Source organism: Triticum aestivum, chromosome 2B (genome assembly GCF_018294505.1).
Source record: "Triticum aestivum cultivar Chinese Spring chromosome 2B, IWGSC CS RefSeq v2.1, whole genome shotgun sequence".
Classification (NCBI taxonomy): domain Eukaryota; kingdom Viridiplantae; phylum Streptophyta; class Magnoliopsida; order Poales; family Poaceae; genus Triticum; species Triticum aestivum.
The window spans coordinates 714,207,041-714,278,860 of NC_057798.1; the positions used below are offsets into that span (position 1 = coordinate 714,207,041).

The following is a 71,820-nucleotide window of genomic DNA, read 5'->3' on the forward strand; positions in this document are numbered from 1 at the left end:
AGGGGCCTAAGCCGGACAGTTACTTTGGTTTGGTGCAATAATTCCTTGGGGTTGTGCCTCGGATCGACACCATGAGAAGGTCGGCGTGCATAGAGGGTGCACGAATGGCTCTTGCACGCGTTAAAGCCTATTGGCCAGATATGGAGGCCACCATTATAGCAACCCAGAATCCGGCGGGAGGCAGTATTCGGCCGAGCACTACTTGGAGTAGGTAACAGAAGGTGCCCTCTTAATAGAGGCGCAGTGCTCGAAGAGTATATTGTTCGAGTGAGACATCGAATCATTGTAAAAACAATATTATTTTGATTATGAGGCTATATTTATACTTTTTGCCAGAAAGTATTATTGTGTCCCCTGTGCGGCCGTTTTTATATATGTATATAAGTAGTCCGAAAGTTAGCAGCGTTGGCTTCAGCCCCCACGCATACAATGCGGGGGTGTTCGCGAAAAATATGCGTAATCACACTTGATCCAACGTCTTGGTCCGTTAAGGAGGTGATCGCACGTCGAACTAGGCAACCGGACTATATAGTTGTAACACTTTCGCTTAGCCATGGGAGTCTAATGGTGGGGCTACTATGTAGCCCCTGGTACCTTCGCGTGCATCCGAATACGGGGGCGTGTGTACATGACCGAGAAACGGTCCTTCGTTAATGCGGAGGGATCCTAAAGATTCTGATAAGTCTTCGAGTGGTTGAACAGTCTCTCGTTGTATCATGACAATCAGTTTTCGGCTTTCTCTACTGAGGTGCTCATCCGGAATAACCAGGGCACAATCGCAGTAGTTCTCCTTTGGCAACCTTAGCCGATAAGAACGGAACGTAAGGCGGCAAACCCAGGAGCCGAGCAAACCCAACATGTGACCACAGACATGATTCGGAGCTGATGCATATAAGGCCAAACTCGTGACGCCGAACACTCCCGAAGGTATTCGGTCTTTGTAACAGAAAATGGGCTGAAGAATGCCTTTTCAATTTAAACCCTGTATTTCCAGGTACGTGCGTTAATCTATCGTGGCGAAATGCCAATAATGGCAGTATCCTCTGTGGGTATGGAACCCATGGGATGGTTAAACAACAAGAGGCAATAGAAAAGGTTTACACAGGGGCTTAATCTAAAAAGAAACCTGTTGAGAGGGGCCCTGCTGCACGTCTGCGCCTTTGTCTCCATTGTGCCGTATCCTGGAAGGGTATCGCGCGAACGTTGTCCGTAAAAAAGAAAAACTCGTAGGCAAGTACAACTTAAGTGTGCGATGGATAATAAAAGTGTAAGATGTTGGCTTGCCAATAAGGTTGAGCCAAGTGTGGGGCTGTATTAAATATTTATAGCCCCTGGCGTCCTATATGGGATTACATATACGGTGCCCTGGTTCAGCTTTATCCGGGCTACCGGACTCGTCTAACCGTGTCTGTGGTCTTAATGACCAGTCATGTCTTCTAATATCGGAGGCCGCTTATAGTCCGGCCGCTAGGGCCGTCGCGTGTTCCTCTGCGCATGGAGAGCGCTCTGTGTTTCCGTTAACGGTTATGACGCCAAGTGGACCGAGCATCTTTAGTGTCAGGTAGGCATAGTGCGGTACTGCGTTGAAGCGGGCGAAGGCCGTTCTTCCAAGCAATGCATGATAGCCGCTTTGGAAGGGTGTGATGGTGAAGGGTAGTTCTTCGTTTCTGTAGTTTCCTGGGGAGCCGAATGTTACCTCCAGTACGACGGAGCCCCTGCCGTAGGCTTCAACGCCTGGTATCACCCCTTCAAAGGTGGTGTTGCATTGGCTAATTCTGGATGGGTCTATCCCCATCCTGCGGACAGTGTCCTTGTATATTAAATTGAGACTGCTGCCGCCGTCCATGAGGACATGGGTGAGATGGTATCCGTCAATTATTGGGTCAAGCACCAAGGCCTCTGATCCTCCGCGCCGAATACTAGTTGGGCAGTCCATGTGATCGAAGGTGATCGGACAAGCCGTCCAGTAGTTAGGTGTGGGTACGATGGGCTCTGTACCGTACGTGTCTCTGAGCGCACGTTCGTGCCTTATTGTGGATGTGCGCGTCGCGTGGATCATATTTACCGTTTTAACCTCTGGTGGGAATTTTTTTCTGTCCCCCAGTGTTCGGCTGGCAAGGTTCATCCTCGTCTTCACTTGGTGTTTCCCTCCCCTTGTGTTCGGCATTTAATTTGCCGGCCTGCTTGAAGACCCAGCATTCTCTATGCGTGTGGTTCGCAGGTTTCTCGGGGCTGCCATGAATTTTGCACAGTCTGTCCAGGACTCTGTTCAGACCGGACGGTCCCTCTTTACTGCCTTTAAATGGCTTCTTTTCCTGATCAGGTCGAGAGCCCCTGAATCCGGCATTGACTGTTGTGTTGTCCGGGCTCTCTTCCTTGTTTTGGCATTTGTTTTTATTACGCCGTGGCTTCCCGTTGCCATCCCTTATTTCGGATGTGCTGGGGTCGCTGGTGCCTTTACGGGCTAGCCAGCTATCTTCACCCGCGCAAAAGCAGGTCATAAGGCTTGTTAAGGCTGCCATTGTCCTTGGCTTTTCTTGGCCGAGGTGTCTAGCGAGCCACTCGTCACGGATGCTGTGCTTGAATGCCGCTAAGGCTTCGGCGCCCGGGCAATCGACAATTTGATTCTTCTTAGTGAGGAATCTGTTCCAAAGCTTGCGGGCGGACTCTCCAGGTTGTTGGATTATGTGACTTAGATCGTCCGCATCCGGAGGCCGGACATAAGTCCCTTGAAAATTGGCCCTGAAAGCGTCTTCGAGTTCCTCCCAACTCCCAATTGAATTTTCGGGGAGGCTTTTCAACCAGGGTCGAGCTGGTCCCTTCAACTTGAGGGGAAGGTATTTGATGGCATGGAGGTCATCCCCACGAGCCATGTGAATATATAGGATAAAATCCTCGATCCAGACCCCTGGGTCTGTCGTTCCATCGTATGCCTCTATGTTCACAGGTTTAAAACCCTGTGGAAATTCATGGTCCAGTACTTCTTCAGTGAAGCACAGGGGGTGAGCAGCCCCTCTGTATCTGGACGTGCTGCGGCATGCCGTCGGTTGTTGTTGTGTCCGGTGCTTATTCCGAACTGGTATTTGGTTGGTATGGTCGTTTTGGTGAACATAGTCCTTCGCCGGGGTGTGTCCTTTGGGTCCGTAGATGGACCTGGCTGCGCCGGCCTTCTTATCCAGGTGCTCACGCAAATCGTGTGCGGCGTCGGTAGCCGCTCTGTTGCGGTTATGAGGCGACACGTCTGGCTTCCTGGTTGTGTTATTCTTTGGTGGAACGACTTCGTCGTCGAATTCTGGCAGTAGCTTACGTTTCGGATAGCTCTTTGTATGGCGATCGTCGCCGTATCGTTCTTCAGTGTCTAGCACTTTATTCCATCTGCGGTTGAGCGTTTCCTGTGCGGCTTTGAGCCGTTGCTTCTGGTTCTTTAGATTTCTCGCTGTGGCCATAAGCTTTCTATGGAGGTTATCTCATTCCACGCGTTCTTCCGGAATGATGAATGCATCATCGTCCGGACTGTGTTCCTGTCCTGGGGCGGTTTGATGAACTTGTCCCTCAGGATCATTGTGATCGGGCGTTTGCTCCGAACTTGGTTCGGCGTGACCTGGCTCGTCCTGCTCCATCACTGGGTTCATGTGGTCATTGTTACCTTCGGAGTTTACTGGTATGTCGATCCTTCTTGCGCTCTGGTCGCTATTTTTACTGTTGCTGGACTTTGAGCGGCGTCTGCGCCGTTGTTTTGGCTTTTGCCCGGGGGTTTTATCTTCCGGATTGCCACCGTCGTCCTCCTTGGGCGTATCCACCATGTATATATCGTGTGACGAGGTAGTAGTCCAGTGCCCCAGAGATTCCGAATCTTCTCTCGCATCGTCGTCCATACCGTTGATGCCTTCGGAGTCGAAGTCAAGCACGTCGGTTAAATCATCAACCGTGGCAATGAAGTGGGTGGTGGGTGGGAAAAGAATTCCTTCATTGTCTGCTTCCCACTCGAGCCGGGCTTAGCTTGGCCGAGAGCCTCCTGTCAAAGAGAGAGACTTTAATGAGTTCAGCATGTCGCCAAAGGGCGAGTGCTGGAAGATATCCGTAGCGGTAAACTCCATTACCGGAGCCCAGCCAGGCTCTGCGGGCTCGGGAGCGCGTGGACCGGAACCTACATTCGGACACGAGTCCGGGCGTCCGGGGCCACATGCCTTCTTAGAAGTGAGGCCGGTGTTTGGCTCTACCGCCGATGAGTGTGCGGCCTGCGGGGCGGGGTCCATCCCTCCGTCCTTAGGCAACGCAGCTTGCTCCAGATTTAGGTCCGGGGCTACTGCAGGGGTGATATCCCGAGCATTGTCCAGCAGCAGGTCTAAGCCGTGCTCAACATGACTGTCCGGTGTTCCTGGCATAGGCCCGAATCCGTCGAAGATCAAGTCTCCGCAATATCCGCCGTGTAGTTCAGGTTTCCGAACCTGATCTGGTGGCCAGGGGCGTAGCTGTCGATCTGCTCCAGATGGCCAAGCGAATTGGCCCGCAGTGCGAAGCCGCCGAACATGAAGATCTGTCCGGGGAGAAAAGTCTCACCCTGGACCGTGTTGTTGACGATGATTGAAGGAGCCATCGAGCCTTGCAGCGACGACACAGAGGAACTCTCAATGAAAGCACCAATGTCGGTGTCAAAACCGGCGGATCTTGGGTAGGGGGTGCCGATCTGTGCGTCTTAGGCTGATGGTAACAGGAAGCGAGGGACACAATATTTACCCAGGTTTGGGCCCTCTCGATGGAGGTAAAACCCTACTTCCTGCTTGATTAATATTGATGATATGGGTAGTACAAGAGTAGATCTACCATGAGATCGTAGATGCTAAACCCTAAGAGCTAGCCTATGATGATTATGATTGTAATTGTGATCGACCTTCTAAGGACCAAACTCTCCGGTTTATATAGATACTGGAGAGGGCTAGGGTTTACATGGAGTCAGTTGCAAGGAAGGAAACACAATATCCAGATCGCCAAGCTTGTCTTCCACGGAAAGGAGAGTCCCATCTGGACACGGGACGGAGTCTTGAGTCTTGTATCTTCACGCTCCAATATCCGGACGACGTATATAGTCCGGCTGTCCGGATACCCCCTAATCCAGGACTCCCTCAACTCCCGAAAAAAAATGTAACTAAAATACCCATGTGGTGTCTTGAATTTTTCATGCCCACCTTATTTTTCTACAATATCTTGTTCAAAAGAGCTGCTCATGCTACACATCTTAAAGCACCAAACCCGCCTCAAACGCCTAGGCGGACGGCTAAGTCACTGACTAGTCACGAAAATTTGACCCAGACGAACGCCTCAAATGCCCGGGCTGACCGCCATCCCTCATATCCAGCCCAAATGGGGCGGATATAGGGTCACTTGGGCGCGTCCGCCACGTCGGACCCAACCCACGCTGACCCACCCGACCCATATATATTCCTCCCCATCCACTCGCCGGACCAAACCCTAACCACTTTATTCCACTCCCACCCACTCCCCTCCGCCTCCCGAGCTCATCTCCGGCCTTCTCGACCATGGCGGGTAGCGGATCTGATTCCGACCAGTCCGAATCTGTCGACTTGGGTGTCATCCGGTGCGGATTGGAGGAGGCTTGAACTGTCAGTGCCCGCGAACGTGCCCGGACGCGTCCGCGGGCTAGCGATGGATTGGATTTGCAAGGTCCGGCTAGCTATAGATGCTCTTATATTTGCTATTTGATCGTCACGAGTCACTTAACAAATGCAGAGCAATAATCATGAGTGCTGGCGTGTAGATCATCAAGTAATGCACAACTTGTCACAAGCAGGGTGGTGAAAACGACGCCGTAAATGGCTTCCTTTTCTGTTGAACAACTGTAAATGGCTTCCTCAGTCGCGATTACCCGCGGACGCATGCGCACAGGCCTCGGCGGCTCGGCCTACAACTACAAATAGCTCGCGGTTGAAGGCACTGCCCCAGTACACGCGCGCACACACACCCCGCGCCAAGGGAAGGGACCACGCGGGTCCGCGACGTTCGTGCGTGCGTCAACCAGCTATGTCCACCGAGGCGCTGCTGGCCGCCCAAGGCGGCGGCGGCGGCGGCGGCGGAGGGGAGGTGGCGAGCCGGCGCCTGAGCATCGACGACGCGCTGGCGGAGCACGCGGGGGAGTTCGGGCGGTGGCAGCTGCGGCACTTCGTGCTGGTGTCGGCGGCGTGGGCGCTGGAGGCGCTGCACACCATGGTCATCATCTTCGCGGACCGGGAGCCGGCCATGTCATGCCCCGCGGGGGAGGGCCGGTGCGGCGACCGGTGCGCCGGCGCGGCGGCCGGGTGGGAGTGGGCGCAGGGGAGCGCGTCGTCGACGGTGGCCGAGTGGGGCCTGGTCTGCGGCGAGCGGTACAAGGTCGGCCTCGTCCAGGCCATCTTCTTCGCCGGGTGCATGATCGGTACGTGCGCTGCCGCTTTGCTCTGCTCCCGCCGCCGATCACCGGGTTAGGTCTATCTGTTTTTTTGGTATCTCTGTAAACCCTGTTTCGTCAGCCTAACATTTGGCTACCATATCGTCGTCAGCCTAACTAATCCCGTGGGTTGGCTTCGCGTGCGCTCTCTGATGTCCCGTTGATAGTATCTTCTCTTACGCATCAAGTGCAGAGCCTCGTGCTCTGTCTGTCACACGGATGGCATGCCCAGTCCCAGGGCGCAGCTTGCCGTGGCATGGCATGCGTCCCACTCCCACCGTGCAGCAGTACAGTTTCGCCGTGTCGACGGCGCCAAATCGAATTTCCTCCCTCCCCAGATCCGTCTTTATCGCCAGCCGCTCCGTCCCAAGCGCCGTATACATGCCTGCCTGACTGCCGAGTAGCTGTACGTGCAATCTTTTACCTTGGAAAAAACTGAGGTCTAGCTAGCTGCGCATCTGGATGCATGCAGCGTCACTGGTTGAGTAGGATAGTTGTAGTTTACTTCAGCCTTTTTTTGACTCCTGCTGCATCTTTTTCTACTGAACTGCATCTACACCTGTATCGTGGCTAGCCTTATTTTGTATTCTAGTGCGTTTTTTTTTTGTACTTTTGAATGGTAGAAGCTCGACCTTCATGCATGCACGGCGCCGGTCTGACAGCAGTGCTGAATACTGACCAGCCAGTATGAGGCAAAACACGAATCAGCTTGCTGGTTACGATAAGTACAAATTTGTCTCGCATCGCCTAATGGGTCAGTCTCGGTGATGTGATCTCAAGCGCATTGCAGACTAATTAAGTTCTCCTACTAATAATACGACAAACTCCGTCTAGATTAGTCTCACCCTCGCATGTTGGTGTCGCATTCTTCTACTAGTAGTACCAGGGAGTATTTTTCCAAGCCCTTTTGTCTTTTGTGTTATGGGAATCAGATATGATGCTTGGGATCTCTTGGCCGATCCGTCCAAGCATCCCGCTGACTGAACCAGTGCATGTGGCTTAGAACTGTGGTCTAGTGGATCCTTTGGACAGTACTCGTACAAGCCTAAGGGCATGTACAATGGTTGATAAGATAGTCTTATCTTAAGTCTTATATGTAATTTAGAGATGACAAAAAACAGAGTCTACAATGGGTCATCTCTTAGCCTTATCTTCAATAACTAGCAATTCCTAAAAACGTGTTGAGACATATTGTGCTAAGAGATCATCTCTTGTCTTCTCTTAAATAAGATAAGACAAGCCTTTTCTTATAAGTTCTCTCTCCTCCACCTCATCATTTATCCTACGTGGCACTCCTAAGATAGAACCATTGTACATGCCCTAACCAACAGTGACTAGCTAGTGGTACATCTTTGCATTTAAGGATGCGTCCCCCGGCACGTCCACTCAATTATTTGAGTGTAAGTTGCAGCAATACAACAACACTGAAATTGATCAACTGAGTATTCAGATTGAGCATCTGTTGACGCATGGGAGCATGGGGTTGAGTAGGATTCGGTTTCTTAGAGGATACGTACTATACGACTGAGAATTATAGTAGGGCGTTGACAGTGACCGGGATACGGCATATGCTTCTTCAGGCTCTCAATAAACCCTCCATATCGGAAGATGCTGCTGCTTCAGAGCTTCCGCGAAGCGATTGGCCGCGGATGACGGCGTACGGTGCGAGGTGACGCGCGCGCACAGATGTGCCGTAAATTTAGCCTTCCTACGTGGCTGTTCGAGCCGTGCCAGTTCTTCTTGGCTGTCAGTCGGATCAGATCAGGTCATCTATCGCCGGTGTCCTGATCCGGCAACTGGACAAATCATCCGGATACACTCTGGTCTGGGGCTGGGAATTGGACGACAAACGGGCCGCGCAATTCGAGTTTCGGACACACTCCAGGCTACCTGCTAGTGGAGTTGAAGTAGAGTACTTCGCCTGTGCTCAATTTCTTCTCCTCTGTTTTTCGCTGAATACGAAATGGCTAGCAAAAAAAAAAGACTAAATAATGGACTGAAAGTTCAAAAAAAAGTAATGGTCTGGATTTTGCAAAAAAAAGGTGATATGTTTGCTCTATCTCTTTGATGCAGGCCGCCGGTTTGGCGTGCCCCATGATATTTTAACTGTTCCACTGAGCATCATTGTTTAACAAGTTTAGCAAGGTTCTCTAAAAAAAAATCCGGTCATGCCATTAATTTTATTACCTATATTTATGGTGTTTTTTCTGTCGTTTCATGTGACTGGTTTTTTTAGAACATCATGTGATCGATCACGTTGTTGGCTCTTTGCAGGCGCCGGCGTGTTCGGGCACCTGTCAGACTCCTTCCTGGGCCGGAAGGGGTCCCTCCAGGTGGTCTGCTTCCTCAACGCGCTCTTCGGCCTGCTCACCGCGCTCGCCCCCAGCTACAGGGTCTACGTCGTCCTCCGCCTCCTCACGGGCTTCAGCACCGGCAGCATCGGCCTCTGCGCCTTCGTCCTCGCCACGGAGCCCATCGGGCCATCCCGCCGTGGCACCGCCGGCATGTCCAGCTTCTACTTCTTCTCCGGCGGCATCGCGGCCCTAGCCGGCGTCGCCGCGATGTTCCAGTCCTCCTGGCGCCTCCTCTACGTCGTCACCTCCCTCCCCTCCCTCGTCTTCGTGCTCGCCGTCATGCCGTTCATCTCCGAGTCGCCGCGCTGGTACCTCGTGCGACGGCGCACTGACGATGCCATGCGCGTCTTGCGCGACATTGCGGCCACCAACGGCCGGCGCATCCCGGACGGCGTCACGCTTAAGCTCGATGATGAGGGAGATGATGCTAACGGCGGCAAGCAGATCGAGGAGTCGTCACCGTCGTCGTCGTCGGGATCGATCCTGGACGTGTTCCGGTCGAGGACGACGCGGGCGAGGCTAGTGCTGTCCGTGCTCATCAACCTTCTCTGCTCGGTGGTGTACTACGGGCTGAGCCTCAACGTGGTCAACCTCAAGACCAACCTTTACGTCAGCGTCGCCGTGAACTCGATCGCCGAGATGCCCGCCTACCTGCTCACCGCGCTGCTCCTCGACCACTTCGGCAGGAAGCCACTCGGCATCGGTACCATGCTTCTCAGCGGCGTCTTCTGCATCGCCGGCAGCCTCATCGCTGGCGTCGGCGCCATGAGGTAAATCAAATAAGAGTTCAAGCCAGCATTCAAACTTACGTGTGCGCTGCATCTTCTTTGTTCTAAAACATTTGAGTATGTGACATTGCAGGATAGTGAGGATGGTATGCGGTGTGGTGGGCATCTTTGGCATGGCGGCGACGTACAACTTGTTGTTCATATACACGGCGGAGCTGTTCCCGACGGTAGTGCGGAATGCGGCACTAGGTTGCACGTCACAGGCATCACAGATGGGTGCCATACTGGCGCCCATGGTGGTTGTGCTCGGGGAACGGGTGCCATTCGCAGTGTTCGGCGTGTCGGGGATCATCGGCGGGCTGTTGGTGTTCTACCTCCCGGAGACGATGAACAAGCCCTTGTATGACACCATGGCCGGCCTGGAGGAAGGAGAGAAGACCCCCTTGAAATAAGAGCAAGGTGCAGCGGGTGACTCTGAATTGCATCAGTTTTCGTGTGTATCTTTGTACTGAAAGATGTTGCCGGTAGAAAATGTTGCTGATGGAGTGAACCGCTCATGCAGCTTCGTTTGTAGATTTATTTTCTTGTTGTATGGGGTTTGTAGATTTTTATTATGGAATATGCTGTAGATTATTTCACCTGTTGATAAATCAAATAGAACGTTGTTCTCTAGTTTGGTTGAGACATTGTTTATTGTTTATTTTATTTTCTAGAATCCTCTACTTTAGTTCTCCCACCCATTTCTCGCAAAAAAAAGAAGTTCTTCCACCCATGCAATAGAGAGTGAATGGGAAAAGAGGGGTTACTTTTATTTTCATTTTCCCCTTCAAAGATAGACTTTGAAATAAGAGTCATGGAATAATGCTGAATTCGAAGGTTTATTTCTATAGTATAAAAAATCAAATAAATTTATGAATTTACCACGACTTTTGTTGTGATACATAGATAAAGAAGGAAAATTTCTCTCTTGAAGACCATTGAAAAGAACCGACCGGCAACATGCATAACGTTATTTAAAGCTTAGCTGGAAACCACACTTAATAAACTATTCTTTGGTGGAGGTGGAATTCCTGGATGGAACTGCTTCAAAATGAATTTGATTACTGATATGTTTGGTAAACCAGTGCAGTCCCAAATAGACCCTTAGGGCATCTCCAATACCGTGCCCTAAATCGGACTCACTATCCGTCAGCGGATGCGTCGATGCATCCACGAAAACGGACACGGGAGACGGCCATCCAATGCAGTGCCCTAAACGTCTGTCTGTGTCCTTTCCTATACCCAATGCACAAAAAATAATATAGCAATAGTACAATTCGTTCATAAATAACATGCAAATATACTAGTACAACAATAGTCCAAGTATTATAAATATTTAGATCCAAAATATAATCGGATGTTCAACATGTTTTTGAAAATTCGCCGATACAAATTAAATGTTACTCTGAGTCCTACAATGCATCGGTATCGACAAAAGTTGGTCATCCAGACATTGTGCTTCGTGAGCTTTATCCAAGAATGTATGAGCGTGAATGGCCTGCCCTTATTGTTCGATACAGAAGGCAGCACGTGGTAGCTATACAACATACAACATGATGATTACCAAGTTAACATAGAAGGAATGAGTGCCAGCGTCGTCAGTGGCCTTGCCTCTTCCCCCGCTCGGGGTAGCTCAATGCGGGCCGAGGAAGTCGAGTGGCAGCGCTTGCACGGGGCGCGATGACGTTTCTTCAAGAGTTGGCGGCGGGTGTTCGCCTTCTGGAGGTGGCGTGAAGGGTTGTGGGCGGGGGCGGTGTGCGCGGTGCTCACATTGCGACTGACCTCATGCGGACGGATCTAGTGATCAGATGGGTTTGGTGGTACCTGGGCGCATTGTAGCGGTGCCTTGGCCGGAGGTCGTCAGCTGGTTCAGCTCCCAGATTTGTGTGCAACCAGAGTTGGGCATGGTGACTTTCCCAGCTTTGTCCACCGTTGAGGGATGGTCCATCGCTAGGGGGACACGGTGTCATTCTTGCCTCCCTTCTGGTGGCGGCTTGCCACCGAGGAGCTCACCTTTTCCCGGGTGGGCAACGCGGGGCGGTGTAGGCCAGCTCTAGACGGACGTGGACCTAGGGTTGTTCAGGGGTGGGTAAGGAAGTGCCTTCATGTCTGTCTCTTCTATCATCTTGGTTACGAGCCTGGGAAAAGGATGGAGTCGGTGTCATGGATGCCGGGACGACGGAGCTGCGGTGCTAGGAGGCGGAGCATGTGGCTTAGGCGTTGTCTGGTTACCATGGTTGTGTGGGCGGTGTGGTTGCCAGGGTGTGATGTTCGGTGGCGGTGGTGCGTTAGACCATATCAATTCAGTGACGGTGGGTTCTGCCCGAGGTCAAAACCATTTCTAACATGTTAGGCTAGTGATGGTGGCATTCTGACGTCCTCCCGTCTTGAAGGCATCGTCGCGGGTACTCACTGTTCATCGTAGTGTGCTCCGAGGGAACTATAAGGCCATACTTGTCCCTTAGTAGTTTTGGTGATTGATGGCAATGCTTTTGCGGACTAATCGTGTGCATTGAGCTTTTCAGATATATCATGACTAAACACAAGACGATTTGATGCCCCTCGAAGATTATTGAAGACGACGTTTCTCTACGTTTCTTTTCGGTGGAGTTGAGTCGTAGGAAAGCCGTACTATTAAGAGGGGGTCCACATTGGAAAGGTTTGGGTGGAATCCCACGTACACGTTCCTTTTGCACCGCCTTTCCTTTGGCTCTTTGGAGTTTCCTCCGTCTCACCATGTCTCTGCGAAATGAAGGACTCCGAGTGTTGCTGTTCACAGGCTGGCGGTAGTACTGCTCCTCGGAGCGGTACTACCGCAGGCGCCAGCGGTAGTACCGGGCTCCGGCATGGTAGTACCGTGGGCTCCCACGGTAGTACCGCTCCTTCTGAGCGGTAGTACCGTGAGCTCTGGCCTGGTGCTGCTGCGCAAGTGGTAGTAGGGGCGGATGTAATTTTTTTACATCCGCGCCCCACGCGGTAGTACCATGCTCTTGCGCGGTAGTACCGTGCCGCCTGGCCAGGCACAACAGCATGAGCGGAGGTAGGGCGGATGTAATTTTTTACATCCGCACCCTACACCGTAGTACCGCACCTGTTGCGGTAGTACCGTGTCGGATTTTTGCATCGATAAAATCTCAGCGGAGGTAGTCACGGATGTAATTTTTATATCCGTGCCTACCGTGCCTGGACCGTGGCTGCCCTGCGGTAGTAGCGCATGAGGTCGTGGTAGTACCGCACCAGCGGTTCTACCGCGGAATGTCAGTGCTCATCTGTTTAGGTCCAGGCTCTGCCGCGCCCACGGTAGTACCGCGCGCCATCGCAGTAGTACCGCAGGCCCGTGCGGTAGTACCACTCCTGTGGTGCGGTAGTACCGTGGGTCGCGGGCTGAGTGGTGGGTAACGATTGGAATTGTCACCCCACTATATAAAGGGGTCTTCTTCTCCAAGAAGACTCACCTCTTCCATCCCTAAGCTCCATTGTTGTTCCGAACTCCATTTTCTCCCGATCTCTCTCCCTAGCCAATCAAACTTGTTGATTTTCTCGGGATTGGTTGAGAAGGCCCTGATCTACACTTCCACCAAGAGAAATTTGATTCCCCCCACTAATCCCTTGCAGATCTTGTTACTCTTGGGTGTTTGAGTACCCTAGACGGTTGAGGTCACCGCGGAACCATAGTCCATTGTGGTGAAGCTTCGTGGTGTCATTGGGAGCCTCCAATTAAGTTGTGGAGATTGCCCCAACCTTGTTTGTAAAGGTTCGGTCGCCGCCTCCAAGGGCACCAATAGTGGAATCATGACATCTCGCATTGTGTGAGGGCGTGAGGAGAATACGGTGGCCCTAGTGGCTTCTTGGGGAGCATTGTGCCTCCACACCGCTCTAACGGAGACGTACTTCCCTTAAAAAGGAAGGAACTTCGGTAACACATCCTCATCTCCATCAGTTCCCCTTTTGGTTATCTCTCACCTTTACTTGTGCAAGCTTATATTGTTGTCGGGTGGTAGGTGCGACATATGCCAACGGGTGGCTAATCATAGTGGGAGCCAATAAGACGTCGCCGGTGCCTGGAAACGGGATGAGGCAAAGACATGCACGCCGGCGAATCTTACCCAGCTTCGGGGCTCTCCGTGGAGATAACACCCCTACTACTGCTTTGTGGGGTCTCCGCATGATCACTAGATGAATAAGCTGCTACAAGCTGCTCCCAGAGCTGTTCGGTGAGAGGAAGAAGAAGGGCACGGCTAGCTCCTCTCTCCCCTCTACGTGTGGCTAAAACTATCAGAGTCCAACCCTTTGCATGGGTGCCCCGGGGGGTTTATATAGGCCTACCCCCGGGGGTACAATGGTAATCCGGCTAGGGGTTGGCCCTAGCCGTTAGTGTCCTCACCCGCCAGCTTCTCTGCCGGCCGCTGGGGCCCACCGACTTGGTGGGTCCCGCCGGTTGCCGGCTCCCTGGTCGACATGCTGGCCCCACCATCGAGGGCCTTGTCGGGGGCTGGTTACTGTTGCCTCAATCCTGATGACGATGGCTTTGTCGGGGTAGGCGTGGCTACAGTGCCGCCGCCTTGGCGGCGATCACTGTAGCCTCACCTCGTCTTGTCTCCTTAATGGGGCGCTTCCTTCGAGGGAGGGAATCAACCGGCTGGGGGGAGCCGGCTATACCTTAGGCCGACTCGGGAAGGCCGAGCCGCCTTGGGGCATCTCTCTGACTGGGGGGACCCGCCGCCTGCGGGTAGTACAGACAGCCTGTTGTGGGTGACGTCATAGTCAACATGGCAACAGTGCCGCGCCGGACAGGTGATGGCCGCCCCGTACGACGCACTGTAGCCACGCGTGCGCCGGGATGCGGGGGTGACAGGCTTTACTGTAGCCATGCCCCGTCCCATCGCCATTATGTGGGTGCAAATTCTGAGGGTGCGGCCTTGGCCGCCTGCGGAGTGGCTGGCTCCTTGGAGTCGGCCTTCTCGTGGCCGGCTACGTGGAGCCGGCCCTCAGGCAGCCGGTTCCTTGGAAGCCGACCCTCAGGCGGCCGGTTCCTTGGAAGCCGGCCCTCTCGTGGCTTTCTTCTATGGGTCTTGGGGCCAGGCCGCCTCCTGATAGCCGGCATGGATGACAGCCGGCCGGTGGAAGGCGGCCCAGCGTCTTGGATGCCGGATGGCCTGATCGGCTTGATTGGCTTGTAATTTTTTCAGAAGCCCCAGGAGGAGCTGGCTAGGCTACCCATGGTCATTTACTCCGACAGTAGTCCCTGAAGCTGATTGGGATCCGAGGTTGAAGGGAGGACGAGGTGCTCGATCAGCTTCCTATACTGAGAAGCCGACAGCTAGGAGCCTGCCTTGAACTGGCGCGCCGTCTTCGCGGAGCTTCGTAGTTGAAAGGGGGAAACGCGAGCTGGCTTCTGCATTGACTGCGCGTCGCCTCGCGTGCCACGCGGGCAGAAAAGCCTGCCAACCCACGCGCGCGACGGGACGTCACCGCAGGCCAGGGCCTACCAAGCCTACGCCTCGGCCCGCGCGCGGATCCTCTGCGGCCCAAATGGGTTGCACGTCTTCCCGCTACGGTTAAAGTACGCCTTTAGGGCGCCATAATCGCGGGACGTGAGGGGAGTGGGCGCAGTTAATCCCACGTTCCTCCATGCCTCGCCTCCTCGGCTCCGCCGCCCGAGCCTATAAGTAGGGGAGGAGGGGGAGCGGCAGGGGCTCGCACGCTCGTCCTCGCTCCTCTCCTTCCTCTGCTTTCTTCCTCACTCCTCCGCCGCCGCAGCGCACTCGCCACCGTGCCGTTCCGCCGTGAGTTGCCTTGGTGCGCCGTGGTTCCTTCGTCGCGCGGCCGTGCTCTCCGTCGCCGCGGTTCTCTTTTTCCGCTCGTCCCCATGGCGTTGTCGAGCTCGTGGGACGGCTCTAACGTCCATGAAGATCACATTGACTGGCTCCGCCGGACGCGGCAGTTGTCGAGCGAGGACCTTGTGAAGACCCGCCTCGCGCCGGAGGCGGAGATTTCGCCGACGCCGGGGGAGCGCGAGAGGGTCATCTTCCGCTCGCACTGCCTGTGCGGCCTCAGCCTGCCGGCGAGCGGGTTCTTCCGCTCCTTCCTGGACTTCTATTATCTCCAGCCGCATCACCTCACCCCCAACTCGGTGATGCTGCAGTCGGCCTTCGTTACTTTGTGCGAGGGTTATCTCGGTGTTCTCCCCACCCTCGAGCTCTTCGGGGAGTTCTTCCAGTGCAAGCTGGGCACTGTCTCCGCGGGTGTGCCCGCCCCCTGTGGCGCCTTCATCGCCATGCGGAGGACGGACGACAACAACCCCTTTCCGCCTATCCCGCTGATCCAGTCGGTGAAGCTTTGGCAGCAGTCGTACTTCTACATGAAGAACGCCGCTGCGCAAGGTGACTACCTCAACCTGCCGGCTTACGTAGCCGACCCGCCGCCTGCAAAGCCGGCGTCTTGGTCCCATCGAGCCCGGTCGCTCACTTTGGCCGCGAACGCCGCCATCGCCCCGGCTCCGCGTGATGGTCCAATCGGAGGGCTTGGTGGGGGCCGACTTGGTGGCCGCCTTCGTGGAGCGCCGGGTGCTCCCGCTCTAGAGCCGGCCGCACATGATCTGCCAAATGAGCGGCCGCTTCGACCCGTGCCGGCTAAGCACCAGAGAGATGCCTCATGACAAGGTATCTTTCCTGGTGAATTATATCTCCAACTGCAAACTCACCGTGGATTGGCAGTACCACAAGGCGCCATACTCTCGGGCCAACCCGCCGCCTGTGGTGAGTTTTTCCTCATTCTTTTCTTCTTTTGTTGCCGTGTTTGATAGCCGACTCTTGACTAGCCGGCTTTGTTTTTGGGCAGAACCCTCTTCTTCGACCGGCGCCCGGGGCCTCAGGGCCGGAGCGCCAGTTTGCGGCCGACCGTGCCGTGGACGACCCTGACGACCCGGATCTGGGGGCGGCCGCCATGGACGGCGCCGTAGGCGGAGCCGGCGGGGAGGCAGGCGCCCCGAGCTCACGGCCGGCTTCGGGGACTGGCCGGATGATGATGAGACCGAGGCCGTCCCATGTCGTGAGCCGGCGGCTGATCACCAAGGTGCGGGACCTTCTACCGCGCCAGCAGCTCGGGGCGGCGCACATAAGCGTCGGGCCGGGCCGGGTCTCTTCGGCAGTCGGCCGAAAAAACCCAGGGGCTCAGCAGCAGCGACTAAGCGGGACGAGGCGGTGGTGAAGGCGGCCCGTTTTCGCAAGGTGGTGAAGCAGCCACAGGCGGTCTCGGCGTAAGTGTCGAGTGCTCTTTATTCCTTCTTCTTTATTGTCTTCTTTGGTTGAGGCTCATCTGAGCCGTCTTCTTGGTTTGTTGAACAGGGCGCCGCTTTCCCTTGACCGGGTTGACGCCGCCTCCATAGTCGCGCCGACTGGGGGGTCTTCGAGTTCCCGCCGAGTGGACCCCCGCGCCGATCTCATGGAGGCAACGGAGCGGAAAGCGCGGGAGGCTCGGGAGGAGCGGGAAGCGGCGGAGGGGAGGGCCACCCAGGAGGCGGCAGAGGAGTCGGCCGAGGCGCAGGCCGACGCGGCGGCCAAGGCCTAGGCGGAGGTCGTGGCCGCGGAGAGGGAGGCGGAGGCTTTACGTAATCGGCCTTCATATCTTGTCATTCCCCTTCGCACCGTGGCCCCTGATGTCCCCGTACCTCCATTGGAGGAACCCGAACGCGACCAGCCAGTGATGGAGAGGATGGAGGGCGACGTGACGATCCTGGGGAAGGCTCCACAACCGGCACCGACCGGAGCGGGCCAAGGCAGTCGACCTGCTGCGGCTCTTGGGCAGCCGGCCGAGGGCGAGTCGGCGGCGGGAGGGGATCTCGTGGTGCCGTCGCCGTCTCGCCGGCGCGCGGTGTTGGAAATATGCCCTAGAGGCAATAATAAATGGATTATTATTATATTTCCTTGTTCATGATAATTGTCTTTTATTCATGCTATAATTGTATTATCCGGAAATCGTAGTACACGTGTGAATACATAGACCACAATACGTCCCTAGTAAGCCTCTAGTTGACTAGCTCGTTGGTCAACAGATAGTCATGGTTTCCTGACTATGGACATTAGATGTCATTGACAACGGGATCACGTCATTAGGAGAATGACGTGATGGACAAGACCCAATCCTAAGCATAGCACAAGATCGTGTAGTTCATTTTGCTAGAGCTTTTCCAATGTCAAGTATCTCTTCCTTAGACCATGAGATCGTGTAACTCCCGGATACCGTAGAAGTGCTTTGGGTGTACCAAACGTCACAACGTAACTGGGTGACTATAAAGGTGCACTACAGGTATCTCCGAAAGTGTCTGTTGGGTTGACACGGATCGAGACTGGGATTTGTCACTCCGGATTACGGAGAGGTATCACTGGGCCCACTCGGTAGTGCATCATCATAATGAGCTCAAAGTGACCAAGTGTCTGGTCACGGGATCATGCATTACGGTACGAGTAAAGTGACTTGCCGGTAACGAGACTGAACGAGGTATTGGGATACCGACGATCGAGTCTCGGGCAAGTAACATACCATCTGATAAAGGGAATAGTATACAAGGTTGTTTGAATCCTCGACATCGTGGTTCATCCGATGAGATCATCGAGGAGCATGTGGGAGCCAACATGGGTATCCAGATCCCGCTGTTGGTTATTGACCGGAGAACCGTCTCGGTCATGTCTGCATGTCTCCCGAACCCGTAGGGTCTACACACTTAAGGTTCGGTGACGCTAGGGTTATAAGGAAGACTTGTATGTGATTACCGAATGTTGTTCGGAGTCCCGGATGAGATCCCGGACGTCGCGAGGAGTTCCGGAAGGGTCCGGAGGTGAAGATTTATATATGGGAAGTTGTCATACGGACACCAGAAAGTTTCGGGGACATATCGGTATTGTACCGGGCCACCGGAAGGGTTCCGGGGGTCCACCGGGAGGGGCCACCCCTCTTGGTGGGCCACATGGGCCGCGTGGGGCAGGGCACCAGCCCCTGGAGGGCTGGGCGCCCCCCCCCTTGGGCCCATGCGCCTAGGGTTGGGGGGGGGAACCCTAGTGGGGGCGCACCCCCTTGCTTGGGGGGCAAGCCCCCTCCCTGGCCGCCGCCCCCCCTCTAGATCTCATCTAGAGGGGGCCGGCCCCCTTCCCCCTTCCCCTATAAATAGAGGGGCGAGGGGAGGGCTGAACACCTGATCCAAGGCGCAGCCCCTCCCCTCCCCAACACCTCTCCTCCTCCGTTGAGCGCTTGGCGAAGCCCTGTCGGAGTACTGCCTCTCCACCATCATCACGCGTCGTGCTGCTGCTGGAGCCTTCTTCCTCAACCTCTCCTTCCCCTTGCTGGATCAAGAAGGAGGAGACGTCGTCCGTACCGTACGTGTGTTGAACGCGGAGGTGTTGTCCGTTCAGCACTTGGTCATCGGTGATCTGAATCACGGCGAGTACGACTCCATCATCACCGTTCCCTCGAACGCTTCCGTACGCGATCTACAAGTGGTATGTAGATGCAATCTCTCTCCCATGACTCGTTGCTTAGATGAACTCATAGATGGATCTTGGTGAAACCGTAGGAAAATTTTTAATTTTCTGCAACGTTCCCCAACAGTGGCATCATGAGCTAGGTCTATGCGTAGTTCTCTATTGCACGAGTAGAACACAATTTTGTTGTGGGCGTAGATCTTATCAACTTGCTTGCCGCTACTAGTCTTTTCTTGCTTCAGCGGTATTGTGGGATGAAGCGGCCCGGACCGACCTTACACGTACGCTTACGTGAGACAGGTTCCACCGACTGACATGCACTAGTTGCATAAGGTGGCTAGCGGGTGTCTGTCTCTCCTACTTTAGTTGGAGCGGATTAGATGAAAAGGGTCCTTATGAAGGGTAAATAGAAGTTGACAAAATCACGTTGTGGTTATTCGTAGGTAAGAAAACGTTCTTGCTAGAACCCAATTGCAGCCACGTAAAAGATGCAACAACAATTAGAGGACGTCTAACTTGTTTTTGCAGCAATTGTCATGTGATGTGATATGGCCAGAAGTTGTGATGAATGATGAATGATATATTGTGATGTATGAGATCATGTTCTTGTAATAGGAATCACGACTTGCATGTCGATGAGTATGACAACCGGCAGGAGCCATAGGAGTTGTCTTTATTTTTGTATGACCTGCGTGTCATTGAAGAACGCCATGTAAATTACTTTACTTTATTGCTAAACGCGTTAGCCATAGAAGTAGAAGTAGTCGTTGGCGTGACAACTTCATGAAGACACAATGATGGAGATCATGGTGTCATGCCGGTGACGAAGATGATCATGGAGCCCCGAAGATGGAGATCAAAGGAGCTATATGATATTGGCCATATCATGTCACTACTATATAATTGCATGTGATGTTTATTATGTTTTATGCATCTTGTTTACTTAGAACGGCGGTAGTAAATAAGATGATCCCTTATAATAATTTCAAGAAAGTGTTCCCCCTAACTGTGCACCGTTGCTAAAGTTCGTCGTTTCGAAGCACCACGTGATGATCGGGTGTGATAGATCCTTACGTTCACATACAACGGGTGTAAGACAGATTTACACATGCAGAACACTTAGGGTTAACTTGACGAGCCTAGCATGTACAGACATGGCCTCGGAACACAGAGACCGAAAGGTCGAACATGAGTCGTATGGAAGATACGATCAACATGGAGATGTTCACCGATGATGACTAGTCCGTCTCACGTGATGATCGGACACGGCCTAGTCGACTCGGATCGTGTAACACTTAGATGACTAGAGGGATGTCTAATCTGAGTGGGAGTTCATTAAATAATTTGATTAGATGAACTTAATTATCATGAACTTAGTCTAAAACTTTTGCAAAATATGTCTTGTAGATCAAATGGCCAACGCTCATGTCAACATGAACTTCAACGCGTTCCTAGAGAAAACCAAGCTGAAAGATGATGGCAGCAACTATTCGGACTGGGTCCGGAACCTGAGGATCATCCTCATAGCAGCCAAGAAAGACTATGTCCTAGATGCACCGCTAGGTGAAGCACCCATCCCAGAGAACCAAGACGTTATGAACACTTGGCAATCACGTGCTGATGATTACTCCCTCGTTCAGTGCGGCATGCTTTACAGCTTAGAACCGGGGCTCCAAAAGCGTTTTGAGAAGCACGGAGCATATGAGATGTTCGAGGAGCTGAAAATGGTTTTCCAAGCTCATGCCCGGGTCGAGAGATATGAAGTCTCCGACAAGTTCTATAGTTGTAAGATGGAGGAAAACAGTTCTGTCAGTGAGCACATACTCAAAATGTCTGGGTTGCACAACCGCCTGTCCCAGTTGGAGATCAACCTCCCGGAAGAGGCGGTCATTGACAGAATCCTTCAGTCGCTCCCACCGAGCTACAAGAGCTTTGTGTTGAACTACAATATGCAGGGGATGGTGAAGACCATTCCTGAAGTATTCTCAATGCTGAAGTCAGCAGAGGTTGAAATCAAGAAAGAACATCAAGTGTTGATGGTCAATAAGACCACTAAGTTCAAGAAGGGCAAGGGTAAGAAGAACTTCAAGAAGGACGGCAAAGATGTTGCCGCGCCCGGTAAGCCAGTTGCCGGGAAGAAGTCAAAGAATGGACCCAAGCCTGAAACTGAGTGCTTTTATTGCAAGGGGAAGGGTCACTGGAAGCGGAACTGCCCCAAATACTTAGCGGACAAGAAGGCCGGCAACACTAAAGGTATATTTGATATACATGTAATTGATGTGTACCTTACCAGTACTCGTAGTAACTCCTGGGTATTTGATACCGGTGCCGTTGCTCACATTTGTAACTCACAGCAGGAGCTGCGGAATAAGCGGAGACTGGCGAAGGACGAGGTGACGATGCGCGTCGGGAATGGTTCCAAGGTCGATGTGATCGCCGTCGGCACGCTACCTCTACATTTACCTACGGGATTAGTTTTAAACCTCAATAATTGTTATTTAGTGCCAAGTTTGAGCATGAACATTGTATCTGGATCTCGTTTGATACGAGATGGCTACTCATTTAAATCCGAGAATAATGGTTGTTCTATTTATATGAGAGATATGTTTTATGGTCATGCCCCGATGGTCAATGGTTTATTCTTAATGAATCTCGAACGTAATGTTACACATATTCATAGTGTGAATACCAAAAGATGTAAAGTTGATAACGATAGTCCCACATACTTGTGGCACTGCCGCCTTGGTCACATTGGTGTCAAGCGCATGAAGAAGCTCCATGCTGATGGACTTTTAGAGTCTCTAGATTATGAATCATTTGACACATGCGAACCATGCCTCATGGGCAAAATGACCAAGACCCCGTTCTCCGGAACAATGGAGCGAGCAACCAACTTGTTGGAAATCATACATACCGATGTGTGCGGTCCAATGAGCGTTGAGGCTCGCGGAGGATATCGTTATGTTCTCACTCTCACTGATGACTTGAGTAGATATGGGTATGTCTACTTGATGAAACACAAGTCTGAGACCTTTGAAAAGTTCAAGGAATTTCAGAATGAAGTAGAGAATCAACGTGACCGAAAGATAAAATTCTTACGATCGGATCGTGGAGGAGAATATTTAAGTCACGAATTTGGTACACACTTAAGAAAATGTGGAATCGTTTCACAACTCACGCCGCCTGGAACACCTCAGCGTAACGGTGTGTCCGAACGTCGTAATCGCACTCTATTGGATATGGTGCGATCTATGATGTCTCTTACCGATTTACCGCTATCATTTTGGGGATACGCTCTAGAGACAGCTACATTCACTTTAAATAGGGCACCGTCTAAATCCGTTGAGACGACACCGTATGAATTATGGTTTGGGAAGAAACCTAAGCTGTCGTTTCTAAAAGTTTGGGGATGCGATGCTTATGTCAAGAAACTTCAACCTGAAAAGCTCGAACCCAAGTCGGAAAAATGCGTCTTCATAGGATACCCTAAGGAAACCATTGGGTATACCTTCTACTTAAGATCCGAGGGCAAGATCTTTGTTGCCAAGAACGGATCCTTTCTGGAAAAAGAGTTTCTCTCGAAAGGAGTAAGTGGGAGGAAAGTAGAACTCGATGAAGTACTACCTCTTGAACCGGAAAGTAGTGCAGCTCAGGAAAACGTTCCTGTGGTGCCTACACCGACTGGAGAGGAAATTAATGATGATGATCAAGGTACTTCTGATCAAGTTGCTACTGAACTTCGTAGGTCCACAAGGACACGTTCCACACCAGAGTGGTATGGCAACCCTGTCCTGGAAATCATGTTGTTAGACAACGGTGAACCTTCGAACTATGAAGAAGCGATGGCGGGCCCAGATTCCAACAAATGGCTAGAAGCCATGAAATCCGAGATAGAATCCATGTATGAAAACAAAGTATGGACTTTGACTGACTTGCCCGATGATCGGCGAGCGATAGAAAACAAATGGATCTTTAAGAAGAAGACGGACGCGGATGGTAATGTCACCATCTATAAAGCTCGACTTGTCGCTAAGGGTTATCGGCAAGTTCAAGGGATTGACTACGATGAGACTTTCTCTCCCGTAGCGAAGCTTAAGTCCGTCCGAATCATGTTAGCAATTGCCGCATACTATGATTATGAGATATGGCAGATGGACGTCAAAACGGCATTCCTTAACGGGCATCTTAAGGAAGAACTGTATATGATGCAGCCGGAGGGTTTTGTCGATCCTAAGAATGCTAACAAAGTGTGCAAGCTCCAGCGATCCATTTATGGGCTGGTGCAAGCATCTCGGAGTTGGAACATTCGCTTTGATGAGATGATCAAAGCGTTTGGGTTTATGCAGACTTATGGAGAAGCCTGCGTTTACAAGAAAGTGAGTGGGAGCTCTGTAGCATTTCTCATATTATATGTAGATGACATACTTTTGATGGGAAATGATATAGAATTCTTGGACAGCATTAAGGCCTACTTGAATAAGTGTTTTTCAATGAAGGACCTTGGAGAAGCTGCTTACATATTAGGCATCAAGATCTATAGGGATAGATCGAGACGCCTCATAGGTCTTTCACAAAGCACATACCTTGATAAGATTTTGAAGAAGTTCAAAATGGATCAGTCCAAGAAAGGGTTCTTGCCTGTACTGCAAGGTGTGAGATTGAGCTCGGCTCAATGCCCGACCACGGCAAAAGATAAAGAAGAGATGAGCGTCATCCCCTATGCCTCAGCCATAGGATCTATTATGTATGCCATGCTGTGTACCAGACCTGATGTAAACCTTGCCGTAAGTTTGGTAGGAAGGTACCAAAGTAATCCCGGCAAGGAACACTGGACAGCGGTCAAGAATATCCTGAAGTACCTGAAAAGGACAAAGGACATGTTTCTCGTTTATGGAGGTGACGAAGAGCTCGTCGTAAAGGGTTACGTCGACGCTAGCTTCGACACAGATCTGGATGACTCTAAGTCACAAACCGGATACGTGTATATGTTGAATGGTGGAGCAGTAAGCTGGTGCAGCTGCAAGCAGAGCGTCGTGGCGGGATCTACATGTGAAGCGGAGTACATGGCAGCCTCGGAGGCAGCGCATGAAGCAATTTGGGTGAAGGAGTTCATCACCGACCTAGGAGTCATACCCAATGCGTCGGGGCCGATCAAACTCTTCTGTGACAACACTGGAGCTATTGCCCTTGCCAAGGAGCCCAGGTTTCACAAGAAGACCAGGCACATCAAGCGTCGCTTCAACTCCATCCGTGAAAATGTTCAAGATGGAGACATAGATATTTGCAAAGTACATACGGATCTGAATGTCGCAGATCCGTTGACTAAACCTCTCTCGCGAGCAAAACATGATCAACACCAGAACTCTATGGGTGTTCGATTCATCACAATGTAACTAGATTATTGACTCTAGTGCAAGTGGGAGACTGTTGGAAATATGCCCTAGAGGCAATAATAAATGGATTATTATTATATTTCCTTGTTCATGATAATTGTCTTTTATTCATGCTATAATTGTATTATCCGGAAATCGTAATACACGTGTGAATACATAGACCACAATACGTCCCTAGTAAGCCTCTAGTTGACTAGCTCGTTGGTCAACAGATAGTCATGGTTTCCTGACTATGGACATTAGATGTCATTGACAACGGGATCACGTCATTAGGAGAATGACGTGATGGACAAGACCCAATCCTAAGCATAGCACAAGATCGTGTAGTTCGTTTTGCTAGAGCTTTTCCAATGTCAAGTATCTCTTCCTTAGACCATGAGATCGTGTAACTCCCGGATACCGTAGAAGTGCTTTGGGTGTACCAAACGTCACAACGTAACTGGGTGACTATAAAGGTGCACTACAGGTATCTCCGAAAGTGTCTGTTGGGTTGACACGGATCGAGACTGGGATTTGTCACTCCGGATTACGGAGAGGTATCACTGGGCCCACTCGGTAGTGCATCATCATAATGAGCTCAAAGTGACCAAGTGTCTGGTCACGGGATCATGCATTACGGTACGAGTAAAGTGACTTGCCGGTAACGAGACTGAACGAGGTATTGGGATACCGACGATCGAGTCTCGGGCAAGTAACATACCGTCTGACAAAGGGAATAGTATACAGGGTTGTTTGAATCCTCGACATCGTGGTTCATCCGATGAGATCATCGAGGAGCATGTGGGAGCCAACATGGGTATCCAGATCCCGCTGTTGGTTATTGACCGGAGAGCCGTCTCGGTCATGTCTGCATGTCTCCCGAACCCGTAGGGTCTACACACTTAAGGTTCGGTGACGCTAGGGTTATAAGGAAGACTTGTATGTGATTACCGAATGTTGTTCGGAGTCCCGGATGAGATCCCGGACGTCACGAGGAGTTCCGGAAGGGTCCGGAGGTGAAGATTTATATATGGGAAGTTGTCATACGGACACCGGAAAGTTTCGGGGACATATCGGTATTGTACCGGGGCCACCGGAAGGGTTCCGGGGGTCCACCGGGAGGGGCCACCCCTCTTGGTGGGCCACATGGGCCGCGTGGGGCAGGGAACCAGCCCCTGGAGGGCTGGGCGCCCCCCCCTTGGGCCCATGCGCCTAGGGTTGGGGGGGGAACCCTAGTGGGGGCGCACCCCCTTGCTTGGGGGGCAAGCCCCCTCCCTGGCCGCCGCCCCCCCTCTAGATCTCATCTAGAGGGGGCCGGCCCCCTTCCCCCTTCACCTATAAATAGAGGGGCGAGGGGAGGGCTGAACACCTGATCCAAGGTGCAGCCCCTCCCCTCCCCAACACCTCTCCTCCTCCGTTGAGCGCTTGGCGAAGCCCTGTCGGAGTACTGCCTCTCCACCATCATCACGCCGTCGTGCTGCTACTGGAGCCTTCTTCGTCAACTTCTCCTTTCCCCTTGCTGGATCAAGAAGGAGGAGACGTCATCCGTACCGTACGTGTGTTGAACGCAGAGGTGCTGTCCGTTCAGCACTTGGTCATCGGTGATCTGAATCACGGCGAGTACGACTCCATCATCACCGTTCCCTCGAACACTTCCGTACGCGATCTACAAAGTGGTATGTAAATGCAATCTCTCTCCCATGACTCGTTGCTTAGATGAACTCATAGATGGATCTTGGTGAAATCGTAGGAAAATTTTTAATTTTCTGCAACGTTCGCCAACACGCGGGGAGGCGTCCTTCACGCCGGAGCCGCAGAGAGCCGTGGGTGCCGGCTCGACAGCGTAGGAGCTGGAGGCGGCCAGCACCAGCTCGTCTGAGTGGACGCCGAGCGGCGGGACGACGGAGCTGAATGGGGCGGCGCAGGAGGTCCGACGCCGGCTTCAGGCCCAGGCCGTCTCGCTACAACGGTTCACCCAGGAGTTCCTTACTACACGCGCGGTTGTCTGGGTAAGTCTTCTGGCTTTGATTGATTTCCTTTTTGATTTCTTCCGTGGGGGCGCGTCAGCGCACCCACTGGGTGTAGTCCCCGAGTTTCGAGTCGGCTGTTGAGCAGGCGGCTTGAAACTTCTTAGCGGGCTTTGATAGCGATCTTGTTCTTATGCGCACTCCATCTGATTTCCAGGGGTACCACAATCTTCGCGCGGCCGCCTTCAACTCCCAAGCCCAGGAGCTGAGCCAGAAGGCCGCTGATCTGACGAATAGCCGGAGTAAGAACTTGGTTTCTTCTATCTCAAGTGGGGGCGCGTCAGCGCACCCACTAGGTGTAGTCCCCGAGATTCGGGCCGGCGCTGAGCAGCCGGGTCGGATCTTCCCTGACGACTTTTCCCTTACTGCTTTTTTCCTTTCTCTCCATGCTTGCAGGAGCTAACACCGACTTGAGGGATTAGCTAGCCAGGGCCCAGACCGCCCTTCACGCCAAGGAGGCCGAGTGCGACGCCTTGGCCTAGGAACGCGACCGCCTGGCGAAGAAGCTAGACGACCAGGAGGAGAGCCATAAGGTGGCTCTAGAGAAGGCGCAGGACAGCGAGGCCGCCCTTAAGGCCGAGTTCGAGACCGAGGCGGCCGGCTGGGCTGAAGCAAGGCAAGCGCTGAGCGAGGGTTATGGGCGGGTGGATGATCTGATCGACGGTAGGCCGCCTTACTCTTCTCACTCCTTTGCTTGCTCCTTGCCATCTTGTTCATCTTATGATTTTCGTGCCGTTTTCTTGTTCTTCACGCAGATTACTTCCCCGGCTACTCCGTCGCTGCCAACCAAGCCATCGAGGCCCACCGCGAGGCGCACCGGCAGGCAGGGGTCGCAATCGCGCCAGATGCCAGCCGGACGCTCGAGGAGCAGCTCATAGCTGTCCAGGCTTGGCTGCAGCCGGCTCATCGCGTGCTCCGCCGGCTTCAGCGTGCCGGTGCGCAAGTGCTGGCCGCTCTCTGGCCTGGAAAGCCTCCGCTGCTCGGTCCGGCGCTGGGCGGGCGCTGGAGTTCGTCCGGGCCTGGTATCCTGGGTTGAACCTGCGCCAGCTGAGCACTTGGAGGCAGGAGGCTGACGAGGAGCTGGCGGCGGTGCGGCCGGCTATCGCCCAGCGCGCCTCGGCTATCGCCGAGTACACCGATACCAGCGTCTTCGCTCCTGAAGTGAATGACAGCGGAGTCGCCCAGCCGGAGGAATAGTTCGGGCTCAACCCAGTGGAAGGCGAGGATTTGGCGAAGGAAATTGCCTCCAGCGACAAGGCCGAAGACGAGGAGGAGGAAGGCGGTGGAGACGCCGTGCCAGACGGTGAAGCGACCAGCCAGCTTCAGCCTGATCGTGCCTCTAGCAATGAGGCGCACGCGAGCGCACCGCCTGCCAAGGGTGAAGATCAGGCCGAGACTCACCAGCCGGCCACTCCTCCGGCCCGCACTGCCGCCTCCGCCGACCTGCCTGACTCGCCTGTTGCTCCACTGGCCTGATCTGCCGCTCTTGCTTTTCTGCTTTTGCTCTTTGAACAAACTTTGTTAACTTCGCGCAGTTCCACCCACTGGGGGTGTATTCAGACTATGTTGAATGCTGGCCTCTCAAAAGGCTTTTGTGTAAATATAATTATGCGTATGTTTGGCTTCCATCCGAGTTTGCTTTTTATCCTTAGGCCGTTTCCTTTGCCGCCTTCCCTTGATTGCCGCCTTCCAAGACAAACAGCTGCTCTGCAGTCTGCAGCTGGGGAGGAACTTGGCTATTTTTGGGAAGGCAAGTACTTGAGCTTTGTTGGATTTTGGCAGGGTTGAATGGAAGCCGGCCGACCGGCTACTCTTGTAGCCGATCGGCAATGGAAGGAAGCCGACTTTTGTTATATAAGTTTGTTAATCCTTAGCCATTTTTCGTGTGGGCATCCTTTCCTGCCTTTGGCTCTTGCCGGCCGGACAGCTGGTTCTTCAAGCTGCGGCTTTTGACAAGAGAGGGCTTGGGTGCCGGCACATTACTTGTCTGACTGCAGGTGGAACTTAAATATAACTCAAGGCGGCCAGTCCCCGGGCCGACTAGTCGAGCCCGGTGCCAGACGAAAAAAGGTAAAATGACAAAATCATAGGCATGATACTCGTCATTCATAGATAAAAGGTGGTAGTCCCCGAGTGCTTCTCGGGGGGCCCATTGTCTCATACTTAATACAAAAGGTAACGTGATACATACTGCGTTTTAACTGTAAAATCTTCGGAGGAGGTTGGCGTTCCATGGCCATTCCGACTCCTTGACGGAATCATCTCTCTTTCGTGCCTTCGGCTTCTGTGCGTTGATCAGGTAGTAGGAGTCGTTTCCCAACGCTCTGCTGATGACAAAGGGGCCTTCCCAAGGGGCCGAGAGCTTGTGCTGGCCGGCTGTTTGCTGGATCAGCCGGAGCACAAGGTCGCCCTCTTGGAAGGATCTTGGCTTGACCTTCCGACTATGGTAGCGGCGCAGGACTTGCTAGTAGATGGCGGACCGGCTGAGGGCTAACAGCCGACTTTCTTCCAGCAGGCCGACGCCGTCTTCTCGTGCTTCCTTGGCCTCCGCCTCCATGTACATGGTCACCCGAGGTGAATCGAACTCGATGTCAGTTGGGATGACAGCCTCGGCAGCATATACAAGGAAGAACGGAGTGAAGCCGGTTGACTTGTTCGGGGTAGTGCGTAGACTCCAGAGGACGGCCGGCAGCTCGTCAAGCCAACAGCTGGCCGAACGCTCCAGTGGCACGACCAGTCGGGGCTTGATGCCGGAGAGGATGAGGCCGTTGGCCCGCTCAACTTGGCCATTTGACTGCGGGTGGGCAACGGACGCTAGGTCCAATCGGATGCCATGCGTCGCGCAGAAACGTGCCAATGCTCCTTTGGCAAAATTCATGCCATTGTCGGTGATGATGCTGTGCGGCACGCCGTACCGAGTTGTGATGTCTGCGATGAATGTCAGGGCAGTCGGCCCATTCAACTTCTTGATCGGCTTCGCTTCGATCCACTTGGTGAATTTATCCACGACGACAAGTAAGTGTGTCATGCTGCCGCGCGCCATCTTGAATGGGCCCACCATGTCCAATCCCCAGACGGCAAAAGGCCAAGTGAGGTGAATGGTCTTGAGTTCTGAAGCCGGTAGGTGTTGCTTGGAGCTGAATACTTGGCAGCCTTTGCAGTGTTTGACCAACTCCTTGGCATCATCCAAGGCAGTCGGCCAAAAGAAACCATGGCGGAAAGCTTTGCCAACGAGGGATCTTGAGGCTGTGTGGTGGACGCATTCGCCTTGGTGAATGTCTTTGAGGATTGCTATGCCCTTCTCTGGCTCGACGCAACACTGGAATACTACAGTGACACTGCGCTTGACGAGCTCTCTGTTGGCAATTGTATATGCGCCGGCTCGGCGTTGGATTTGTCTTGCCGCTATCTCGTCAGCTGGTAGTTCTCTGTTTATCAGGAAGTTGAGGATGGGCTGAGCCCATGATGGAGCTGAGACTTCTTCTATAGTCAACACGGCTATTGTAACCAGGGCGGGTGGGCTGGGTGGTGAAGAGCTGGAGCTGGCCGCCGCCTGGGTGTTGGAGCAGTCCCCGGGCCGACTACCGTAGTCCCCGGGCCGGGTTCTGAAGTCCCCGGGCCGGGTGCGACTTTGGCAGTCCCCGGGCCGCCTATCAAAGTCCCCGGGCCGCCTGCTTGGCTCCCCAAGCCGGATCCAGCTGCGTCGGGGTTAGGCGGCACGAAGATGGAGTCGGATTCTGGGGACGGCTTGATAGACGACTTGAGGAGGCGTTGGAGAGAGACGCCGGTTGGTATAGCTTGTCGGGTTGAGCCTATCCATGCCAGGGCATCTGCTTGCTCGTTGTCGGCCCGTGGCACGTGGAGGTACTCGCATCCTTCAAAGTATCCGCTGACTTGCTGAACGAGGAAACGATAGCTCGCCATGTTTGCGTCCTTGGCGTCCCAGTCGCCAGATGACTGCTGGACCACCAAATCCGAGTCGCCATAGCACAGGATCCGGCGGATGCCGAGCTCTTTGGCTAGCCGGAGCCCGTGTATGAGCGCCTGGTACTCGACCACATTGTTGGAGGCGGCGAAATGGATCTGCAGCGTGTATCTGAGTTTGTCGCCTTTGGGAGAGGTGAGGACGATGCCGACTCCCAAGCCGGTGCGCATCTTGGACCTGTCGAAGTGTATCCGCCAATGAGTGGAGTTGGGAGCCGGCGGCAGGTACTGGGTCTCGGCCCAGTCGACGAGGAAGTCGGCCAATGCTTGCGACTTGATGGCGGTGCAAGGCTGGTAGAAGATCATGTAGGGGGCCAGCTCAATGGCCCATTTCGCCACTCGGCCTAATGCATCCCGGCTGCCTATGATCTTGGCGAGCGGGGCGGTGCATACGACCGTGATGGAGTGCTCTTGAAAGTAGGGCTTCAACTTCTTGGCAGCGAAGTACATGCCATAGCACATCTTCTGGTAGTGTGGGTAGTTCTGCTTCGAGGCGGATAGTACTTCGCTTAAATAGTAGACCGGCCTCTGGACCGGCTGAGCTCGGCCCTCTTCTGGGCATTGGACCACGATGACGACGCTGACCACCCGGCTGGTGGCGGTGGTATAAAGGAGCATGGGCTCTTTCTCAGTCGGCGCCACCAAGACAGGCGGCATGGCAAGCATCTTCTTTAGCTCGTGAAAGGCTTGGTCGGCTTGGTCGTTCCACTCGAAGTGAGTGCTCTTCTTCATGAGTTGGTAGAGGGGGAGAGCCTTTTCTCCCAGCCGGCTGATGAAGCGGTTCAGGGAGGCCAGGCACCCGGTAAACTTCTGGACGTCACGCAGCTTGGTGGGAATCTTCATTCTCTCGATGGCCTTGATCTTCACTGGGTTGCATTCAATGCCGCGTTCAGAGAGCAGGAAGCCTAGGAGCTGGCCGGCTGGCACTCCGAACACACATTTTTTGGGGTTGAGCTTGATCTGAAACCGGCGAAGGTTCTCAAATGTCTCCTTGAGGTCCTCCAACAAAGTATTGCGCCTCTCCGTCTTCACCACGATATTGTCTACATAGACGTGGGCATTTCTGCCGAGTTGCTTGAGGAGGCATTTCTGCATGCAACGCTGAAAGGTGGCACCGGCATTTCTCAAGCCGAATGTCATTGTCAGGTAACAGAAAGCTCTGAATGGCGTGATGAAGGCGGTCTTCAGGCGGTCGACCGGGTCCAGCTTTATCTGGTGGTAGCCTGAGTAGGCATCCAAGAAACTCAGCAGCTCGCATCCGGCTGTGGAGTCTATTACTTGATCAATCCTGGGTAGGGCAAAGGGATCTTTGTGGCAGGCTTTGTTGAGGCTCGTGTAATCTATACACATGCACCATTTGTTATTCTTCTTCAGCATGAGGACCGAGTTGGCGAGCCACTCCGGGAAGAAAAGCTCCATGATGAAGCCGGCTGCCAAGAGCCGGGCTATCCCTTCTCCCACGATCCTTCTCTTCTCTTCTAACAGTCGGCGTAGGGGCTGCTTGACCGGCTTGGCGTCTGATCTGATGTGTAGCTTGTGCTCGGCGAAATCCTTCGGAACACCCGGCATGTCCTTGGGGGACCATGCGAAGATGTCCCGATTCTCACGGAGTAAATCGACGAGCTTGCCTTCCTATTTACTGTCCAGGTTCACCCTAATGATGGCAAACCTTTCCGGGTGCTCTGGGTCCAGGGGTATCTTCTTTGTTTCCTTAGCCGTCTAGAAGGAACCTTGGGCATCACACTCTTTGGGGTCGGGAGACAGGGCAGGCTGCTTGCCGGCCATGGCCACGATCCGGTCCAAAATCTTCTTCTCTACGGCGATTACGAGGGACTCGGCCAGCCGGCTGCTGGCCGCAACGCACTCGGAGGACTTCTTGTAATCGCCGACTATGGTGATGATGCCCTTGGTACTCGGCATCTTCATTTTGAGGTAGGCATAGTGGGGTACGGCCATGAACTTGGCCAGAGCAGGCCGGCCAAGTAGCGCATGGTAAGGGCTCTCGAGGTCCACCACTTCGAACCAGATTGCTTCTCGGCGGAAGTGATCCTTGTCTCCAAAGAGAACATCTATCTTGATCTTGCCGATGGGTGAACAGGACAGGCCAGGTACAATGCCATGGAACACGGTCCGGCTTGGCATAAGGTGTTTGGCCTTGATGTTCAACTTCTCCATGGTATCCCTGTACAGGATATTGATGCTGCTCCCGCCGTCTATCAATATGCGGGAGAATCGGGCAGCAAGCCTGTCCGTTGCTAGTGTTGCCTCCAAAACCAATGCATAGGAGCCCGGGGACGGCATCACCTCTGGGTGGTCGGCCCGGCTCCAGCTGATAGGCATCTCTGACCAGTGCATGTAATCAGGGTTGTTGGAAGCAACTGCATTGACTTCTTGGTGCTGTCGGCGCCGACTGCGCCGGTCTTCAAGCTGGCTTGTGAATACGACGTAGGAGGCGTGCTCGTTGGGGAACTCTTCTTGGACGGCTCCGACTGCTGGTCGAGCGACCGGCTGCTGGGGAGCCGGAGGCGGCTGTCCAGCAGGCGGAGGCGGTACCAGCCCTTCGCCCTTGGTGATTCAGGTAAGCCAGTGGCACTTCCGGGTTGTATGGTTGGATGGCTTCGCGCTGCTGTGGAACTTGCATGGGGCGTCAAGGGCTTGCTCGTAGGAGAAAGCCGGCTGCCAAGCCGGCCTGCCGCCCTTCTGCTTCTTGGGTGCGGGCCGCCCCTCAGGTTGTTCGTCTTCGACTGTGGCTACTTACCGACTGGCGGAAACCGGCATCGGAGCCTTGCGCTTGTTGTCGTTTTGGTATGGGTGCCGAGTGGACTCTCCAGCCGGCGTCTTGGGAGCCGGCGCAAGCACCTTCCCGGAGGCGTCGACTCGAAGCTCGGTCTTCATGGAGGAGTCGGCCATGGCGTATTTATCCTGATGATCAGCAGCTCGTCGAGGGTAGCCGGCTCGTCGCAGAGGAGTCGGTGCTTGAGGAGGGTGCCTTCTCGGCACCCGGCCGTGAAGTACTCTATGGCCTGAACCTCGTGCACCCCTTCGCAGGAGTTGCGGAGCTCGGCCCAACGCGTAAGGTAGTCACGCGTTGACTCGTTGGGTCCTTGTACGCACAAGGAGAGTTGCCTGGGCTTGGGAGCCCGCTTGTAGGTGCTGGTGAAGTTGCGGATGAAGGCTTCCGTGAAATCGAGCCAGCTGTTGATGCTGTAGGGCTTGAGGCTATCGAGCCAGGTGCGCGCCGTGCCTTGGAGCATCAGGGGGATGTATTTTACGGCAACTCGCCGGTTGCCGTTGGCTATGCGAACCGCGATGGAGTAGTCAATCAACCAGTCTTCCGGCTTCACGGAGCTGTTGTACTTGGGCATGTCTCTCGAGAGCGAGAACCCTTTGGGAAAGGGCTCGTCGCTGATGCGGGGGCCGAAGCAAGGCGGCCCGACATCGTCTTCTTCTTCTAACGCTAGGGATCGCGCAAGGCGGTCGATCCTATGGCGGGCATCGTTCTCGCCGACTCCTTCGTGGCAGCCAAGTCGGCCGCTGAGAGTCGGATGCGCTACAGGCGGCGGGGTGGGATATCTTTCCCCGTGAGGTGGAGGAGGGGGCAAGTCGCCTCGTCGCTCCACGGCTCGAGGGCGGCCTTCTGCGTCGCGCTCGATGGAGATCCAGATTCGGCTTCGGCTGGCAGCAGACTCTTTTTCTTGCCGCGCGCGGGCGTTGCTCGTAGTCGGCGTGCGTGACATTGCGCCGTGCTCTCGGCGCGGGGGGGGGGGGGGGGGCTTTCGGCACGGACGCCGGCTTTCATGCCGCTTTTGCAGCCGCGTCGATCAGCTGCTGGATTCGTTTGGTCATGTACGGGAGCTCGTCGGCCCCTACTCCGTTCAGCTCGTCTACGACCGACTGGGCAGCGCATAGGTTCTCGAGAGGCGTGGCGTAGACTGGGCGTTCTACCCCCAGCATATCAGCGACGGCGGCGCCGCGTTTCTGGACAACGCCGGCCCGACTCGGCCCATCGAGAGGCGGCGTTCCGAAGGCGGCGCGGTCGACTTCGCGCTGGTGGGCCTCGGTGAGGCATCTCATGGTGGCTAGCTTCCGGCCCTCCGCGACGAGGGCAGCGCGGTGAGCCTCCAGCGCCTCGGCGTCAGCGTCAGCCGAGATGGGGATGAACAAGTCTTGCAACACCGTTTGCAGGGCGTCGTGGGTGTTCTCGCCGGAGGCGACTCCGTGGCTGATGACCAGCACCTCGGTAACGGTGCTGCCGCCACTGTCGGCTCGCGGGAGAGGATCGTCAAAGACCACCACGTTGGTGGGGAAACCGTCGAGTGATGCAGTGTCGGAGTCGACAAACATCGAGTCGGTGGAACAGACTGACTCCAAATCCAGAGCGGGCTCGCTGGAGACGTGGAGTTGGTCGAGGAGGCTGACGAGGCGGCTCTCGAGGCAGCCGGTGCCCGCATCAGACGCGGGCTCGTCGGAGACGTGAGTCTCGTCGGAGATGCGAGCCTCGCCGAGAAGGTCGGCGAGGCAGCTCGCCGCGCAGGCGTCGTCGACACCTTGCAGCGCGTTGGGGCAAGCGCCATCGGGCGTGCCGGGCTGGCTACGCTCGCGGGGGAGGAAGAGTGTTCCCGTCCAGAACATGTCTCCGGACGACGGTGCAGCTGGCCCCACGGTGGGCGCCAAATGTCGGGTGGTAGGTGCGACATATGCCAACGGGTGGCTAATCATAGTGGGAGCCAATAAGACGTTGCCAGTGCCTGGAAACGGGATGAGGCGAAGACATGCACGCCGGCGAATCTTACCCAGCTTCGGGGCTCTCCGTGGAGATAACACCCCTACTGCTGCTCTGCGGTGTCTCCGCATGATCACTAGAGGAATAAGCTGCTACAAGCTGCTCCTAGAGTTGTTCGGTGAGAGGAAGAAGAAGGGCACGACTAGCTCCTCTCTTCCCTCTACGTGTGGCTAAAACTATCAGAGTCCAACCCTTTGCATGGGTGCCCCGGGGGGTTTATATAGGCCTACCCCCGGGGGTACAATGGTAATCCGGCTAGGGGTGGGCCCTAGCCGCCAGTGTCCTCGCCCGCCGGCTTCTCCGCCGGCCGCCGGGGCCCGCCGACTTGGTGGGTCCCGCGGGTTGCCGGCTCCCTGGTCGACATGCTGGCCCCACCGTCGAGGGCCTTGTCGGGGGCTGGTTACTGTTGCCTCAATCCTGATGATGAGGGCTTTGTCGGGGTAGGCGTGGCTACAGTGCCGCTGCCTTGGCGGCGATCACTGTAGCCTCACCTCGTCTTGTCTCCTTAATGGGGCGCTTCCTTCGAGGGAGGGAATCAGCCGACTGGGGGGAGCCGGCTAAACCCGGGCATGGGCAGCCCGGCCCGACGACCCGGCCCGAGCCTGGCCCGAAAAACCCGGGCCGGGCCAGGTCGGGCTTGATGTTCGGGCCGGGCTCGGGCCTAGTTTTGCAGCCCGGAAGATAGTCCGGGCCGGGCTCGGGCTTCATTTTTTATGTATTTCGGGCCGGGCTTTCGGGCTTCGGGCCGGGCTTGCGTGTGCGTACACTAAAAAACAGCGTTCAGGCCGGGCTTTCGGGCTTCGGGCTTGACTTCGGGCCAGGCTCGGGCTTGAAAACAGGGAGTATTTCGGGCTTCGGGCCAGGCTCGGGCTTGGGAAATGAAAGTCGGGCTTTTATAAGCCCGGCCCGAAACCCGGCCCGGCCCGACGTTTGCCCGGGTTTAGAGCCGGCTATACCTTAGGCTGACTCGGGAAGGCCGAGCCGCCTTGGGGCATCTCTCTGACTGGGGGGACCCGTCGCCTGCGGGTAGTACAGACAGCCTGTCGTGGGTGACGTCATAGTCAACATGGCAACAATGCCGCGCCGGACGGGTGATGGCCGCCCCGTACGGCGCACTATAGCCACGCATGTCCCGAGATGCGGAGGTGGCAGGCTTTACTGTAGCCATGCCCCGTCCCATCGTCGTTATGTGGGTGCAGATTCTGATTGTGCGGCATTGGCCGCCTGCGGGGTGGCCGGCTCCTTGGAGTCGGCCTTCTCGTGGCCGGCTACATGGAGCCGGCCCTCAGGCAGCCGGTTCCTTGGAAGCCGACCCTCAGGCGGCCGGTTCCTTGGAAGCCGGCCCTCTCGTGGCTTTCTTCTATGGGTCTTGGGGCCAGGCCACCTCCTGACAGCCGGCATGGATGACAGCTGGCCGGTGGAAGGCGGTCCAACGTCTTGGATGCCGGATGGCCTGATCGGCTTGATTGTCTTGTAATTTTTTCAGAATCCCTAGGGGGAGCCGGCTAGGCTACCCATGGTCATTTACTCCGACAATTGTGTTGTATCTCTTGCTTGCTTGTGTGCTTGTTGTTATCGCATCATATAGGTTGCCCACCTAGTTGCATATCTAGACAACCTACTTTGATGCAAAGTTGAAATTGGTAAAGAAAAGCTAAAAATGGTTAGTTGCCTATTCACCCCCTCTAGTCAACTATATCGATCCTTTCAATTGGTATCAGAACCTCGTCTCTTCATTAAGGACTTTGCTGTCCGAAGAGTATGGTTGACACCGTAGATGGTGGGGAGGAGGACTCCGGTGTGAATCCGAGCTCGTCTACGGCCAATGGGGGAACCGCGGTCTCTCGTGAGGAATTCAATGTGGCTTTGGACACATTGAAAACCTCATGACAACCGAGGTTGAAAGCATGTTTAATAAATTCTTAGAAGGACTTAAACTATCTACCTCACCGATGAAAGTGGGTGATCCCACTAATAAGGTGACGAATGCTAACTCCGACAAGGGGGAAGCTACTAGTGAAAAGGGTCCTTCTACTAGTGGTAGAAATGGCACCGGCATCTTTGCCCATGTGGAACCTCCAATTTATGGAGGACCGATTCCCTCTACTCATTTAAATCATGTTGGGGAACGTACCAAAAATTCAAAATTTTCTACGCATCACCAAGATCAATCTATGGAGTAATCTAGCAACGAGAGGAAGGAGAGTGCATCTACATACCCTTGTAGATCGCTAAGCAGAAGCGTTCAATTGAACGAGGTTGATGGAGTCGTACTCGTCATGATCCAAATCAGCGATGATCCTAGTGCCGAATGGACGGCACCTCCGTGTTCAACACACATGCAGCCCGGTGACGTCTCCCATGCCTTGATCCAGCCAGGAGAGAGGGAGAGGTTGGGGAAGACTCCGTCCAGCAGCAGCACGATGACGTGATGGTGGTGGAGGAGCGTGGCACTCCAGCAGGGCTTCGCCAAGCACCGCGAGAGATGAGAAGGAAGAGAGGTAGGGCTGCGCTAGGGAGAGGTGAAAACTCATGTGTTGGCAGCCCCAATGACCACAACTATATATAGGGGAGAGGGAGGGGGCTGCGCCCCCTCTAGGGTCCCCACCCCAAGGGGTGCGGCAGCCCCTAGATCCCAACTAGGGTGCGGCCAAGGGGGGAAGAGGGGAAACTTGCCCCCTGTCGGTGTCAAAACCGGCGGATCTCGGGTAGGGGGTCCCGAACTGTGCGTCTAGGCGGATGGTAACAGGAGACGAGGGACACGATGTCTTTACCCAGGTTCGGGCCCTCTCGATGGAGGTAAAACCCTACTCCTACTTGATTAATATTGATGATATGGGTAGTACAAGAGTAGATCTACCACGAGATCAGAGAGGCTAAACCCTAGAAGCTAGCCTATGGTATGATTGTTGTTCGTCCTACGGACTAAAACTCTCCGGTTTATATAGGCACCGAAGAGGGTTAGGGTTACACAGAGTCGGTTACAATGGTAGGAGATCTACATATCAGTATCGCCAAGCTTGCCTTCCACGCCAAGGAAAGTCCTATCCGGACACAGGACAAAGTCTTCAATCTTGTATCTTCATAGTCCAGGAGTCCGGCCAAAGGTGATAGTTCGGCTATCCGGACACCCCCTAATCCAGGACTCCCTCAGTAGCCCCTGAACCAGGCTTCAATGACGACGAGTCCGGCACGCATATTGTCTTCGGCAATGCAAGGCGGGTTCCTCCTCCGAATACTTCATAGAAGATTTTGAACACAAGGATAGTGTCCAACTCTGCAAAATAAGTTCCACATACCACCGTAGAGAGAATAACATTTGGACGAATCTAATCTGCTGATGTATTCCGCAGCGTGACATCATGCCGCGGCCAAGCCTTCATTCAAATCATTTTATTGTCCCACCTCAGCGCGTTTAGCGAGGCGGTTTCCTTGGCACGTCTTGTCAAAGCAGAGATCGTGTCCCCTTATTCCGGGATTCTCATCAATACGGGCATGGGTAACCCAATCGTGCCCGTTGGCACGCCCCCTCTATCGAGGGCGAGTCCCGAACGGTCACGGGGAAGGCTCTTGGTATTCAACCTCCTTATAAAGAGACCAAGGCCCCGCTCCTTTCTTTCAATCTCAATCGAATCCGCCCCTCGCCTCGAGTTCCAACACCCAAAGCTCCAGATTCAGGCGCTTCGGACCTTCGATGATGTCCGGCTCCAACTTGCAAGGCTGGTGGATGCCTTCCTCCGTTACGGAGGAAGACGTGCTAAAGTTAAGAGATGCCAGGTATCTAACTGGCAAAATTTCGCATAGGCTACCTGCCCAAGGGCAGGTTATTCCCACTCCCAAGCCCGGCGAAAGCGTAGTGTTCGCATCTCACTTTATTTGGGGGCTAGGATTCCCGACGGACCCCTTCGTGAGGGGGCTCATGTTTTATTATGGGTTGGAATTTCATGACTTGGATCCGGAGTCCATCCTCCACATCTCATCATTCATTGTCATATGCGAAGCCTTCCTCCGTGTTACCCCTCACTTCGGATTGTGGCTCAAGACCTTCAAGGTGGAGCTGAAGATGATCAAGGGGCAGCAGGCAAAGTGTGGAGGGGCTGTTATAAGCAAGAATGCTGATACTCCATGGCCCGAGGGCTTTTTCCAAGAGGAGCTCGGCCTATGGCAACAAGAGTGGTTTTATATCACAGTTCCCAAGGGCACCAAATGGGTGGCATCACCTGCCTTTCGCTCGGGTCCTCCACCGCGGCTGGCGTCATGGGTTAATAAAGGACTTGACTGGGGGCCGTCCAAGGACGTGCCCTTGTTGCAGGGCCGCATTCGAGACCTCCTAGAGAGGGAGATCACTCTGGTCATAGTAGCGCAGGTCATGCTGATTCGTCGCATCCTTCCCTGCAAACGTCGCCCCCTCCGCCTGTGGGAATTTAACCCGGAGGGACCACGAGCTCTCCAACATTTTATGGGCGTGACGCCCGTGGAGATGTACAAGCTTATCTTCGGATCACAAGCGATGTGTCCGGACTTGACCGAGGACGCAGGTCTGAGCTGCAATCGCCCGGATACTCAAGTAAGTAGCCCTGTATCCGAACACACTATCCCGTATTTATTACGAACTTTGCCCTTTAAAAGAGTTGTTCCTTGAACAAGAGTGGATAGCGAAGGCAAAGTTAATCAGGTGTCCGGCCCCCCTCCCTGAGACCATGCCGGATCCCGTGTTAACCAGGATGCTGGAGGTTGCGCCTTCGGAAGAGGGCGAAAGGGAGAACAAGGAAGCTACCGCCTCCGCGAAGGAGGCTGTCAGGAGAGGGGGGATCGAGAATCCCTCCATCCAAGGGAAGAAGAGGACCGGCTCTAAGGACCCGGAGACCATGATCTCAAAGCGGTGGAAGAAATCTTCGCCAGAGGGTCCTGCACCAAGAGATGCCTCGGTCGCATTATGCCCCCAAGGGGATCAGCCCTCTACCGAGCCGTAAGTAAAAAAATGGGAGTTTATTTTAAAATAAAGGATATCCCTGCTCAATTTCTGGTGAAGATGACCGAAATTTACCTTGTAGTTTGGATCTCAGCCCTTCTCAGTAGAGCTCATCTTCAGGGGATCTTCGTCCGGAGATGATAGAGAGCGAAACGCCTCCCCTTGCCGTACCATCTAGCAAGGCGGGCGACCCTGAGGTGTCGTCGCGGAGGGCTTCTCCGAGTCCGGCGGGGCCGGAAGGCAGTCGCATGTCCCCTCAAAGCCCTCCGCGTCCGGCCTTCAAAAAAGGCCATCGGACGAGTCCAGCACCACCTGGTGTACAGTCAGAGGAGCTGAAGGATCTTCTCGGGCGAGTGTCTATCTCAGAAGATCACCGTGCGTTGATGGGTGCGGTGATTGAAAGGATTTCATACGCTGAAAGCGGATTACACGAAGTCGTCAGAAGTTTACTAACAGGCTTTGAAGTACACAAAATGATGTACCCTGCAACAGTTCCACATATAACATGCGCCCTGTGTACATAGTAGCCCCTGAGGCTCGGTGTGTTGTCAAAAAGGACAGCGCACCGAGGATCATAATCCCAGGTATAATGTGTCGCCCTTCCTATGTAGGTGGCGAAGGGTCCGGTGGCTAGCCGGATTGAGGAATTTGCCGAACTAAAGCGGCAACTTGACGTGGCGGATGCCGACATCGCGCTTGTCAATAAGCGACTTGACGAGTCGCAAGGTATGCAATTTCTCCGCGGACACCTGGTAGGGAAGCTTGATGCCCGTGCCTTACAACATGTATGCTTGATGCAGATGGTGCCACTGCCATGGAGAACCTATGGGCGGAGCTCGCCCGAGCCAAGGAACAGGCCAGAAAGAGTGATGCGGCTGCCTTAAAGGCGACCGAAGAGCTAAAAGCCGAACAGGCTGTTCACTGCCGAAGCAAGAAGGAAGTGGCTGAGATGGCCGTGAAGTTGAAGAATGCTGATGACCGCTGTAAGCTTCTTGAAAAAGAAGATCGAGCGGTGCAAGAGAACCTGAAGAAGGTCACTACCTAGGCCAAGGATGCTCGCTCTGCGATGAGAGCTATGAAGGAGGAGCTGCGTCAGGCCGGAGATATCACGGCTGGAAAGCCCTTTCTGCTGCGGAGGAAATTCGTGGATCCTAAATGTGCTCAGTTGGACCGGCTGTGGAGTTCGGAGGATGCTTATCTGGACTTGGTGACAAGTGTCGCGGACGCGGCCGAACACTTCCGAGATCAAAAGGATCGCGAAAAGGAAAAGGTTTTTTGGTCGCAGTTCCATAATCCAGAGCGCCCACTTCCATTAACCGATCATTTGGCCGAATGGGCGGAGCTGAATAGGTTATCCGGACTTGCCATGAAGGATGTCGTGAGTCTTTTGTGGCCGAGAAGGCCCGAGCCGAAGAGTTATTTTGGCTTGGTGCAGCAGTTCCTTGGTGCGGTGCCGCATATCAACGCAATGAGGAGGTCGGCATGCATAGAGGGTGCGTGGATGGCTCTTGCCCGTGTCAAGACATACTGGGGGGAGATGAAGGCCACCGATATTGCATCCCAAGATTCGGACGGAAGCCGAGTACCTGTCGAGCACTATTTTTAGGAAGTTCTGCAGGGCGCTCGTTTAATAGAGACACAGTGCTCGAAGGATATTATGTTCAAATAACATGTATTATTGTGAAACAATATAAGAGCTTTTTATACTTGTGCCTTTCAAGAATTACAATACCTCCTGTGCGGCCGCTAGTGTATATGTATATATAACCTGAAAGATGGCAGTCTTCGGCTTCAGCCCCCACGCATATAATGCGGGGGTGTTTGCGAAAAGGCACATTTTCACACTTGATCCAACTTCTTGGTCCTATAAAGGAGGTGGTAGCGTAGCAAACTAGGCAACCGGACTATAATGCTTTATCACTTTCACTTAGCCATAGGAGTTTGACAGCGGGGCTACGACATAGCCCCTAGGGGCACCGCGCTCACCCGAATTTGGGGCACGTATGTGCCTGACCGGGAAACAGTCCTTCGTCAATGCGGAGGAATCCTATAGATTCGGGCGGGTCATCGAGTGGTTGACCAGTCTCACGCTATATCATGACAGTCAGTTTTCGGCTTTCTCTACTGAGGTGCTCGCCTAGCCGAACCAGGGCACAATCACAGTAGTTCTCCTGGTGCCGCCTTAGCCGATAGAGCGGAACGTAAGGCAGCAAAACACAGGAACCGGGCAAACCCAATATTTGACCAAAGACATGATTCGGAGCTGATGCATATAAGGCCTAACTCGAGACGCCGAACACTCCCTAAGGTATTCGGTCTTTATGAAAACGGGCCGAACAATGCCCATGGTAATAAGCCCCTCGTGTCTAGGTATGCGCAAAATTCTGACGTGGCCCATGCCAAAACGTCAGCCTTCTCCTTGGTTATAGCAAGAAACCAGGGGATGTGTATCAACAAGAGACAGTAAAAAAGGTTTACGCAGGGTCTTAATCTGAAAAGAATCCTTGTCACGGGTCCCTACTGCACGTCTGCGCCTGTGTCTCCATTGTGCCGTATCCTGGACGGGTGTAGCACGGTATCTGGAAAAGAGAGGAACTTAGTTGAAAAAGATCATGCGAAAATGTACGTTATAAAAAAACAAAGTACAATTCAAAGAATGAATAAAATTCAGCTTTATTGTCTCTTGTTGTACATGCGCGGAGCCCCTTGTATGTTTACGCCGGACTCGTCTAACCGTGTCCGAGGTCCGAATGACCTACTTAGGTGCTTTGCTTAGTGAAGCTGTTTTAGTGTGTGGCTGTCAAGGCAGTCACACAATCTTTCACGCTCGAGGAACACTCGATATTTCCCTTTAAGGAGATGACGCCTCGTGGACCGGGCATTTTAAGTGTAAGGGATGCATAATGCGGTATTGCGTTAAAGCAGGCGAAAGCTTCGCGTCCCAGTAGTGCTTGATAGCTACTTGTAAATGGGATGAGGTGGAAGGTTAACTTTTTGCGGCGGAAGTTGTCGCGTGAGCCGAACACAACTTCTAGGAGTAGAGAGCCTATACAATGTGCATATGGGCCTGGCATTGCTCCTTGAAAGGAAGTGTTGCTATGGCGAATTTTGGTTGGGTCTATCCCCATTTTGCGGATTGTGTCCTGGTATAGCAGGTTTAGATCACTGCCGCCGTCCATGAGGACTTGTGTAAATTGGAGTCCGTCAATTATCGGATCTAATATCAAGGCAGTCCATCCTGCATTCTGGATACTTCTAGAGTAATCCAGATGGTCGAAGGTGATTGGTTTTAACAACCAGTTGCGGGACTCCTCTGGGATAGGCCGTGTGGCGCGTACCTCTATGGGCACCGCTCTATTTTTCCCTTTTTTCACGTGAAGTGAGTTTACTGCTTTGACTTCTTGCGGGAAATTCTTTTGTATTCCGGTGCTCTGCTTGTGGGGTTCATCATCGTCCTCGCTTGGTGTGTCAAGCCCCTTGTGTTCGGCGTTGAGTTTGCCGGACTGCTTGAAGACCCAACAATCTCTGTGGGTATGGTTTGCAGGCTTCCCGAGAGTATTGTGGATTTGGCATATCTTGTCCAAGATTTTGTTTAAGTTAGATAGCTCATCCCTGTTATCCTTAAGGGGCAGTTTTTTTATGATTCTGTCGAGAGATTTTGAATCCGGCGTTGACTGCCGTGCTCTTCGGGCTGTTTCCCTTGGTCCAGCGCTGGTCCTTGCTATGTCGCGGTTTCCCGTTTCCATCCCTGACTTCGGATGTACTTGGGTCGCTGGTACTGCATCTTGCCAGCCAGCTATCCTCTCCTGTGCAAAAGCGGGTCATGAGGCTTGTTAATGCGGCCATTGTTCTTGGCTTTTCTTGGCCGAGGTGTCTGGCGAGGCATTTATCTCGGACGTTGTGTTTGAAAGCTGCTAAGGCTTCGGCGTCCGGACAGTCGACTATTTGGTTCTTTTTAGTAAGGAATCTGTTCGAGAATTTTCGGGCTAACTCTCCGGGTTGTTGAGTTATGTGACTTAAATCGTCTGCGCCCGGAGGTCGGACATAGGTCCCTTGAAAATTTGCCCGAAAAGCATCCTCGAGCTCTTCCCAACTTCCAATGGTGTTTTCGGGGAGGCTTTTGAGCCAATGCCGGGCTGGCCCTTTGAGCTTGAGGGGTAAGTATTTTATGGCATGGAGGTCATCTCCTCTAGCCATGTGTATGTGGAGGATGTAATCTTCAATCCAGACTCCGGGGTCTGTTGTTCCGTCGTATGCCTCTATGTTTACGGGTTTGAATCCCGCTGGGAATTCATAATCCAGAACCTCATCAGTGAAACATAGGGGGTGTGCGGCACCTCTATATTTGGGTGTACCGTAGCATTCGGATACTTGATGTGTTACATTGCTTACTAGAGCTTTCTTTCTTGGCCCGTAGATAGATCTAACTGGGCCATCTCTTTGATGCGAATCCGTATGCTGATCGTGTGCCGGCTTGTGTGCGGCGCCATTTGCCGTTCTATGTTTGCCATGGGGTCGTCTATCCGACCGGGTGGTCTCCCTGCCTTTTGATTGCAGGGGCTCTACGGCCTCCTCATCAAATTCGGGCAGTAGTTTTCGCTTCGGGTAGCTCTTCGTTTGGCGACTATCACCGTATTTGTCTGCGGTGTTGAGTACTTTGCTCCATCTGATTCGGAGCGCCTCCTCCGCTGTTTTGAGCTTCCGCTTCTACTTTTTCAGGCTACGCACGATGGCGACGAGCCTTTTGTGAAGGTTCTTCTACTCTAGCAGCTTGTCTGGCGTTAGATCGTCCGGACTGTTATCTTCGCCGGGGACGGATTGTTTATCTAGGTTGTCCTATTGAGACGGTTGCGCGATGGCATGTTCGTCGTCCACCGGCTCGCCTTGCTCTATGGCTGGGTCTGCATGGCTGCTCTTTTTGTCGAGGCGGGATTTTGAGTGGCGCTTACGTCGCCGTTTTAACTGCTTTTCGGGGGAATGATCCCTCGTGGCGTCCCGTTGTTCCTCGTTGCCGCTTCCTTTAGGTGTGTCCACCATGTATACATCGTGAGATGAGGTGGTTGTCCAGTGCCTTATATGTGCTGGTTCATGCTCATCTCCTGCATCGTCGTCCATACCGTCGATGTCTTCGGAGTCGAAGTCGAGCATGTCGTTGAAACTTTCGACAGTGGCTACGAAGTGGGTGGTGGGTGGGCTTTGAATTTCTTTGTCGTCCGCATCCCAACCTTGCTGACCATAATCCGGCCGGGGCTCTCCTGATAAAGAGAGAGACTTTAGTGAATTCAGGATGTCACTAAAGGGCGAGTGCTGAAAGATGTCCGCGGTGGTGAACTCCATGATCGGCGCCCAATCGGATTCGATCGGCAGGGGCGCGAAAGGTTCGGAGTCCTGAGAGGAGTCCGGCACCTTGGAGTCACGAGCTTCGCAAAGGACAGGGTCGGTGTTCGGCGCAATCGCCATAGAGATAGCAACCCCTGAGGAGGTGTCCAGCCACCCATCCTCGGTCGGTGCAGTTGGCTCCGAGCTAAGGGTCGGAGCGAACACTTGTGCGGCCTCCAGGGCACTGTCCGGCGGCAGAGCTAGATCGTGCCCATCATGACAGTGCGGCGCGCTCGGCTGTGGCTTGAACCCATCGAAGATCAAGTCTCCGCGGACCTCAGCCGTATAGTTCAAACTTCCAAATCTGACCTGATGGCCAGGGGCGTAGCTTTCAATCTGCTCCAGATGGCCAAGCGAATTGGCCCATAGTTCAAAGCCGCCGAATACGAAGATCTGTCCGGGGAGAAAAGTCTCACCCTGGACTGCATCGCTGTTGATGATCAGAGGAGCCATCGGGCCTAAGGATGATGACACAGAGGAACTCTCAATGAAAGCACCAATGTCGGTGTCAAAACCGGTGGATCTTGGGTAGGGGGTCCCGAACTATGCGTCTAGGCGGATGGTAACAGGAGACGAGGGACACGATGTTTTTACCCAGGTTCGGGCCCTCGCGATGGAGGTAAAACCCTACTCCTGCTTGATTAATATTGATGATATGGGTAGTACAAGAGTAGATCTACCACGAGATCAGAGAGGCTAAACCTTAGAAGCTAGCTTATGGTATGATTGTTGTTCGTCCTACGGACTAAAACCCTCCGGTTTATATAGGCACCGAAGAGGGTTAGGGTTACACAGAGTCGGTTACAATGGTAGGAGATCTACATATCCGTATCGCCAAGCTTGCCTTCCACGCCAAGGACCCATTCGGACAGGGGACAAATACTTCAATCGTGTATCTTCATAGTCCAGGAGTCCTGCCAAAGGTGATAGTTCGGCTATCCGGACACCCCCTAATCCAGGACTCCCTCACCCCCCAAGTAAGGTGGAGGCGCCCCCTCCCCAAACCGTAGGCGCCTTGGGCCCTGGTGGGGGGGGGGGTGCACCAGCCCACCTGGGGCTGGTCCCCTCCCACAGTTGGCCCATGCTACCCTCTGGGGCCCGTGGCCCCACCTGGTGGACCCCAGGGACCCTCCCGGTGGTCCCGGTACGTTACCGATAGCACCCGAAACTTTTCTGGTGACCAAAACATGACTTCCCATATATAAATCTTTACCTCCAGACCATTCCGGAACTCCTCGTGACATCCGGGATCTCATCCGGGACTCCGAACAACATTCGGTAACCACGTACATCTATTCCCTACAACCCTAGCGTCATCGAACCTTAAGTGTGTAGACCCTATGGGTTCGGGAGACACGTAGACATGACCGAGACAACTCTCTGGCCAATAACCAACAGCGGGATCTAGATACCCATGTTGGTTCCCACATGTTCCACTATGATCTCATCGGATGAACCACGATGTTGAGGATTCAATCAATCCCGCATTCAATTCCCTTTGTCTAGCAGTATAGTACTTGCCCGAGATTCGATCGTCGGTATCCCGATACCTTGTTCAATCTCGTTACCGGCAAGTCTCTTTACTCATTCCGTAACACATCATCCCGTGATCAACCCCTTGGTCACATTGTGCACATTATGATGATGTCCTACCGAGTGGGCCCAGAGATACCTCTTCGTCACGCGGAGTGACAAATCCCAGTCTTGATTCGTGCCAACCCAACAAACACTTTCGGAGATACCTGTAGTGCACCTTTATAGTCACCCAGTTACGTTGTGACGTTTGGTACACCCAAAGCATTCCTACGGTATCTGGGAGTTGCACAATCTCATGGTCTAAGGAAATGATACTTGACATTAGAAAAGCTTTAGCATACGAACTACACGATCTTTGTGCTAGGCTTAGGATTGGGTCTTGTCCATCACATCATTCTCCTAATGATGTGATCCCATTATCAATGACATCCAATGTCCATGGTCAGGAAACCGTAACCATCTATTGATCAATGAGCTAGTCAACTAGAGGCTTACTAGGGACATGGTGTTGTCTATGTACCCACACATGTATCTTAGTTTCCTATCAATACAATTATAGCATGGATAATAAACGATTATCATGAACGAGGAAATCTAATAATAATAACTAATTTATTATTGCCTCTAGGGAATATTTCCAACAGTCTCCCACTTGCACTATAGTCAATAATCTAGTTCACATCGCCATGTGATTAACACTCACAGGTCACATCCCCATGTGACCAACATCCAAAGAGTTTACTAGTGTCACTAAACTAGTTCACATCATCATGTGATTAAGACTCAATGAGTTTTGGGGTTTGATCATGTTTTGCTTGTGAGAGAGGTTTTAGTCAACGGGTCTGCAACATTCAGATCCGTAGTACTTTGAAAATCTCTAGGTCATATTGTGAATGCTGCTTCCACGCTCCACTTGGAGCTATTCCAAATGGTTGCTCCACTATACGTATCCGGTTTGCTACTCTGAGTCATTCGGGTAGGTGTTAAAGCTTGCATCGACGTAACCCTTTACGCCGAACTCTTTATCACCTCCATAATCGAGAAACATATCCTTATTCCTCTAAGGATAATTTTCACCGCTATCTGGTGATCCACTCCTTGATCACCTTTGTACCCTCTTGCCAGATATGTAGCAAGGCACACATCAGGTGCGGTACACAGCATAGCATACTGTAGAGCCTACGTCTAAAGCATAGGGGACGACCTTCGTCCCTTCTCTCTTTTCTGCCGTGGTCGAGCTTTAAGTCTTAACTTCGTACCTTACAACTCAGGCAACAACTCCTTCTTTGACTGATCCATCTTGAACACCTTCAAGATCATGTCAAGGTATGTGTTCATTTGAAAGTACCATTAAGCGTTTTGATCTATCCTTATAGATCTTGATGCTCAATGTTCAAGCAGCTTAATCCAGGTTTTCCCTTGAAAAACTCCTTTCAAACAACCCTTTATGCTTTCCCGAAATTTTACATCATTTCGGATCAACAATATATCATTCACATATACTTATCAGAAATGTTGTACTGCTCCCACTCACTTCTTTGGAAATACAAGTTTCTCATAAACTTTGTATAAACCCAAAATCTTTGATCATCTTATCAAAGTGTATATTCCAACTTCAAGATGCTTACTCCAGTCCATGGAAGGATCACTGGAGCTAGCATACCTTTTAGCATCCTTAGGATCGACAAAACCTTTCTGATTGTATCACATACAACCTTTCGTTACAAAAACTGGTAAGGAAACTCGTTTTGACATCCATCTGCCAGATTTCATAAATGCAGCCAATGCTAACATGATTCCGACGGACTTAAGCATCGCTATGGATGAGAAAATCTCATCGTAGTTAGCTCCTTGAACTTGTGAAAAACTCTTCGCCACAAGTCGAGCTTCATAGACGGTGACATTACCGTCCACGTCTGTCTTCTTCTTAAAAATCCATTTATCTCAATGGCTTGCCGATCATCGGGCAAGTCCACCAAAGACCATGCTTTGTTCTGATACATGGATCCTATCTCGGATTTCATGGCTTCTAACCATTTGTCGGAATATGGGCCCACCATCGCTTCTCCATAGCTCGTAGGTTCATTGTTGTCTAGCAACATGACCTTCAAGACAGGATTACTGTACCACTCTGAAGTACTACGCATCCTTGTCACCCTACGAGGTACGCTACTGACTTGATCCGAAACTTCATGATCACTATCATAAGCTTCTACTTCAATTGGTGTAGGTGCCACAGGAACAACTTCCTGTACCCTGCTACACACTAGTTTAAGTGATGGTTCATTAACCATATCAAGTCTCCACCATCCTCCCACTCAATTTTTGAGACAAACTTTTCCTCGAGAAAGGACCCGATTCAAGAAACAATTCCTATTGCTTTCGGATCTGAATTAGGATGTATACCCAACAGTGTTGGGCGTCCTATGAAGATGAATTTATCCGCTTTGGGTTCGAGCTTATCAGCCTGAAACTTTTTCACATAAGCGTCGCAGCCCCAAACTTTCAAGAAACGACAACTTAGGTTTCTCTAAACCATAGTTCATACGCGTCATCTCAACTGAATTACGTGGTGCCCTATTTAAAGTGAATGCGGTTGTCTCTAATGCCTAACCCATGAACGATAGTGGTAATTTGATAAGAGACATCATGGTACGCACCATATCCACTAGGGTGCAACTATGATGTTCGGACACACCATCACACTATGGTGTTCCAGGCGTATTAATTGTGAAACAATTTCCACAATGTCTTAATTGCGTGCCAAAGCTCGTAACTCAGATACTCATCTCTATGATCATATCATAGACATTTTATCCTCTTGTCACGATGATCTTTCAACTTCACTATGAAATTACTTGAACCATTCAATAATTCAGACTTGTGTTTCATCAAGTAAATATACTCAGTATCTACTCAAATCATCTGTGAAGTAAGAACATAACGATATCCACTGCATGCCTCAGCACTCATTGGACTGCACACATCAAAATGTGTTACTTCCAACAAGTTGCTATCTTGTTCCATCTTACTGAAAACGAGGCTTTCAGTCATCTTGCCCATGTGGTATGATTTGCATGTCTCAAGTGATTCAAAATCAAGAGAGTCCAAACGATCCATCTGCATGGAGTTTCTTCATGCATATACACCAATAGACATGGTTCACATGTCTCAAACTTTTCAAAACGAGTGAGTCCAAAGATCCATCAACATGGAGCTTCTTCATGCGTTTTATACCAATATGACTTACATGGCAGTGCCACAAGTAGGTGGTACTATCATTACTATCTTATATCTTTTGGCATGAACATGTGTATCACTACGATCGAGATTCAATAAACCATTCATTTTAGGTGCAAGACCATTGAAGGCATTACTCAAATAAACAGAGTAACCATTATTCTCCTTAAATGAATAACCGTATTGCGATAGACATAATCTAATCATGTCTATGCTCAACGCAAACACCAAATAACAATTATTTAGGTTTAACACCAATCTTGATGGTAGAGAGAGCGTGTGATGCTTTATCACATCAAGATTGGAAAACACTTCCAACACACATCGTTAGCTCACCATTAGCTAGTCTCCGTTTATTCCGCAGCCTTTTATTTCGAGTTACTAACACTTAGCAACCGAACCGGTATCTAATACCCTGGTGCTACTAGGAGTACTAGTAAAGTACACATTAACATAATGTATATCCAATATACTTCTATCGACCTTGCCAACCTTCTCATCTACCAAGTATCTAGGGTAATTCCGCTCTAGTGACTGTTCCCCTTATCACAGAAGCACTTAGTCTCGGGTTTGGGTTCAACCTTGGGTTTCTTCACTAGAGCAGCAGCTGATTTGCCGTTTCATGAAGTATCCCTTCTTGCCCTTGCCCTTCTTGAAACTAGTGGTTTCACCAACCATAAACAATCGATGCTCCTTCTTGATTTCTACTTTCACGGTGTCAAACATCGCGAATATCTCAAGGATCATCATATCTATCCCTGATATGTCATAGTTCATCCTGAAGCTCTAGCAGCTTGGTGGCAATGACTTTGGAGAAACATCACTATCTCATCTGGAAGATCAACTCCCACTCGATTCAAATGATTGTTGTACTCAGACAATCTGAGCACAAGCTCAACAATTGAGCTTTTCTCCTTAGTTTGCAGGTTAAGAAAGTCATCGGAGGTCTTATACCTCTTGACATGGGCACGAGCCTGAAATCCCATATTCAGCCCTCAAACATCTCATATGTTTCGTGATGTTTCAAAAACGTCTTTGGTGCCTCAACTCTAAATCGTTTAACTGAACTATCACGTAGTTATCAAAACGTGTATGTCAGATGTTCGCAACAACCACAGACAACGTTCGAGGTTCAGCACACTGAGCGGTGCATTAAGGACATAAGCCTTCTATGAAGCAATGAGGACAATCCTCAGTTTACGGACCTAGTCTGCATAATTGCTACTATCAACTTTCAACTAATTTTTCTCTAGGAACATATCTAAACAGTAGAACTATAGCGTGAGCTACGACATAATTTGCAAAATCCTTTTGACTATGTTCAGGATAATTAAGTTCATCTTATGAACTCCCACTCAGATAGACATCCCTCTAGTCATCTAAGTGATTACATGATCCGAGTCAACTAGGCCGTGTCCGATCATCATGTGAGACGGACTAGTCATCATCGGTGAACATCTTCATGTTGATCGTATCTACCATACGACTCATGCTCGACCTTTCGGTCTCTTGTGTTCCGAGGCCATGTCTGTACATGCTAGGCTCGTCAAGTTAACCTAAGTGTTTCGCGTGTGTAAATCTGGCTTACACCCGTTGTATGTGAACGTTAGAATCTATCACACCCGATCATCACGTGGTGCTTCGAAACAACGAACTTTCGCAACGGTGCACAGTTAGGGGGAACACTTTTCTTGAAATTATTGCGAGGGATCATCTTATTTAAGCTACCGTCGTTCTAAGAAAATAAGATGCATAAACATGATAAACATCACATGCAATCAGAAAGTGACATGATATGGCCAATATCATTTTGCTCCTTTTGATCTCCATCTTCGGGGCTCCTTGATCATCATCGTCACCGGCATGACACCATGATCTCCATCATCGTGTCTCCATGAAGTTGTCTCGCCAACTATTACTTCTACTACTATGGCTAACGGCTTAGCAATAAAGTAAAGTAATTACATGGCATTGTTTAATGACACGCAGGTCATACAATAAATCAAGACAACTCCTATGGCTCCTGCCGGTTGTCATACTCATCGACATGCAAGTCCTAATTCCTATTACAAGAACATGATCAATCTCATACATCACATATATCATTCATCACATACTTTTGGCCATATCACATCACATAGCATACCCTGCAAATACAAGTTAGACGTCCTCTAATTGTTGGTTGCATGTTTTACGTGGATGCTATGGGTTTCTAGCAAGAACATTTCTTACCTACGCAAAAACCACAACGTGATATGCCAATTGCTATTTACCCTTCATAAGGACCCTTTTCATCGAATCCGATCCGACTAAAGTGGGAGAGACTGGCACCCGCTAGCCACCTTATGCAACAAGTGCATGTCAGTCGGTGGAACTTGTCTCACGTAAGTGTACGTGTAAGGTCGGTCCGGGCCGCTTCATCCCACAATACCGTCGAAACAAGATTGGACTAGTAACGGTAAGCATATTGAACAAAATCAACGCCCACAACAACTTGTGTTCTACTCGTGCATAGAAACTACGCATAGACCTAGCTCATGATGCCACTGTTGGGGAACATAGCAGAAATTCAAAATTTTCTACGCATCACCAAGATCAATCTATGGAGTAATCTAGCAATGAGAGGAAGGAGAGTGCATCTACATACCCTTGTAGATTGCTAAGCGGAAGCGTTCTAGTGAACGGGGTTGATGGAGTCGTACTCGTCATGATCCAAATCACCGATGATCCTAGTGCTGAACGGACGGCACCTCCACGTTCAACACACATGTAGCCCGGTGACATCTCCCATGCCTTGATCCAGCAAGGAGAGAGCGAGAGGTTGGGGAAGACTCCGTCCAGCAGCAGCACGACGGCGTGGTGGTGGTGGAGGAGCGTGGCACTCCAGCAGGGCTTCGCCAAGCACCGCGAGAGGTGAGGAGGAAGAGAGGCAGGTGAAAGAACATGCGATGCCCCCATGTTTGGTTTTGGTAATTGATGACAATCTCTATGGACTAATGGTTGCCTTGAGTTATATTTGAAGGTTTTGTCCATAGGCTTTTCTTGAAGTCCATGTGTTGGTTTCAAGGAGTTTATAAGTTGAGCAAGGTGCTATTAAGGAATTATCCAAATATTGGTCATGTGAGTGTTGAGCTTATTGCAAGCATGTCTTGAAGAAGAATATTATGTGATCATTCATGTTTACCTTCAAGACATCATCCAAATGAAGAGAGTTGGAAAGATTCAAGGTTGATCTAGCCTAAGTACAGAGAGTGATTCAAGTTGATCAACACACAAAGCGCACAAGTTGTACCAAGAGGGACCAATTGTTCACATGGTATGGTAAGCATTGTCCATTACGCTTTGTGTACTAACCCATGGTCTACGTGAGAGTTCTTTGTGGGGTTAGGTATGTTTCCATGGTCTTGCGTCAAGAGGAAGATCCCATACAACCCATGGAGGATGACATCAAGTGGTGATCGTCATCAAGTTTGTTGTGTGCAAGTTCAAGTGGAGCAACACGAAGAGTGGCTCACCCATAATGGAGTATGGGGGAGCAATCAAGTTTGAATCTTGCCATCCATTGTGGTGTCAATGGACTTGTGAAGATGTGCCGAAGAGTCGCTCACCCATAGTGGACTATGAGGGAGCAATCATCTAGTCTTCATCGAGCCAACGCAATCAAGAAAGGTGGTCCAACTTGAGGGAGTCAAGATTGTCTTCATCTAGCTCAAGTGGACCATGTGCAAGACAAAGGTTTTCCCTTGATAGGTTTTCTATTTTACTGGTCTCGTGGTGGTAGTTGGGAGACCGGGTTATAGGATCGTTTGTCGTACTATCAAGGGGGGCTCTCAAGTTGGTAGCTTGATCGTATCGTTAGTAGAGAGCTCAAACCATTGCATCCTTGCATCATGTTTCTTTGTTCTTGTTTGGTTCTATTTGTGAGTCTTAGAGCTTATGGTCATCTTGATGACAAGCTTGAGTTCATCGAAAACGGAGTTCGCATGCGTCTTCTATGATGTTTTTGCTGTTGGAGGTTTTACCGGTCTTATCCAAGGAAGGGTTCTCACCATTTTCTTATGGGCCTTTTCTCATTTGCTTCTTATTGATATTTCTATCAAGATTGTGTTAGCCCTTGTTGCTAGCTTTCCAACAAACTTGGTTTCATCGAATTCGGAGCTCGTATGCGAAAGTTATGGCTGTTTTGATATTGCCTGTTTTACATAGAGAGGTTGTACCGCCCCGTAGAGAGGTTGTACCGGTTGACCGGTACAACAAGTGTTTGGAGCGGTTGTACCGCTCCAGAATTGGTCCGGAGGTTGTACCGGCCATGTACCGCTCTACCACTGGACTAGTTTCTGTTTTGGAGCGGTTCTTGGGCGGTTGTTGACCGTTTAACCGGTTTAACCGGTACTACCGGTTCCCCAGGCTGTTGTACCGCTTAGAGCTTTTCCCAGGTTGGTTTTTCCTCTGCTTTGGCCGGTTGTACCAGTTCATGCACCGGTTGTACCGGTCCTACAGTTTTCTGCACATAACTGGCAGATTCGTGGGGACCTATTTAAGGGGGTCTTCTTCCCCAATGGATCCCCATCTCTTGAGCTCGTTTTTGCCCCCATTGTTGACCTTCTTTGAGCTTGCTAACTCTCAATCCCTCCATGGATTCTTGCTAGTTTTTGAGGGAAAAGAGAGAGGAGATCTAGATCCACACTTCCACCAATCACTTTCTCCTCTATGTGAGGGGAACCCCTTGGATCTAGATCTTGGAGTTCTTGGTGTTCTCCTTCTTGTTCTTCCTCTTACTTTCCTCCCTAGCATTAGTTGCTTTGGTGGGATTTGAGAGAGAAGGACTTGGGTACTCTGTGTGCCCTTGCCATTGCATTTGTGCATCGGTTTGAGTTCTCCACGGTGATACGTGGAAGTTACAAGTTGAGAAGCTTATTACTCTTGGGTGCTTGGTGCCCTTGAGCTTGTTCCTCTTGGGTGCTTGGGCGCCCTAGTCGGTTGGTGGTGTTCGGAGCTCAATCATTGTGGTGTAAAGCTCCGGGCAAGCGTCGGGGTCTCCAATTAGGTTGTGGAGATCGCCCCGAGCAATTTGACGGGTACCGGTGACCGCCCCCAAGGGTTGCCAAAGTGTACGGGTTCGGTGACCGCCCCCAAGGGTCGCCATTTGTACGGGTTCGGTGACCGCCCTCAAGGGTCCCTTAGTGGAATCACGGCATCTTGCATTGTGCGAGGGCGTGAGGAGATTACGGTGGCCCTAGTGGCTTCTTGGGGAGCATTGTGCCTCCACACCGCTCCAAACGGAGATTAGCATCCGCAAGGGTGTGAACTTCGGGATACATCACCGTCTCCGCGTGCCTCGGTTATCTCTTACCCGAGCCCCTTTACTTATGCACTTTACTTTGTGATAACCATATTGTTCTTTGTCATATATCTTGCTATCACATAGTTGCTTATATTGCTTAGCATAAGTTGTTGGTGCACATAGGTGAGCCTAGTTGTTTTAGGTTTTGTGCTTGACAAATTAACCGCTAGGTTTATTCCGCATTTGTTCAAGCCTAAACCGTAATTATTTTAAAACGCCTATTCACCCCCCCCCTCTAGGCGACATCCTCGATCTTTCAATTGGTATAAAAGCCTCGTCTCTCTTTGTTGGGCTTAACCGCCTAGAGAGTAAAGATGTCGACTAGGGGATTAGGATTCTCTGACACTCTTAATTTCGATGGCACAAATTTTGATGTTTGGGTAATTCGCATGCTTAACCTCTTTAGGGTCATGGACCCAAATTTAGAGCGAATTGTAGATATGGGTTTTTCTCCTCCAAAGGATCCCCAAAGATTATCTTTAGAGGATGAGAAAAACTCTTATCTCAATGCTCAAGCTTCTAATGTACTTTTCGATGCTTTGAGCAATGTAGTTATTTTCAACTCATGCCGTTCCGGGATGCTCATGAGTTGTGGACAAAGCTTCAAGATAAATATGGTGTGTCCAATATTTGTGGGGATGATTGTTCTCCCTCCACCTCCGGTCGTATAGTCTTCTCAACTTCTTCTACTTCACCTACATGTGGTTTGCCACAAGGTAATGATATGGTGAGTAGTGTTGGTCATTGCAATGATGATAGTATGCTTATTGTGGATGATCCTTCATCACTATATTATTGCAATGCTCCTTCTTTGGGCTTTAACACTTCGAGCACTCCAAATGTTTCACATGCTTGTGTTGATAGTCCTTGCATATCATGTAGAAATTGCTTGACTAAATCTCATGATGATATGCTTGCTATGTCTTGTTGCCATGATAAAAATGCATCTATTTCCTCGAATTGTTGTGCTAACAATGTAGAGGAAACCGAACACTCCATGGAACAAGATGTGGTGTTTAATGGTGCCTCAAGGGATCCTACATCATCATCTATTGCTTTTTGCCTTATGGCTAAGGCGTCAAAGGTATCTCCTACTTTGTACCCCAATATGTCTCTTGATGATGATGTTGATGCTAATGATGATGAGGATAATGATGAAGAGAATGATAATGTTGCCTCCTTAAAAACTAAGGGGGAAATGATTTTTAAAGCTCTTCATAAAAATAAAATTGCTCGTTCCAACTTCATGGAAATAATGTCCATTGCCGATTGATGGCAAGAAATACATTGAGGAGTTGGAATCTCATCTAGAGGAGCATGAGGCCACCATTGAGAAAATGGAAGCTCATGGGCGTGATTACGCAAATGAGATCGCGGAGCTATCTCAAGCTCTTGAACATGAACAAACCACCTCCGAATCTCTTGAGGAGACTTTTGCTCTAGAATTATCTAGAGTGAGGGAATCTCATGATAGAGCTCTTGAGGTGGCCAACGATTTCAAAACTAAAAATGCTAAGCTTGAAGTTTCTCATGCTAGACTCCTTGAGGATTTTGAGCACCTCGAAAATGGCTCAAGGGTCATCAAGGGTGAGCTCATCAAACTCACCGAGTCTCATGCCCAACTTGAAGCTTCTTATTTAAAAGAGCTTGCCAAGTTGCCTTCTCCTCTTGTTGTTAATGATGATGCTTGTGCTACTAATTCTATTACTTGTGAAGCATCCATTTTGAAGGAGAATGTTGAGCTACGGGCTCAACTTGAGGTGCTATCTAGCAATTATGGGAAATTGGAAGAAAGTCATGAAAAGCTCTCAAGCTCTCATGATGATCTTCTAGTATCCCATAGTGTGCTAAAGATAGCTCATGAGGCCATGATTGCTAAGGTAACATCTAGTGAGCCTCATGTGGGTACTAGCACTACTTCTAGTCAAAATAGTATATTGCCATGTGCTAGTCCTTGTAATTCATCTACTCACAATGTTGGTACATCTTGTGATGAATTGCTTTCCTTGCCTTGTTGCTCTAACGATGAAGCTTATACTTCCTCTAGTACTTGTGTTGAGACTAACCGTGTAGAGGAAATCAAAGAGCTCAAGGCCCAAGTCACTTCTTTGAAGAAAGACTTGGAAAAGTGTCATGAAGGGAAATCCACACTCAACAATATCTTGAGTGTGCAAAAATCCCCCAATGACAAAGGTGGACTTGGATTCAACTCCAATAAGAAGAAGAAGTCCAAGATGAACAAAAGAAGGGCCAAGAACAAGTCAAGAATTCGGCCAAGATTGTTTGCTTCAAGTGCAAAGTAGAAGGGCATCATGTTAGATCTTGCCCATTGAAGAAGAAGGCCATTAGTGTCAAGCAACAAGGGAAGGGGCACAAGTTCAATCACATGCTCAACCTCAAGTTGAAGAAAGGCCTCTTCCCAAGAAGACTCAAGTTAATGCTTCTCAAGTTGAGAAATCAAGTGAGAAGAAAGTGAAGAGTAGACGTTGCTACCTATGCCGTGAGAAAGGTCACCTCGCTTCTTCATGCACTAGTGGTAACTTATCCAACCCAATTATTATTGATGATGTCTATTCTCTTGGGAAGGATAAGGTTGGCAATGTGATTGCCAAGTTTGTTGGTACTCAAAGTGGTTTGAAGCAAAGAACCATTTGGGTAGCCAAGCCTATTGTGACTAACCTCTTAGGACCCAACTTGGTTGGGGACCAACTAGCTAAAACTTGATAAATAGGTGTTGTTGGAGGGCTTTGGAGACTTGGATACTTTATGAAGAATTAAGGGGACTTCATCACTCTTATTGTCTCAACCCAAGTCAATTGAATCATCAAGTTTATATCTTATATCCAATGTGCCTCCTTGCGGTAACTTGTACTTAAATTGTTTACCTTGAAAGTTACTTGCCCCCTTGCATGTTTTGGTTTTGTTCCTTGCATGTGTTTGTATATGTTGCGCTTCCAACTTGCTTATCTTGAGCAATCAAGTATGTGTGTGTTGGTTTGCACATCATGTACGTGTGCGTCGTGCGTTGAGCCTTTTTGCTTCCTGTTTGTATCCTAGTTGGCTCGTGTGAGAGATCAATGGAACATCCCATTTTGGGGGAGTGATGTGCTTTGTGCACCTCACAATCCTATAAATGTATGTGCATGAGGAATACCATCTAGTATTGATATTACAAGATTATCTAGTCGCTAGGTGGTATATCTCTCATGAGAAATTCAAATTCTAAAAATTCCATTGATTATCTCGTATTGGATCCTCTTATTGCCTCTTGTTAAGTTCTTATTGGTATCAAATTATGGGGGAGTAATATGCTAAGTGCATATTACAAGCCTAGAAAATGTGTACATTTGAGATATTGTCACCTAGAATTGATATTGTAAATTATCTTGTTCCTAGGTGGCATGTTAGCTCTACAAGTTGCAATTTGCTTGTGTTTGTTGTGAAGATGATGTTGGATGTCCTTGTTATCTACCACCAGGAATTATTTCAAAATACTTCTTGTCTTTTGACAATTGGTAGTCACTTATGTGTGGTGGAATTTGTTGATCATCTTTACTTTGGTTTTTTTTATTTGCCTTTTCTCTTGCCAAGGTTTGTGTCAACTCCCGGTGTCTTCCCTACCACTTGTGGATCTTATTTATTTCTTGTTCTTGTCTAGTGTTTTCTAGATATAGTGAAAGTAGTGATCCCACCTTGTGCATTTTGTATTCAAATGCAAATCCTATATAATGCACAACTCGTGGGGGAGCTATCCTATTTTCTTTAGAACACTCTTCTTGTGATCCTTATCAAGTGTGTTTTGGTGGAAGGCAAGCCATTTCTTTTTGGTACTTTGTGCCATCATGAAACTTTGTTGAGAGCTTGGTTTGTTTGGAACCATCCTCTCTTTGGGAGTTTGACATCTTTAGTTTAGTGTGTATCAATGGACATCTCATTCCTTGATGTATCTTTAATGATATCTTCCAAGTGATGATTTCTCCATTTGGTATCCTTTTCACTTGGCATTTCTTTGTCTTTTGGTATCGGTTCTTGAAAGTTTTGAGCATGCATATTTACTTCATGTATTCTATTTGGCATGCTTTCTTTCGTTGACTCAATATATAGGGGAAACTCCACCTAGTCTCAATTTGGATGAGATGTGCATGAAATTCATTTTCATATCTATATGCACATATTTATGTGGAGTTTGTCCTATGTATTGGTGTTTCTAACTATTTGGTCCCGATGAGTTTGGGTACCGTTTAGTTTGTGTTGTTCTTCTAGGAACATTTGGAGATGCATTGGATGCTCAGCTCACTCACAAGGAAGGTGTTGTCACCATGTGCATATTGGAGTCAAGCAAGGATGATCAATGAACTACTATCTACCTTCAATTGGTATCTACTACATCCTTCCAATGATATCTCGGTAACAAGTATCTATTCATGTTTTCTCCTCTTGCATTCAACCTTGTGTAGGTTGCATCTTGTCATGATATTCATTTCATATCTTGTGATACTTGTTTCCTTTCTCAAAGCATCCCAACGATGATCTCTTGTTGCTAGTTGTGATGCCTTTGCTGGATGTGTGTTTGGACTTCATTTATATACAATAAGACCATATCTAGCCAAGTGCTATGCTTTCAAGCAAATATCTTATTGGTATATGTATGACTTCCTTTTGGATATCTCATTCCTTCTTGTTGTAACTATTTCGGGTGTACATCCTTCTTTGTAGATATATATCATCATGATTTCGTCTACCTAGAACATTATACACTTGAGAGAAATTACATCTCTAGATGATATCCTTTCTTCCATGTCCACCATGTCTCTCTTTTGTTATTTCTTTGGTGGCTCCGTGTAAGCTTTTGCCTTGAGTGTGTGTCCTCTATTGTTGCATCTTGTTGCACTCTTGTGTGGTGAAGATTATTTTCCTCTTGCTTATCTTTACGAGGTTTTGCCATCTTAATTGGTATCCCTCGTCTTGATGAGCCTCCCCTCGTCTATATTCACCACGGGTTGTCACAAGCATAGGTTCTCTTTTGCTTATTAGTAAGCTTGTGAACCCATTTGCCAGTTGTGTGTGGGAATGATAGGCCTTGCACCGTGTGCCTCATTCTTTCAAGACTATGATGATGCTTAATGTTCATCCTAATTTTAGTCTTCTCAAGTGCTTCTCCATGACTCACACACATCATTTTGGTTGAGCCTATTCTTAAGTTGCCTCTTTTACATGTTGCTCAACCATGTGCTTGTTGCAAGCGCTAGGATTTGTTTCCTATATGCTCACCTGCACTGGATGTGAGTTTCTATTGATTTTGGGGGAGCTATGATCCTATTTTGTGCACTTTGTATTCAAATACAAAAATTCTTATGTGTGCACAAATCATGGGGAGCTTCTCTAGTTTGTTTAGAACACTCCTTTGCGCTTATCATAATGTATTTATTCTTGTGGCTTGTAGGATCATTGGTCTAGTTGGTTCAATTGATATCCGTTGATTGCTTGATTCAATTGGTATCTTCTGATTGCTTGTGTCTCTCTTTGTTATGTCTTTGTGGCATATCTTTCTGTTGCAATCTTTGTGCCTCAATATAGTTTGTCTTCCTCCAAGTATTTACCGTTGGATATGTGTATTGCATTCCACTCTCTTGTTGAGAAATACACAATTTATGGAGGAACACATTTTATATTGGCCTTCTAAGCTTTTAGCCCATTTTGGCAATCGATGCCAATGAGGGAGAAGTTTCACAGAGTTGTGTGGAGAAGTTTAGAGAGTTGTCTCTTCTTGCTTTGGTTTTGTTCCTTGGCATTTGCACCTCATTTGCATGCACTATTGCTTGTTGTATTGCATGGTGATGCATAATTCCTTATATAAACTCTCTTGAAAGTGATTGTCATCAATTACCAAAATGGGGGAGATTGAAAGAACATGCGATGCCCCCCATGTTTGGTTTTGGTAATTGATGACAATCTCTATGGACTAATGGTTGCCTTGAGTTATATTTGAAGGTTTTGTCCAAAGGCTTTTCTTGAAGTCCATGTGTTGGTTTCAAGGAGTTTATGAGTTGACCAAGGTGCTATTAAGGAATTATCCAAAGATTGGTCATGTGAGTGTTGAGCTTATTGCAAGCATGTCTTGAAGAAGAAGCTTATGTGATCATTCATGTTTACCTTCAAGACATCATCCAAATGAAGAGAGTTGGAAAGATTCAAGGTTGATCTAGCCTAAGTACAGAGAGTGATTCAAGTTGATCAACACACAAAGCGCACAAGTTATACCGAGAGGGACCAAGTGTTCCCATGGTATGGTAAGCATTGTCCATTACGCTTTGTGTACTAACCCATGGTCTACGTGAAAGTTCTTTGTGGGGTTAGGTATGTTTCCATGGTCTTGCGTCAAGAGGAAGATCCCATACAACCCATGGAGGATGACATCAAGTGGTGATCGTCATCAAGTTTGTTGTGTGCAAGTTCAAGTGGAGCAGCACGAAGAGTGGCTCACCCATAATGGAGTATGGGGGAGCAATCAAGTTTGAATCTTGCCATCCATTGTGGTGTCAATGGACTTGTGAAGATGTGCCGAAGAGTCGCTCACCCATAGTGGACTATGGGGGAGCAATCATCTAGTCTTCATCGAGCCATAGTGGACTTCAGGATACATCGTCGTCTCCGCGTGCCTCGGTTATCTCTTACCCGAGCCCCTTTACTTATGCACTTTACTTTGTGATAGCCATATTGTTCTTTGTCATATATCTTGCTATCACATAGTTGCTTATATTGCTTAGCATAAGTTGTTGGTGCACATAGGTGAGCCTAGTTGTTTTAGGTTTTGTGCTTGACAAATTAACCTCTAGGTTTATTCCGCATTTGTTCAAGCCTAAACCGTAATTATTTTAAAACGCCTATTCACCCCCCCTGGCGACATTCTCGATCTTTCAGCAGGGCTGCGCCAGGGAGAGATGAAAACTCATGTGTTGGCAGCCCCAAAGACCTCAACTATATGTAGGGGAGGGGGAGGGTGCTGCGCCCCCTCTAGGGTTCCCACCCCAAGGGGTGCGGCAGCCCCTAGATCCCATCTAGGGTGCGGCCAAGGGGGGAAGAGGGGAAACTTGCCCCCCAAGTAAGGTGGAGGCGCCCCTTCCCCAAACCCTAGGCGCCTTGGGCCCTGGTGGGGGGGCGCACCAGCCCACCTGGGGCTGGTCCCCTCCCACACTTGGCCCATGCTGCCCTCTGGGGCCGGTGGCCCCACCTGGTGGACCCGCGGGACCCTCCCGGTGGTCCTGGTACGTTACCGATAGCACCCGAAACTTTTCTGGTGACCAAAACAGGACTACCCATATATAAATCTTTACCTCCAGACCATTCCGGAACTCCTCGTGACGTCCGGGATCTCATCTGGGACTCCGAACAACATTCGGTAACCACGTACATCTATTCCCTACAACCCTAGTGTCATCGAACCTTAAGTGTGTAAACCCTACGGGTTCGGGAGACACGTAGACATGACCGAGACAACTCTCCGGCCAATAACCAACAGCGGGATCTGGATACCCGTGTTGGTTCCCACATGTTCCACGATGATCTCATCGGATGAACCATGATGTCGAGGATTCAATCAATCCCGCATTCAATTCCCTTTGTCTAGCGGTATAGTACTTGCCCGAGATTCGATCGTGGGTATCCTGATACCTTGTTCAATCTCGTTACCGGCAAGTCGCTTTACTCGTTCCATAACACATCATCTCGTGATCAACCCCTTGGTCACATCATGCACATTATGATGATGTCCTACCGAGTGGGCCCAGAGATACCTCTCCGTCACGCGGAGTGACAAATCCCAGTCTCGATTCGTGCCAGCCCAACAGACACTTTTGGAGATACCTGTAGTGCACCTTTATAGTCACCCAGTTACGTTGTGACGTTTGGTACACCCAAAGCATTCCTACGGTATCCGCGATTTGCACAATCTCATGGTCTAAGGAAATGATACTTGACATTAGAAAAGCTTTAGCATACGAACTACACGATCTTTGTGCTAGGCTTAGGATTGGGTCTTGTCCATCACATCATTCTCTTAATGATGTGATCCTGTTATCAACGACATCCAATGTCCATGGTCAGGAAACCGTAACCATCTATTGATCAACGAGCTAGTCAACTAGAGGCTTACTAGGGACATGGTGTTGTCTATGTACCCACACATGTATCTGAGTTTCCTATCAATACAATTATAGCATGGATAATAAACGATTATCATGAACAAGGAAATATAATAATAATAACTAATTTATTATTGCCCCTAGGGCATATTTCCAACAAATTATGCCGGCCCTCCTCCTAAGATTGTGAAAAATGAAGATTTTGATGCTTGGGTCTATCGCTTTAAGCGTCATTTAAAACATGTTAACACTAATCTTTAGAGAATTATTGAAGAAGGTTTCTATCCGCATGACCCAAGCAACTTCACTCCAAGAGAAGCCGCGGATAATCAATTCAACGAGAATGCTCTCTTCATCATTCAAGATGCAATTCCACCCGAAGAAATTGCTCATCTCCGACCATTCACCATGGCCAAGGAAGCATGTCACCATGTTGTTTCCCTCTACAAGGGAAGCGCTAGCATACAACGCTCCAACTATGAAGTGGTGCAAGATGAAGCCGATGAGTTTGCAATGAATGAAGATGAAGAACCTCGTGTGCTTTACCAGAGATTGACCACTCTCGCGGTATTACTCCGAGATCATGGGAGTAAGCTTACGGATGACAATTGGATCAAGCGCAAGTTCCTCAAGGCCATGATGCCCTACCACAAGGCCATGTCCTCCATCATCCGTCAAAGACCGGACTTCCACTCCTTGTCCTCAAATGAAGTGTTGGATGAGTTTGTGGCAATGAGGATCTTGGACAAGATCGCCGACAATGCGGTGTTGCATTCTCAGAGAGCAAAGAAGCCCAACCTTGCCTTAAAGGCCAAGGTTATTGTGGAAGAATAGGAAGATGAAGAGAGCAACCCCGAAGATACAAAATATGATTATCATGAGCACATGGCTCTTGCTTCAAGGCAATTTTGGAGCAAGAAGAACACAAGGCCCAACTTCAACAAGAACAACTCAAGTGGGTTCAAGGGCAAGCAACGTGTGAGAACATGTTACAATTCTGGCAATGTGAGCCACTTTGTTGTGGATTGCGTGTACGAGAAGAGGGAAGACAATGGTGGTAAGCTCATCCAAAAAGACAAAACCAAGTCCTTCCCCAACAAGAACAACTTCACCAAAAAGACTCCTACTCGAGGGTTGGTTGTTCAAGAAGAATACCATGAGGATGACGATGATGATGAAGATAGTGAAGCCTTGCCCATGGCGTCCGTTGCCATTGCCACAACTCCACGGGTGTCCCTCTTCGACTCACCCAATGAGAACATCACCGCCAAGTGTCTCATGGCTAAAGCCACCAACAATGTAACCCACAACATCAAAACCACCATCATTACTAATTCCTCCTTGACGGATGGCATTGATGAAAGTGAGGGGTCTAATGAGGAAGTGAATGAATTTGAGTCTTTGATGAGTAAGCTCAAGGGAAAATCCAAGAAGCACTTCGTTGCTCTCTTGGAACAACTTGGTGAAGCCAATGACATGATCGAGGCTCATGAAGAAACCATCTCTAAGATGCAAGGTCATAGTCGTGACTATGCCGATGAGATATCGGATCTCCCTAATGCTCTTGATGAAGAGAGTGGCCATCGTTTGGCTTTCGAGGAGTCACACAACAATGACCATGCTAAATTAAATAAAGATCTTGATCATGCTATTGTTGTATCTCGTGTGCTAAATTCCGAGAAGGCTAAACTTGGCATTGACCATGCTAGACTCAAGGAGGAGTTTGATATACTTGACAAGGCGCACAAGGTCTTGAAGGGAGCTCATGCTAGCCTCAAGGAGTCTCATGATCAACTCCAAGTGAAGCTAACCAAGGAAAAGCCACCTTTCCTCATATGGTATTAATTGATAATGCAAGTGCCACTAACCCGTGTTGTGAGCATGTGCATCTTGTGGAGGAGAATGCCAAGTTGAAGGAGCAACTTGAGAAAGGCCTTGTGACGTGCATACAAGGTGAGAAGAACCTTAATGACCTTTTGAGAAATCAAAAGGAAGTTGTGGCCAAGGAGGGAGTTGGGTTCGCACCCAAGTCCAAGAACAAGAAGAAGAATGACAAGACCAAACAACCTCCCCCTCTCAAGCAAACTTTTGTGAAGGAGGGAGAGGGTGCTCCTAAGGAGAAGAAGAACAATGTGAAGGGTGGTGATGTTAAAAAGGGCAATGCCACCCCTTCCAACAAAGCCGGCGAGAGGGAGTTGGGTTCGCACCCAAGTCCAAGAACAAGAAGAAGAACGACAAGACCAAACAACCTCCCCCTCTGAAGCAAACTTTTGTGAAGGAGGGAGAGGGTGCTCCTAAGGAGAAGAAGAACAATGTGAAGGGTGGTGATGTTAAAAAGGGCAATGCCACCCCTTCCAACAAAGCCAGCGACTTTAACCCTTCTTATGTGTTGTGCCGTGCTAGTGATGGGCATGTTTATGCTAAATTTGTTGGTTCTCCTTATGATTACATTGAATGGTTTATTTGGGTTCCTAAGACCCTTGTTACTAACATCAAAGGACCCATTACAAAATGGGTACCTAAAACCAAGCATTGATCTCTTGTAGGTGTTTGCTTCCAGTGGGGGATCATGGTTGCTCTATAGTGGAGCAATAAATCATATGACCGGAAGCAAGGACTTGGTGGTGGACGTGCACAAGATCCCTTCTATGAACACCAACGTCGAGTGGGGTGATGCTTCGTCTTCTAAGGTATTGGGTCTTGGCAAGGTTGTCATTTCTCATGATCTAACGATCGAGAAAGTCATGCTTGTTGAGTCCCTTGCTTACAATCTACTTTCTGTTCATCAACTTGCACTCATGGGCTCTGCCACTTTCTTTGATATTGATACCGTGGCCCTCTTGTGGAGCAAGACTCTTAAAGTAGCCTTTGTTGGGCATGTCGAGAACGGTCTTTATGTGATTAACTTTTTGGAGCGACCCACTAAGACCGCGACATGCCTAATGGCTAAAGTTGATGTGGGATGGCTTTGGCATCGCCGTTTATCCCACGTCAATATGAGATCTTTGCAAAGTCTTCTCAAGGGGGACCATGTCCGTGGACTAACAAATGTTAGTTTTGCCAAAGATCGTGCTTGCAGTGCTTGTATCGAAGGAAAGCTACATGAGAAGGCTCACCCTCCCACGACTATCATCTACTCGAAGAGACCCTTGGAGCTCCTTCACATGGATCTCTTTGGGCCTACATCCTTTGATAGTCTTGGAGGTAGAAAGTATTGCTTGGTGATTGTGGATGATTATTCAAGACACACTTGGGTACATTTCTTCAAGAGGAAGAGTGAGACTCAACAAAACCGTCATCGACTTTGCAAATGAAGCTCAACGTCAACATGATGCAAAGATCTTGACAATAAGGAGTGACAACGGCACCGAGTTCAAGAACTACACCTTCGATGAGTTTCTTAGTGATGAGGGGATCAAGCATCAATATTCTGCACCTTATACCCCTCAACAAAATGGTGTCGCGGAGAGGAAGAACCGGACATTATGGATGCGGCAAGGACCATGATGGCGGAGTTCAAGTCTCCATACAACTTTTGGGCCGAAGCCATCAACACGGCATGTCATGCATCCAATCGACTCTATCTCCGCAAAGGCTTGAACAAGACTCCTTATGAAATACTTACCGGTAACAAGCCCAACCTCAAGTACTTCCGGGTGTTCGGGTGTAAGTGTTTCATTCTCAAGAAAGGTGTTCATTTGTCTAAATTTGATGCTAGAGCTCATGAGAGCATATTTGTTGGTTATGCTACAAACTCTCATGCTTACCGTGTCCACAACAAGTCCACCAGACTCATTGAGGAGATGTGTAACGTGGAGTTTGACGAGAATAACATCTCTCAAGTGGAGCAAAGTGGTACTTGTGATGTAGGTGATGAAATTCCTCCACAAGCCATAAGAAGAATGGGTGTTGGTCATATCCTACCCATTGAGGAACCCCTTGTGGCCAAAGGAGAAGGACAATGCTCCACTCAAGTGGAGCCATCACCAACCCAAGACCCACACGCTTCCGAAGAACAAAGTGAAGGCCCTCAACCTCATGAACAAGATCAAGGGCAAGATCAACCTCAAGATGGTGGTTGTCGGTGTCAAAACCGGCGGATCTCGCGTAGGGGGTCCCGATCTGTGCGTCTAGGCGGATGGTAACAGGAGACAAGGGACACGATGTTTTACCCAGGTTCGGGCCCTCTTGATGGAGGTAAAACCCTACGTCCTGCTTGATTGATATTGATGATGTGGGTATTACAAGAGTAGATCTACCACGAGATCAAGGAGGCTAAACCCTAGAAGCTAGCCTATGGTATGATTGTTGTTATTGTTGTTGTCCTACGGACTAAAACCATCCGGTTTATATAGACACCGGAGAGGGCTAGGGTTACACAGAGTCGGTTACATTGGTAGGAGATCTACATATCCGTATCGCCAAGCTTGCCCTCCACGCCAAGGAAAGTCCCATCCGGACACGGGACGAAGTCTTCAATCTTGTATCTTCATAGTCTTGGAGTCCGGCCGATGATGATAGTTCGGCTATCCGGACACCCCCTAGTCCAGGACTCCCTCAGTAGCCCCTGAACCAGGCTTCAATGACGACGAGTCCGGCGCGCATATTGTCTTCGGCATTGCAAGGCGGGTTCCTCCTCCGAATAATTTATAGAAGATTGTGAACACCAGGATAGTGTCCGGCTCTGCAAAATAAATTCCACATTCCACCGTAGAGAGAATAATATTAACACAAGTTCAATCTGCTGACGTATTTCGTGGCGTGACATCACACCACAACCAAGCCTTTACTTGAATCGTTTTTATTATACCACCTCAGCGCGTTTAGCGAAGCGGTTTCCTTGGCACGTCTTGTCGAAGCAGAGATCGTGTTCCCCTTATTCTGGGATTCTCATCAATACGGACGTGGGTAACCCAACCGTGCCATTGATTGCGGTGCTTGGGAGAAAAGCGAGTTTTATCAGGCCGGTGGGGACGCATAGTTTCGTCCGCCCATATATAAGGGGATAAGGATCCACCTTTTTACCTACGCCTTCTTCCTCCTTTGCTTATCCATCTCCGCGCACTCGAGCTCCAACGCCCAAGTTCGCACATCTCACCTCAACCTCCTCCAACTATGTCCAGAGCGGGAGGCAAGTGGATGGCCTCCTCCGTTACGGAGGGGCACATCAAGAAGCTGCGCAGCGCCGGATATCTGTCCAGCGACATCGCGCACCGGCTCCCCGACGAGGGGCAGCCCATCCCCACCCCCAGGCCCCATGAGAGGGTGGTATTCCTTCCCCATTTCCTCCGCGGACTGGGCTTCCCACTCCACCCCTTTGTCCGGGGGCTCATGTTCTACTACGGCCTGGATTTCCATGATCTGGCCCCGAATTTCATCCTCAACATCTCGGCGTTTATCGTCGTGTGCGAGGCCTTCCTATGCATCCAGCCCCACTTCGGCTTGTGGCTCAAGACCTTCAATGTCAAGCCGAAGGGTGTAAAGGGCAGCCAAGCGGAATTCGGAGGCGCCATGGTGGGTAAGATACCCAACGTTACTTGGCTCGAGGGCGCCTTTGTGGAAACCATCAAGGGGTGGCAATCGGGGTGGTTCTACATCACTGAGCCGCGTGACCCTAAATGGGCAGCGTCCCCCAATTCAGATCTGGCATCCCCACACGGCTCACTTCTTGGAAAAAGAGTGGCCTGACTTGGCGCGATTCGGAGGAGCTGACCGGACTCCAAGCCTGCATCCAAAAGCTGGTGAACAAGAAGCTCAAGCTTGTCAACGTAGTCCAGGTCATGCTCATCCGCCGGATTCTCCCGTGCCAACAACGGGCGTTCAAGTTGTGGGAGTTTGATCCGGCCCAGCACCAAACCTTGAGCGGGCTCTTCGACACAAGGTACGAAGATGCCTGGAAGGTGCTGTTCAAGGGTGCCGAGGCTCCCGCATCCGCTACCGAAGACCGCGGATTCCGCTTGCAGCGCCAGGCTAGCGAGGTAAGCGATTCTACCCTTTACGGGACACTTGTTTTTCATAGTTTGACTCTATGCAGGATCTAAACTCCCTCTCCTTTGACAGGACTGGCTGAAGAAGGCCGAGCAGACTAACTGTCCGGCTCCTTTTCCAGAAGACCCAACGGACGCCCATTTAGCAGGGCTGCTGGTTCCGGCACCCCATGTGGTGCCAGAGAAGAAGGCCAAGAAGGAGGCCATGGGCACTCGAAAGAGTTCCCGTTTTTAGGTGTCTGATGACTCCGAGGCGGACTCCTCCCCCGAGGACGAGGAGGAGAAGAAAAAGGCCTCTCCCCCAGCAGGGGGAGGGAAGAAAAGGAGGGCCTCCCCAACGAGGGAGGCCGAAGGGTCCAAGAGGGGAAGAACTCTTCCCCAGGACTGTTCCGCCAACGCAGGTGACGACGACGAGGATTGGCCTCCAAGGGCCAAGCCCCTGGCGAGATCGTAAGTATCCAGACTCCCGAATGACTTCATGATTTTTATTTTTGCCACATGGTGTCTTTCTAACGCCGCATACAACCCTGTAGTCCGCCCAAGGACGATCTTACCGCTTCGTCGAGCGGGTCCTTGGGCTCGTCGGATGTGAACAGTACTTCACTTCCAACCGCCTCCTCTCCCTGTGACGCTGACGACGCCGAGGTGGGATCCCACAGAGGGACCCACCCGTAGGAGGAGGACCCGGAGGTGCCACAGGGCGACCTCCCGGACTTCGTGCCGGACTCCGCACCGGAACCTGCAGTGGTTCCGGAGTCCGGCGGGCGGCCCCTTCGCAAGAAGGGCAAGACCGTGGAGCCGGCGGCCTCCGTCCAACCGGAGGCGCCGGATAACTTGCTGGAGGCGCTCAACAGCGCTTCCATCAAGGAGGAACACCGCACTGTCATGAGTGCGGTGATTCAGAAGGTCCAGCTCGCCAAAAGCGGGCTGACCGAAGCCTGCAGCAGCCTTCTATCAGGCTTTGAGGTAAGAATATTAATATATGTAAAATAGTACCGCATAGACAGTAGCCCCTGATGCTCGGTTCGGTGTACGAAAAGAAAAGCCGGACTGAGGATCTAAAAAGATATACGCAGGAGTCTTAATAAATATGTCAATATGGGATTGCAGGCTGCGCTGCTAACCTCTGCCGCACTGACTGCGGAGGTCAATGCTTTGAAGCAAAGCCTCGAGCGGTCCGAGAACGAGCTCGGCCGTGCCAAGAAGCAGCTCGAGGACAAGGAAGGTGAGTAACACCTTATTAAAGTTGTACCTTACAGAAAAGGATTTTGGTTGCAAGATAAATTACAAGGATAACGTGGGTACTTCAGGGGCCACGAACGAGGTGGCAACCTTGAAGGAGGCGGTGTCCGCGGCCGAACGTAATGCGGCCGTGGAGCGTGCCGGGCGAGAGAAGCATGAGGCGCGGGTGGCGGAGGTACAGCAAGAGCTCCAGGCTCTCATGGAAAAGCATGAGGGTTTGGAGCGCGACTCGAAGACTCGAGAGTCCGAGCTTGCATCGGCTCTTGAGAATGCCAAAGCCGCTAAGGCCGAAGCCCACAAGGCCCTTCAGGAGATCGAGGCGTTGAAGAAAATAGCGGTGGGTAAGGCATTTTTCATGCAAAGCAAGCATGTGAATGTGAATTACCTGTTACTTACCCGAATTCGGAGCTCTCCAGGAGCGTTCGCAGATCTGCCCCGCAGCGTGTCCGATGCTGCCGCTTTCTACAGGGCCGAGGAGGGGAGCTCGACGGAGAAGGTCTTCTGGTCTCAGTATGCTGAGGTCGGACATCCGGTGCCCCTTAGCGACCAGCTGAAGCAGCTGGTCGAGCTCCACAAGGTGGCCGAACAGGCCATGAAGGGCCTCATAGTTCGGCTGTGGCCCGATGAGGCCATGCCTGGGAGCTACTTCGGCCTGGTGCGGCGGCTGGTGGATGCTTGTCCATGGGTTGAGGTCATCAAGCGATCCGCTTGTATTGAAGGTGCCCGTCGGGCCCTTGCCCGTGCTAAGGTGCACTTGGGCAAGATGGATGCTGA

The 71,820-nt window shown here is 50.8% G+C and overlaps 1 protein-coding gene across 1 annotated transcript; it reads left to right on the top strand.

The window, feature by feature from the left end:
* The first annotated feature begins 5,965 nt into the window (after positions 1–5,965).
* LOC123046899 (organic cation/carnitine transporter 4) lies at positions 5,966–10,206 on the top strand. Its single transcript, XM_044470337.1, has 3 exons — positions 5,966–6,430; positions 8,717–9,566; positions 9,658–10,206. Exons 1-3 carry the CDS (start codon positions 6,040–6,042, stop codon positions 9,974–9,976), a joined length of 1,560 nt encoding a protein of 519 aa, XP_044326272.1. The 5' UTR covers positions 5,966–6,039; the 3' UTR covers positions 9,977–10,206.
* The last annotated feature ends 61,614 nt before the right edge of the window (positions 10,207–71,820 follow it).

Bases quoted from the DNA above. Each gene is read 5' to 3' on its own strand.
- LOC123046899 (XM_044470337.1), top strand. From the start codon at position 6,040: ATGTCCACCGAGGCGCTGCTGGCCGCCCAAGGCGGCGGCGGCGGCGGC. The intron at 6,431-8,716 runs GTACGTGCGCTG...GGCTCTTTGCAG, and splicing joins CTTCGCCGGGTGCATGATCG to GCGCCGGCGTGTTCGGGCAC. The intron at 9,567-9,657 runs GTAAATCAAATA...GTGACATTGCAG, and splicing joins GCTGGCGTCGGCGCCATGAG to GATAGTGAGGATGGTATGCG.